Source organism: Salmo salar, chromosome ssa06 (assembly GCF_905237065.1).
Source record: "Salmo salar chromosome ssa06, Ssal_v3.1, whole genome shotgun sequence".
NCBI lineage: Eukaryota > Metazoa > Chordata > Actinopteri > Salmoniformes > Salmonidae > Salmo > Salmo salar.
Window position 1 is genome coordinate 93,898,049 of NC_059447.1, and position 72,089 is coordinate 93,970,137.

At 47.2% G+C, this 72,089-nt stretch overlaps 2 protein-coding genes across 4 annotated transcripts in view; both read right to left on the minus strand.

Moving 5' to 3' along the window:
* Positions 1 to 19,214: 19,214 nt before the first annotated feature.
* Positions 19,215 to 50,640, minus strand: fam228a (family with sequence similarity 228 member A). The gene is made up of 7 exons (XM_045721223.1): positions 50,495 to 50,640; positions 35,238 to 35,320; positions 32,921 to 33,070; positions 32,420 to 32,497; positions 26,050 to 26,244; positions 21,724 to 21,811; positions 19,215 to 19,482 (listed from the first exon to the last, which is right to left on the minus strand). The coding sequence occupies exons 2-7, from the start codon at positions 35,316 to 35,318 to the stop codon at positions 19,466 to 19,468; spliced, it is 609 nt and encodes a 202-aa protein (XP_045577179.1). The 5' UTR covers positions 35,319 to 35,320; positions 50,495 to 50,640; the 3' UTR covers positions 19,215 to 19,465.
* A 6,152-nt stretch (positions 50,641 to 56,792) lies between these two features.
* Positions 56,793 to 72,089, minus strand: part of LOC106608373 (dihydroxyacetone phosphate acyltransferase) — a 42,778-nt gene continuing 27,481 nt past the window's right edge. For 2 of the 3 annotated variants that reach the window (XM_045721225.1, XM_045721224.1), the window contains exons 11-17: positions 70,343 to 70,603; positions 69,220 to 69,299; positions 69,001 to 69,141; positions 68,642 to 68,741; positions 58,849 to 58,942; positions 58,703 to 58,764; positions 56,793 to 57,390 (exon numbers count right to left, since the gene is read on the minus strand). In XM_045721225.1, the coding sequence (XP_045577181.1) occupies positions 57,347 to 57,390; positions 58,703 to 58,764; positions 58,849 to 58,942; positions 68,642 to 68,741; positions 69,001 to 69,141; positions 69,220 to 69,299; positions 70,343 to 70,603 (782 nt within the window). In that variant the 3' untranslated portion in view covers positions 56,793 to 57,346. The other variant, XM_045721226.1, reaches the window with a different exon arrangement.

Sequence of the window (72,089 nt, forward strand, 5' to 3'; positions counted from 1 at the left end):
AGTATGCCATTTTTTTGGACACAAAACCCTGGTTGCGAAACAGTCCGGAGTCAGGTGGGAGTTGAGTTGACTGGGTTAATCATCAAACCACGACACACTGAACTACCACTGCGTGACTGAAACAGGCTTTATTTCTAGATTATACATTAGGACTATAACATCTATAGGCTACTTTAAAAAAGTTAGGAGCACCAATCAGTAATTCAGAAAATAGACGGATTAGTTTAGTAGGATGGAGGCTGTATGGATCTGTAACTACTACAGTGTAGTTTATTCTGTAAATATTTCTTAACTCTATTTGTTGAACTGCCTTGTTGGTTAAGGGCTTGTAAGTAAGCATTTCAAATCAAATCAAATGTTATTGGTCACATACACATGGTAGCAGATGTTAATGCGAGTGTAGCGAAATGCTTGTACTTCTAGTTCCGACCGTGCAGTAATATCTAACAAGTAATCTAACAATTCCCCAACAACTACCTAATACACAGAAATATAAAGGGGTGAATGAAAATATGTACATGTATATGGATGAGCGATGGCCGAACGGCATAGGCAAGGTGCAGTAGATGGTATAAAATACAGTATATACATGTGATATGAGTAATGTAAGATATGTAAACATTATTAAAGGGGCATTGTGTAAAGTGACTAGTGATCCATTTATTAAAGTGGCCAGTGATTTGAGTCTGTATGTTGGCAGCAGCCTCTCTGTGTTTAGTGATGGCTGTTTAACAGTCTGATGGCCTTGAGATAGAAGCTGTTTTTTCAGTCTCTCTGTCCCAGCTTTGATGCACCTGTACTGACCTCGCCTTCTGGATGGTAGCGGGGTGAACAGGCAGTGGCTCGGGTGGTTGTTGTCCTTGATGATCTTTTTGGCCTTCCTGTGACATCGGGTGGTGTAGGTGTCCTGGAGGGCGGGTAGTTTGCCCCCGGTGATGCGTTGTGCAGACCTCACTACCCTCTGGAGAGCCTTACGGTTGTGGGCGGAGCAGTTGCCGTACCAGGCGGTGATACAGCCCGACAGGATGCTCTTGATTGTGCATCTGTAAAAGTTTGTGAGGGTTTTGGGTGACAAGCCAAATTTATTCAGCCCCCTGAGGTTAAAGAGGCACTGCTGCGCCTTCTTCACCACGCTGTCTGTGTGGGTGGACCATTTCAGTTTGTCAGTGATGTGTACGCCGAGAAACTTGAAGCTTTCCAACTTCTCCACTACTGTCCCGTCGATGTAGGTAGGGGGCTGCTCCCTCTGTTGTTTCCTGAAGTCCACGATCATCTCCTTTGTTTTGTTGACGTTGAGTGAGAGGTTGTTTTCCAGACACCACACTCCGAGGGCCCTCACCTCCTCCCTGTAGGCCGTCTCGTCGTTGTTGGTGATCAGACCCACTACTGTTGTGTCGTCTGCAAACTTGATGATTGAGTTGGAGGCGTGCGTGGCCACACAGTCGTGGGTAAACAGGGAGTATAGGAGGGGGCTGAGCACACACCCTTGTGGGGCCCCATTTTACTTGTTTGATTGCATTGCAGAGGGAATAACTACACTGTTTATATTCAGCCATATTTCCAGACCTCTTTCCGTGGTTAAATGCGGTGGATCGCGCTTTCCGCCATCCATCCACGATTTCTGGTTCGGTTTTAACCTGTTTAGGATAGGGGGCAGTATTTTCACGGCCGGATAAAAAATATCCCCGATTTAATCTGGTTATTACTCCTGCCCAGAAACTAGAATATGCATATACGTGTTTGATTTGGATAGAAAACACCCTAAAGTTTCTAAAACTGTTTGAATGGTTTCTGTGAGTATAACAGAACTCATATGGCAGGCCAAAACCTGAGAAGATTTCATGCAGGAAGTGGCCTGTCTGACAAGTGGTGTTTCATCTTGGCTCTTTTTTATTGAAGACTGAGGATCTTTGCTATAAGGTGACACTTCCTACGGCTCCCATAGGCTCTCAGAGCCCGGGAAAAAGCTGATTGCATAAAGGAGTTCTGTATCTATAATTCTTTAAATAATTGTTATGTTTTTTGTGAACGTTTATTGTGAGTAATTTAGTAAATTCACCGGAAGTTTTCGGGGGGTATGCTAGTTCTGAACATCACATACTAATGTAAAAAGCTGGTTTTTGATATAAATATGAACTTGATTGAACAAAACATGCATGTATTGTATAACATAATGTCCTAGGAGTGTCATCTGATGAAGATCATCAAAGGTTAGTGCTGCATTTAGCTGTGGTTTTGGTTTTTGTGACATTATATGCTAGCTTGAAAAATGGGTGTCTGATTATTTCTGGCTGGGTACTCTCCTGACATAATCTAATGTTTTGCTCTCGTTGTAAAGCCTTTTTGAAATCGGACAATGTGGTTAGATAAAGGAGAGTCTTGTCTTTAAAATGGTGTAAAATAGTCATATGTTTGAAAAATGGAAGTTTTGGAATTTTTGAGGAGTTTGTAATTCGCGCCATGCTCTATCATTGGATATTGGCGAGGCGTTCCGCTAGCGGAACATCTAGAATGGTACTTACAGAGTGACTCAATTGCAACTTGCTGAAAAGTGTCAACATGGTTCCTATCATCTGGACTAAGCAGTACAGCAAAAATGGAATTTACAGAGTGACTCAAACATGATTTAGACCTTGTTTATGAAAAACTGTTTATTTCTGTATTTCACGATTGCAACTTGCTGAAAAGTGTCAACAGTGTTCCTATCATCTGGATTAAGCAGTACAGCAAAAATGGTATTTACAGAGTGACTCAAACATGATTTAGACCTTGTTTATGAAAAACTGTTTATTTCTGTATTTCACGATTGCAACTTGCTGAAAAGTGTCAACAGTGTTGCTATCATCTGGATTAATAGTCAATGTGCTCTTCTTTATAAACACAGAGTCAGCGTATATGTTAACCTCTCTGGGCTAGGCGGGACGAAATCGTCCCACCTACTCAACAGCCAGTGGAATCCCGTGGCGCGATATTCAAATACCTTAGAAATGCTATTACTTCAATTTCTCAAACATATGACTATTTTACAGCTATTTAAAGAAAAGACTCTCGTTAATCTAACCACACTGTCCGATTTCAAAAAAGCTTTACAACGAAAGCAAAACATTAGATTATGTCAGCAGAGTACCCAGCCAGAAATAATCAGACACCCATTTTTCAAGCTAGCATATAATGTCACATAAACCCAAACCACAGCTAAATGCAGCACTAACCTTTGATGATCTTCATCAGATGACACTCCTAGGACATTATGTTATACAATACATGCATGTTTTGTTCAATCAAGTTCATATTTATATCAAAAAACAGCTTTTTACATTAGCATGTGACGTTCAGAACTAGCATACCCACCGCAAACTTCCGGAGAATTTACTAAATTACTCACGATAAACGTTCACAAAAAACATAACAATTATTTTAAGAATTATAGATACAGAACTCCTTTATGCAATCGCTATGTCCAATTTTAAAATAGCTTTTCGGCAAAAGCACATTTTGCAATATTCTGAGTACATAGCTCACCATCACGGGCTAGCTATTTTGACACCCACCAAGTTTGGCCCTCACCAAACTCAGATTTACTATAAGAAAAATGTTATTACCTTTGCTGTCTTCGTCAGAATGCACTCCCAGGACTTCTACTTCAATAACAAATGTTGGTTTGGTTCAAAATAATCCATAGTTATGTTCAAATATCCTCTGTTTGTTCGTGCGTTCAAGACACTATCCGAAGGGTGACGAAGGGTAACGTGCCCGACGCGTTTCGTGACAAAAAAATTCTAAATATTCCATTACCGTACTTCGAAGCATGTCAACCGCTGTTTAAAATAAATTTTTATGCGATTTTTCTCGTAAAAAAGCGATAATATTCCAACCGGGAAACCCTGTTTTCGTTCAAAGACGAAAAAATAAAAACATGGTGTCGGCTCGTGCACGCGCCCCCAGTCTCATTGTTCTCTGATCGACCACTATCCAAATGCGCTACTGTTTTTCAGCCATGGCCTGCAGAGTCATCATTCAACATTTTGCCGCCTTCTGAGAGCCTATGGGAGCCGTAGGAAGTGTCACGTTACAGCAGAGATCCTCAGTTTTCAATAAAGAGAGTGTAGAAGGCCAAGAAATGGTCAGAGAGGGCACTTCCTGTATGGAATCTTCTCAGGTTTTTGCCTGCCATATGAGTTCTGTTATACTCACAGACACCATTCAAACAGTTTTATAAACTTTAGGGTGTTTTCTATCCAAATCAAACAATTATATGCATATTCTAGTTTCTGGGCAGTAGTAATAACCAGATTAAATCGGGTACGTTTTTTATCCGGCCGTGCAAATACTGCCCCCTACCCTAGAGAGGTTAATGTTGTTCTCTGAGGCTGAACGGAAACATATTCCAGTCCGCGTGATCAAAACAATCTTGAAGTGTGGTTTCTGATTGGTCAGATCAGCGTTGAATGGTTCTCGTCACTGGTACATCCTGTTTGAGTTTCTGCCTATAAGACGGAAGGAGCAAGATGGCGTCGTGGTCGGATTTGCCCGAAGGGAGGGCGAGGGAGGGCTTTGTATGCATCGCGGAAGTTAAAGTAGCAGTGGTCGAGAGTATTACTCCTGCGGGTAGTGCAATCAATATGCTGGTAGAATTTAGGTAGCCTTGTTCTCAAATTTGCTTTGTTAAAATCCCCAGCTACAATAACTGTAGCCTCTGGATATATAGTTTTCTAGTTTACATAGATACATACATTCTCATGTGGTTTCCAGTTTACTACATAGAGTCAGGTGGGAATGTACACAACTGTGACTATAACTGACGAGAATTCTCTTGGTAGGTAAAATGGCCGACATTTGATTGTAAGGAATTCTAGGTCGGGTGAGCAGAAGGACTTGAGTTCATGTATGTCTCTCTCCTCTGCTCTCATCCTTCTAGACCTATCTGCTGCCTTTGATACCGTGAACCATCAGATCCTCCTCTCCACCCTCTCCGAGCTGGGCATCTCCGGCACCGCGCACGCTTGGATTGCGTCCTACCTGACAGGTCGCTCCTACCAGGTGGCGTGGCGAGAATCTGTCTCCGCACCACGTGCTCTCACCACTGGTGTCCCCCAGGGCTCTGTTCTTGGCCCACTCCTATTCTCGCTATACACCAAGTCACTTGGCTCTGTCATATCCTCACATGATCTCTCATATCATTGCTATGCAGATGACACACAATTAATCTTCTCCTTTCCCCCTTCTGACAACCAGGTGGCGAATCGCATCTCTGCATGTCTGGCAGACATATCAGTGTGGATGACGGATCACCACCTCAAGCTGAACCTCGGCAAGACGGAGCTGCTCTTCCTCCCGGGGAAGGACTGCCCGTTCCATGATCTCGCCATCACGGTTGACAACTCCCTTGTGTCCTCCTCCCAGAGTGCTAAGAGCCTTGGCGTGACCCTGGACAACACCCTGTCGTTTCTCCACCAACATCAAGGCGGTGACCCGATCCTGTAGGTTCATGCTCTACAACATTCGCAGAGTACGACCCTGCCTCACACAGGAAGCGGCGCAGGCCCTAATTCAGGCACTTGTCATCTCCCGTCTGGATTATTGCAACTCGCTGTTGGCTGGGCTCCCTGCCTGTGCCATTAAACCCCTACAACTCATCCAGAACGCCGCAGCCCGTCTGGTGTTCAACCTTCCCAAGTTCTCTCACGTCACCCCGCTCCTCCGCTCTATCCACTGGCTTCCAGTTGAAGCTCGCATCCGCTACAAGACCATGGTGCTTGCCTACGGAGCTGTGAGGGGAACGGCACCTCCGTACCTTCAGGCTCTGATCAGGCCCTACACCCAAACAAGGGCACTCCGTTCATCCACCTCTGGCCTGCTCGCCTCCCTACCTCTGAGGAAGCACAGTTCCCGCTCAGCCCAGTCAAAACTGTTCGCTGCTCTGGCACCCCAATGGTGGAACAAGCTCCCTCACGACGCCAGGACAGCGGAGTCAATCACCACCTTCCGGAGACACCTGAAACCCCACCTCTTCAAGGAATACCTGGGATAGGATAAAGTAATCCTTCTAACCCCACCCTTAAAAGATTTAGATGCACTATTGTAAAGTGGTTGTTCCACTGGATATTATAAGGTGAATGCACCAATTTGTAAGTCGCTCTGGATAAGAGCGTCTGCTAAATGACTAAAATGTAAATGTGAAATGTTGTTATGATTACACCATGAGTCGTTAATCATGAAGCATACACACCCCCCCCCTCCCCCCACCCTTCCTCTTCCCAGAGAGGTGTTTATCTCTGTCGGCGCGATGCATGGAGAAGCCTGGTGGCTGAACCGATTCAGACAACATATCCCGAGAGAGTCATGCTTCCATGAAACAGAGAATGTTACAATCTCTGATGTCTCTCTGGAAGACAAACCTAGCTCGAATTTCATCTACCTTGTTGTATTCGGGCGCATATATGTCAAATACAATTTGATTTGATTTTGATTTGACATTGGTAGTATCATTGATATCCTTGCACCAACCTTGGATTTGATGAATAATGAAGATAACACTTGTTTCCTATTGGGTGATTACATCATAAACGCATTTAAATGTGAGAACATCTCACTGACATCTGACTTGTTGAATACTTTATACTCCGTCTATCAGACTGAATACTTTATACTCAATCTATCAGACTGAATACTTTATACTCCGTCTATCAGACTGAATACTTTATACTCCGTCTATCAGACTGAATACTTTATACTCCATCTATCTATACCCCCTCATCTATAAGCCCACTAGACTGAATACTTTATACTCTATCAGACTGAATACTTTATACTCCGTCTATCTATACCCCTCATCTATAAGCCCACTAGACTGAATACTTTATACTCCGTCTATCTATACACCCTCATCTATAAGCCCACTAGACTGAATACTTTATACTCCGTCTATCTATACACCCTCATCTATCAGCCCACTAGACTGACCAGTTCATCTACCACCCTTATTGATCATATTTGTACCAATTCTTTGAATAATGTGGCTAATACAGGTATACTTTATCCATGTCACGGAGGAGCGGACCAAAGAGCAACTTTTTCGTAGTTCCACATCTTTAGTGAAACGTGATGCGATACATAAATACTTAAACTAACGAGAAAACAACAAACCGTGACGCAGAGAGGGGAAAAAAAACACACTACTCAAAATATAATCACACCACAAGGACAGGTGGGAAAAACATCAACTTAAGTATGGCCTCCAATTAGAGACAACGACAACCAACTGTCTCTAATTGGAGGTCATGCCAAACAACAACCCACATAGAAATACAACAACTAGAACCTGAACATAGACATACAAAAAAACAGATCAACACCCCCCCTGTCACGCCCTGACCTACTCTACCATAGAAAATAACAACTTATTATGGTCAGGACGTGACATATACTGACATTTCTGACCACTTTTTCCACTTCTCTTTTGGCAGCTGGAAATAAACAGACGGGAATGATTAGTAGCATTACAGGTAGAATATTTAACAAAAGTAATTGTGAGTGCTTTAAGATGTTGATTGATTATATTTTTATTGGAAAATATTTATAAAATCAGTCTGCTTACCAGACTTTTCTCACATCTTTCAACTCTGTATTTCACTAGTGCTTTCCCTTGGTTAAACCAAGTAAGAGATCTGCAGAAGGGTTCTGGAAACCTCGGTTTACAAACGGTTTCAACTCCCGAGTGGCGCAGCGGTCCAAGGCACAGCATCACAGTGCTAGAGACGTCACTACAGACCCGGGTTCGATCCCGGTCTGTATCACAACCGGCCGTGGTCGGGAGTCCCATACGGCTGCGCACAATTGGCCCAGCGTTGTCCGGGTTAGGGGAGGGTTTGGCCAGGGCGTGCTTTATAAGTAGGTCGTCATTGCAAATAAGAATTTGTTCTTAACTGACTTGCCTAGTTAAATAAAGGTTAAATAAACACATGTATTGGATTGAGGTCGGGTGATTGTGGAGGCCAGGTCATCTAATGCAGCATTCCATTCCTTCTTGGTCAAATAGCCCTTACACAGCCTGGAGGTGTGTTGGGTCATTGTCCTATTGAAAAACAAATGATAGTCCCACTAAGCCCAAACCAGATGGGATGGCGTATCGCTGCAGAATGCTGTGGTAGCCATGCTGGTTAGGTGTGCCTTGAATTCTAAATAAATCACAGACAGTGTCACCAGCAAAGCACCATCACACCTCCTCCTCCATGCTTCACGGTGGGAACCACACATGCGGAGATCATCGGTTCACCTACTCTGCATCTCACAAAGACACGGTGGTTGGAACCAAAAATCTCAAATTTGGACTCATCAGACCAAAGGAAAAATGTCCACCGGTCTTTACGTCCATTGCTCGTGTTTCTTGGCCCAAGCAAGTCTCTTCTTCTTATTGGTGTCCTTTAGTAGTGGTTTCTTTGCAGCAATTCCATCATGAAGGCCTGATTCACGCAGTCTCCTCTGAACACTTTCCAATTTATTGTTATTGGTTTTTGTTTTTAAATCTTCTGTTTGTTACGTAGTAAATATTTATGTTTTTATTTTCATTTGTTTTTCCCCCTTAAAGTGCATTGTGTTGCATTCATGTCTGAAATGTGCTATATAAATAAATCTTGATTTGGCTGAGCATGCCGGTGGAGGCAGATGTCATCGGTGTGACACTGAGCCATTCCGACCCGGAGACACAGTATGAAGGTCTGAAGGAAGAGCTCATCGTGCCCAAGAGGAACCAGGAGGAGAAGCCGGCCCTGGCGAGGACCCAGGTGGTCGGCCATGCGAAGGCATCCCTGGACGCTGTCCCCTTCCCAGGACGCTGAACGTGGCCACCAAGGACATCAGGGAGCACTATGAGTCTGTGACCTCCTAGAACTGGGAAGTCTGATTATAGAACAAGCTGGTTACTGTAGAGATTGAAGTTGTGACCAACAATGAAGAGCTTCTGTACATCTTTCTTTCTTCCCCTCCATCAGTCCCTCCTCTCCTCCCACAGTCAGCGGTGATGGATGACCGGTTTCTACAGTCTCTTGTCTCCCTGCTGGGCTGTCTCAGCCAACTCTTTCTCCTTATCGAGGTTGTTCTCTTATCCCTCCATCTCCTTCATAGTGATAGTATTACTGATGTTTTCATATTATGCATTTTATTTATTTTTTTTACATTTAGTTTCATGAAAACATTTCTCCATGTTGATTATGGTTGTTTAATGGTTGTTTAATGGTTGTTTAATGGTTGTGTTTATGGTTGTTTTATGGTTGTTTAATGGTTGTTTTATGGTTGTTTTATGGTTGTGGTTATGGTTGTTTAATGGTTGTTTTATGGTTGTTTAATGGTTGGTTATGGTTGTTTAATGGTTGTTTAATAGTTGTTTTATGGTTGTTTAATGGTTGAGTTATGGTTGTTTAATGGTTGTTTAATGGTTGTTTAATGGTTGTGGTTATGGTTTTGTTTGGACCTGAGGGAACGCAGCCAGGCCATTCTGGAGCTGAAGGATCTGAAACTGAGAGGGTAGAGGGAAAATGAGGAGGCTGCCAGGTGAGTCACACACACACTGAACACAATGTCATACTGCTGTCGTACCAGACTGATTACAGGGTAAAGACCAGCGGCCAGGTAAACAACAGGGCTGCTGTCGTACCAGACTGATTACAGGGTAAAGACCAGCGGCCAGGTAAACAACAGGGCTGCTGTCGTACCAGACTGATTACAGGGTAAAGACCAGCGGCCAGGTAAACAACAGGGCTGCTGTCGTACCAGACTGATTACAGGGTAAAGACCAGCGGCCAGGTAAACAACAGGGCTGCTGTCGTACCAGACTGATTACAGGGTAAAGACCAGCGGCCAGGTAAACAACAGGGCTGCTGTCGTACCAGACTGATTACAGGGTAAAGACCAGCGGCCAGGTAAACAACAGGGCTGCTGTCGTACCAGACTGATTACAGGGTAAAGACCAGCGGCCAGGTAAACAACAGGGCTGCTGTCGTACCAGACTGATTACAGGGTAAAGACCAGCGGCCAGGTAAACAACAGGGCTGCTGTCGTACCAGACTGATTACAGGGTAAAGACCAGCGGCCAGGTAAACAACAGGGCTGCTGTCGTACCAGACTGATTACAGGGTAAAGACCAGCGGCCAGGTAAACAACAGGGCTGCTGTCGTACCAGACTGATTACAGGGGAAGGACACTGGCAGATTTCCCACCCATATGAAGTGTTCCCAACCCTAATAACTTAAAGATCAGTGTCTAGGGGCAAAAGAGATGTCAATCTCAAGGTGACTTTCCCGGTTAAATTAAGGATTACAAAACACCAGTATAGTAGAAGAGGCGTCAAAGAGGCTGGTTTCCTTTTCTCTCACGCCAAACTTTTCGCTCCCACCAGCGGCAAGAATACCCCTGCTCCTGTCAACAGGGTCACTGGGCTGCTGCAGACTAAATCACATGACTACAGACTCCGACCCCAGACAGCGATGTGAGTCTACTCTCTCTCTCTCCCCTCCCTCTCTTTCCCTCCCTCTTTCCCTCTCTCTCTCTCCCCCTCCCTCTTTCCCTCCCTCCCTCTCTCTCTCCCTCTTTCCCTCTCTCCCTCTTTCCCTCCCTCCCTCCCTCTCTCCCCCTTTCCCTCCCTCTTTCCCTCCCTCCCTCTCTCTCTCGCTCTCTCTTTCCCTCTCTCTCTCTCCCCTCCCTCTTTCCCTCCCTCTTCCCTCCCTCCCTCCCTCCCCCTCCCTCTTTCCCTCTCTCCCTCTTTCCCTCCCTCCCTCCCTCCCCCTCCCTCTTTCCCTCCCTCCCTCCCTCCCTCTTTCCCTCCCTCCCTCTCTCACTCTCTCTCTCTCTCTCCATGCCAGTTCTGATTTTCATATGCACATTTTCGTGGAACAGTTTCATTTAATTTCTAAGTCTTTTGTATCTCAAAATCATTGTCATATACAAATCTAAAAGTAACTTTTATTGCCACGTCCAACTATGTAAATATAGCCTACACATAAAGCCAACAAATAGAAACATTGCAGCCCGCAGGTAGAAAATATGTGTAACGGTTGTCGTCGGATAAAGTGGACCAAAACGCAGCAGGAATATGTGCACTTATCTTCTTTTATTTGGTAAAGAAGGAGAACCAAAAAATAAACACAAAGGGAAAAACACAACGACTATATACAGGCTGGTACGGCACAAGGCTATACACAGAACAATCTCCCACACACTACAAAACAAAACACATACCTATATATAGGACTCTCAATCAGAGGCAACTAGAAAACACCTGCCTCCAATTGAGAGTCCAACACCCAATTAACAAAACATAGAAATACAAAAGACTAGACAGAACATAGAAATACACTAAACATAGAACAGTGCCCAAAACCCCCCCGGAATACATAAATCAAATACCCTACTAAACAAACCACCACCCCGAACCACATAAAACAAATACCCTTCTGCCACGTCCTGACCAAATATAATACAATTACTCCCTCTGCTGGTCAGGACGTGACAATATCCTGATAAAAATAAATATCCTATAAATCACATTGGCTATGCATAGCCTGTCTGCAACGATCAAATATTCTGGGTCCTCTGAATTCCCTGTGCCAGTTAGCTCTGGACAGACACAGCTGTAGGCTATTTGCACAAAGATAAGAAATAATCTGTTATTTTAAGAGTTTCCACTTGATCATAACATTACATTTTTTCCCTTTCATGCTGAGTGGAGCTGGAAATATAAAAACAAAAAATAATACTTTTGAGGAACTATTGTCATTCTCAATTAATTATAAAAAACAGACTTTGTTTAGTTGCTGTTTGAGGTGAAGTAAAAAAAAATACTTTGAGAAGTGCCACAGATTATTCGTGGTGGTGAGTTAAGCCAATCAGAAATACTATCAGATCCCCCAAATGGGGACATTTATAGGCCTACATTTGCGCGCAGGCCAGGTAGACTAGGCCTACTTCTATAGGCCTGTGCTTAATCAGGTAAACGTGCTTAACATTGACAGTACCGTTTAAAACAAAAGAAGATTAATAAATAAAAACTCATAACTCAAAACTCATAACTCTAACTGGAATGAAATAAACAAAAAAGTGTTTCTCTGTCACATCCTGACCAGTGAAAAGGGGTCATTTTGCCATAGTAGAATGGTCAGGGCGTAGGCAGGAGGCGTGGCAGGGGGCGTGGCAGGGGGGGTTGTTTTGTGTGTTTTTGGGGGGGTTTGTTTGTTTCTAGGGGAATGTGTTCTAGTTTTCATTTTCTATGTTTCGTTTTTTCAGGTTTGGCCGAGTATGGTTTCCAATCAGAGGCAGGTGTCTTTCGTTGTCTCTGATTGGAAACCATACTTAGGCAGCCTGTTTTCCTTTGGGGGTTTGTGGGTCGTTGTTTTTTTTCTTCGTATAGTCGTGGTACCTTGCGTAACTGTTGGCTGTCATTTATTGTTTTCTTGTGAAGTGTTTTCATTAAATGTAAAGATATACACGCTTCCGCCTTGGTCTAATCCTTTCGACGCTAATTACATTATCACAAGTGTAGCATAGGTTGTGAGTTCTGCAAAACAAGCATGTCCACTCTGACAGTGACAACAGGAAACAACTGTGATAATAACATATTGAATGCATTAACAGAGATGACCTTAGCCAAACGTTGCAGATTAGAAATGAATTAAGTGATAATGCCCGAGAAGACGTTGTTTGGAGGATATATTGGTTAAAGGTCAAAAACGGTAATAGAGTGCTAATTTGACGACTTCACGAACCTACGGTGTCGGGAAGAAAAAAAAAGAACCAGACATTTATCTGTCGTAATTTACGAGAAATCGTACAATGTACAATTGATGATGGTTAAAAGAAATGTGGGGTTTTTTTCCCCCCAAAAAGTTACAGATCCAGTTGCGGCGTGTTCAGATGAATCTGTTAAGGCGGGTTTCGGAGCTCTACATGATTTTCGGTGATTTTCGGAAGTCACACACACACACACACACACACACACAAACACACACACACACACACACACACACACACACACACACACACACACACAGTCAATGGGGAGGGACACAGACACACAGAGCCTGCAATAGTTACCTGCGTTCGAACTATCCTAGAGCTAGAGCTCTGAAACAATAAATACATGTTCTAGAGCTTAAGTCGGTTGTGCACTGTGAGTTATGAGACTCTAGAAGGTTCTCAGGCTGAGAAAGAGCCTCGTACATTTGCAATGACTTCAGTTCATTTTGACCATCGCGAAAATGACGACATTTAGAAAAGTCCCAGAGTCGCAAGACTAGGTGCATTGAAACCGCCTCGGCCCATAGAGACGGACCCTAAAGGTTCTGTCCGATAGCTCATTCAGGGACCCCGTAGCAACACCCGGAAAAAGTGACTTTTCAGCACTAATTAAGGTTGCTGCTCGGGCTCCGAATGACCTATCGAGCCGAAACCCGGGATTCGGGGTTGCCTCAGCTAGGCCTACACATAATGTCAGAACTGGATCCGCAGCTAGAACGTAACTACGTGTTTTATGTTTTTATTATTATTTGAACAGAAGGCGCTGTGAATTTTGAGCCTGCTCTGAAATATATGACAGTTGGCTTCTAAACGAGTTGGACAAAGTGGGTTTGGTGTCAGTTTGTATCAGTTTGGTGTCAGAATGATATCTTATTGACTGATGGACGCTGACTTGATGGCTGACTTTTGTCCGTTTGCAATAAGTTTAAACAGTGATAAACCATCACCAAATTGACATGCTGAAATCAACACCAACGAGCGATGGAGAGGAACCACTATCACTGCCCGGCCATTCCGTGTTCAACGGACCAGTCAATTGGGCATTTCTGCAGTATATTAGAGCATGTCAAATTTGTGATGGTAAATGCCCATTGTAAGACATTGCAAATGGAAAGTCGTGGACCTGGTGATCGGAACGAGTTACCAGGAGCACATTTTAAAAATGTTTTTAATGCTTTTAGGGGGGTGCAAGGGGTCTATGGCTGGGTAGGGAGCACCCCCCACCCGTGCCCGTCCAATAGGGGGAGCCCCTGGTCATTTTGGACGTTTTTCAATTAAAATAAAACAAAAAAAATGACAGAGTCCCACATCTCTCATTGCACCAAATTCTTACTTCCTATGACAAATAGACCTTCTAGGTTGATTCAGGGCTTAACATAGTGATATATATCATTTGGTCAGTATAAATGCCATTTGGACATTTCTTATGCCATTTGGCCATGGTTCACTGACTTTTGACTTCCTATGATCATATATTGCAAATGGACAAAACATATGCCCTATGGGCAAACTCAATAAAATAAGACAAATGTATGTTCATAAGGTTGTTATATATGTATAACTGACCAAAAAAATCTAAAACATTTTGAAAACGGTGAATAGAAAGCACTTTTTTAGAGGGGGCTGTATTTAAATTTTTTGGCATTTTCAAAATTTGACCCTTGGGTCTTGACTTTATGTCCATTTGCAATATGAAAATCTATGGTGGAGCGCGCTCGCCATCTTTGGGATTTTAGTTGTTTAACCTGTTATGGCTAGGGGGCAGTATTTTCACGGCCGGATAAAAAACGTTCCCGATTTAATCTGATTATTACTCCTGCCCAGAAACTAGAATATGCATATAATTATTGGCTTTGGATAGAAAACACTCCAAAGTTTCTAAAACTGTTTGAATGGTGTCTGTGAGTATAACAGAACTCCTTTGGCAGGCCAAAACCTGAGAAGATTCCATGCAGGAAGTGCCCTGTCTGACAATTTCTTGCCCTTCTTGATTATCTCTATCCATTACAGAGGATCTCTGCTGTTACGTGGCACTTCCTACGGCTCCCATGGGCTCTCAGAAGGCGGCAAAAAGCTGAATCGTGGCTTTGCAGGCTCTGGCTGAAAAAAAGTAGGGCGTTTGGATAGTGGCTGGTCACAGTACTGTGAGACTCAGGCTCGTGCCCGAGTCGACCCCATGCTTTATTTTCTTTTGTCTGTTTACCTAAACGCAGATTCCCGGTCGGAATATTATCGCTTTTTTACGAGAAAAATTGCATAAAAATTGATTTTAAACAGCGGTTGACATGCTTCGAAGTACGGTAATGGAATATTTAGAAATCTTTTGTCACGAAATGCGCCATGCTCGTGACCCTTATTTACACTTCGGATAGTGTCTTGATCGCACGAACAAAACGCCGCTATTTGGATATAACAATGGATTATTTTGAACCAAACCAACATTTGTTATTGAAGTAGCAGTCCTGGGAGTGCATTCTGACGAAGAACACCAAAGGTAATCAAACTTTTCTTATAGTAAATCGGAGTTTGGTCAGGGCTAAACTTGGTGGGTGTCTAAATAGCTAGCCGTGATGGCTGGGCTATCTACTCAGAATATTGCAAAATGTGCTTTCACCGAAAAGCTATTTTAAAATCGGACACCTCGATTGCACAAAGGAGTTCTGTATCTATAATTCTTAAAATAATTGTTATGTTTTTTGTGAACGTTTATCGTGAGTAATTTAGTAAATTCACCGGAGGTTTGCGGGGGGTATGCTAGTTCTGAACGTCACATGATAATGTAAAAAGCTGGTTTTTGATATAAATATGAACTTGATTGAACAAAACATGCATGTATTGTATAACATAATGTCCTAGGTGTGTCATCTGATGAAGATCATCAAAGGTTAGTGCTGCATTTAGCTGTGGTTTTGTCTTTTGTGACATTATATGCTAGCTTGAAAAATGGGTGTCTGATTATTTCTGGCTGGGTACTCTGCTGACATAATCTAATGTTTTGCTTTCGCTGTAAAGCCTTTTTGAAATCGGAGAGTGTGGTTAGATAAAGGAGAGTCTTGTCTTTAAAATGCTGTGAAATAGTCATTGTTTGAAAATTGAAGTTTTTGTATTTTTGAGGAATTTGTAATTCGCGCCACGCCTATCATTGGATATTGGAGCAGGTGTTCCGCTAGCGGAACGTCTAGATGTAAGAGGTTAACACTTGGCGTTTGCCATATGCCACTTGCCATAAGGTTTGGATCAACTGCCGTCCATTTGAGTGGTATTTGCAATTGAGTATATGTTTCGCCCAGTTGCAATAAGTTGCCATTCATTTTTGTACATTTCATGGGGGTCTTCCCTTACTGTTGCCAATAACAGGGATGTCGGCCTTGTTGGGTGTATAGGCTACTACTGGTGAATGTAGGCTACTACTGGTGAATGTAGGCTACTACTGCTTCTACTGGTGAATGTAGGCTACTACTGGTACTACTGATGAATGTAGGCTACTACTGGTACTACTGGTGAATGTAGGCTACCACTGGTGAATGTAGGCTACTACTGGTACTACTGGTGAATGTAGGCTATTACTGGTGAATGTAGGCTACTACTGGTGAATGTAGACTACTACTTGTGAATGTAGGCTACTGCTGGTACTAATGGTGAATGTAGGCTACTACTGATGAATGTAGGCTAATACTGGTGAATGTAGGCTAATACTGGTACTACTGGTGAATGTAGACTACTACTTGTGAATGTAGGCTAATACTGGCACTACTGGTGAATGTAGGCTACTACTGGTACTACTGGTGAATGTAGGCTACTACTGGTACCACTGGTGAATGTTGGCTACTACTGGTGAATGTAGGCTAATACTGGTACTACTGGTGAATGTAGGCTACTACTGGTACTAATGGTGAATGTAGACTACTACTGTGATGTGGCATGGTACTACTGGTGAATGTTGGCTACTACTGGTGAATGTAGGCTAATACTGGCACTACTGGTGAATGTAGGCTACTACTGGTACTACTGGTGAATGTTGGCTAATACTGGTGAATGTAGACTAATACTGGTGAATGTAGGCTAATACTGGTACTACTGGAGAATGTAGACTACTACTTGTGAATGTAGGCTAATACTGGTACTACTGGTGAATGTAGACTACTACTGATGAATGTAGGCTAATACTGGCACTACTGGTGAATGTAGGCTACTACTGGTGAATGTAGGCTACTACTGATACTACTGGTGAATGTAGACTACTACTGGTGAATGTAGACTACTACTTGTGAATGTAGACTACTACTGGTGAATGTAGACTACTACTGATGAATGTAGGCTACTACTGGCACTACTGGTGAATGTAGACTACTACTGGTGAATGTAGGCTTCTACTGGTGAATGTAGGCTACTACTGGCACTACTGGTGAATGTAGACTACTACTGGTGAATGTAGACTACTACTGGTGAATGTAGACTACTACTGGTGAATGTAGACTACTACTGGTGAATGTAGACTACTACTGGTGAATGTAGGCTTCTACTGGTGAATGTAGGCTACTACTGGTGAATGTAGACTACTACTGGTGAATGTAGACTACTACTGGTGAATGTAGACTACTACTGGTGAATGTAGGCTTCTACTGGTGAATGTAGGCTACTACTGGCACTACTGGTGAATGTAGGCTACTACTGATACTACTGGTGAATGTAGACTACTACTGGTGAATGTAGACTACTACTTGTGAATGTAGACTACTACTGGTGAATGTAGACTACTACTGATGAATGTAGGCTACTACTGGCACTACTGGTGAATGTAGACTACTACTGGTGAATGTAGGCTTCTACTGGTGAATGTAGGCTACTACTGGCACTACTGGTGAATGTAGACTACTGCTGGTACTACTGGAGAATTCTGGAGATTTTGCCTTGTGCATCTGAGCCACACTCCTCTTATTTTTGGACCAGGGCATCCCCGCGACCTCTTCAATGGATTAGTCCACTGCATCCCCGCGACCTCTTCAATGGATTAGTCCACTGCATCCCCGCGACCTCTTCAATGGATTAGTCCACTGAGACAGGTGAAAATCACACAGCTGTCGTGTGGCATGAACATGTTGTTTGTGTACACTGAACAGAAATATTAAAGCAACATGTAAAGTGTTGGTCCCATGTTTCATGAGCTGAAATAAAAACATCCAAGAATTATTCCATATGAACAAAAAGCTTATTTCTCTCAAATTTGTTTACCTCTCTGTTTGTGAGCATTTCTTCTTTGCCAAGATAATCCATCCACCTGACAGGGGTGGCATATCTCCCAGTGTCTGGTAGAAAGCAGACTGAGACAGGTTTTCCTCTTTTCTTATCCTGAAAACCTCTCCAGTCCTTAACGATTACAAGAATACCCATAACATGATGCAGCCGCCACTATGCTTGAAAAAATGGAGAGTTGTACTCATTAATGTGTTGTATTGGATTTGCCCCAAACATAACACTTTGTATTCAGGACAAAAAATGAATTGCTTTGCCACATTTTTTTGCAGAATTACTTTAGTGTCTTGTTGCAAACAAGATGCATGTTTTGGAATATTTTTATTCTGTACAAGCTTCCTTTTTTTCATTCTGTCTGTCACGTCCTGACCAGCAGAGGGAGTAATTGTATTCGTTTTGGTCAGGATGTGGCAGAGGGTTTGTGTTGTGTATGCATTTCTATGTTCTGTCTAATTTAGTTTTTTCTATGTTTAGGATTGGGTGTTGGACTCTCAATTGGAGACAGGTGTTTCTAGTTGCCTCTGATTGAGAGTCCTATATAGAGGTGTGTGTTTGGTTTAGTTATTTTGTGGGTAGTTGTTTTTGCATTGCTTTTCGTATCGCCTGCAAGACTGTTGTACTGTCGTGTTTCTTTGTTTCTTGTATAGTGTTCACGTTCTTGATCAATTAAATTCAAAGATGAACACGTTACTCCGCTGCGTATTGGTCTACTTTCTCAGACGAGGACTTCTCTGTTTCGTCTGAGGACGAAGACCGTTGTGACACTGTCATTGAGGTTAGTATTGTGGAGTAACTATAATGTTGTTGAGCCGTCCTCAGTATCACACCCATTAAACTCTGTAACTATTTTAAAGTCACTATTGACCTCATGGTGAAATCTTGAGAGGGTTCCTTCCTCTCCGGCAACTGAGTTAGGAAGGACGCCTGTATCTTTGTAGTGACTGGGTGTATTGATACGCCATCCAACGTGTAATTAATAATAACTTCACCATGCTTAAAGGGATATTCAGCGTCTGCTTTAAAAAAAAAAAATTGTACACATCTGCCAATAGGTGCCCTTCTTTGCGAGGCATTGAAAAACCTCCCTGGTCTTTGTGGTTGAATCTGTGTTGTGAAATTCACTGCTCGACTGAGGGACCTTACAGATAATTGTATATGTAATGGGGTACAGCACAGGAGATTGGTGTCACCTTTAATTGGGGAGGAATGGTATCAAATACATGGTTTTCAGTAAACAATATCTGCTCAAAGCTTGAATTATCCTTGTCGACAAAGAGCTGATTGAATACCTGCCATAGTGTATCTACGGCTGCTGTTCATATTTACACTACAGAACACTGTGCTCACAAGCCCTGTTTAATGGTCGTTTATCCTCTGTAGGACCAGCAAGCTGTCTGTAGACATCTCCCGTCAGGCGTGACCGTGGCTATGATCTGGGCGGCCCTGGAGGATGAGAGGAAGAGGAAGAGAACGGACGATACAGATAAATACTACAGTTGAAGTCGGAAGTTTACTTACACCTTAGCCAAATACATTTAAACTCAGTTTTTCCACAATTCCGGACATTTAATCCTAGTAAAAATTCCCTGTCTTAGGTCAGTTAGGATCACCACTTTATTTTAAGAATGTGAAATGTCAGAATAATAGTAGAGAGAATGATTTATTTCAGCTTTTATTTCTTTCATCACATTCCCAGAGGGTCAGAAGTTTATATACACTCAATTAGTATTCGGTAGCATTGCCTTTAAATTGTTTAACTTGGGTCAAACGTTTTGGGTAGCCTTCCACAGGCTTTCCACAATAAATTGGGTGAATTTTGGCCCATTCCTCCTGACAGAGCTGGTGTAAATGAGTCAGGTTTGTAGTCCTCCTTGCTCGCACACACTTTTTCAGTTCTGCCCACAAATTTTCTATGGGATTGTGGTCAGTCACACCTGGGACACACCTTTAAATACACTGCTCAAAAAAAATAAAGGGAACACTTAAACAACACAATGTAACTCCAAGTCAATCACACTTCTGTGAAATCAAACTGTCCACTTAGGAAGCAACACTGATTGACAATACATTTCACATGCTGTTGTGCAAATGGAATAGACAACAGGTGGAAATTATAGGCAATTAGCAAGACACCCCCAATAAAGGAGTGGTTCTGCAGGTGTTAACCACAGACCACTTCTCAGTTCCTATGCTTCCTGGCTGATGTTTTGGTCACTTTTGAATGCTGGCGGTGCTTTCACTCTAGTGGTAGCATGAGACGGAGTCTACAACCCACACAAGTGGCTCAGGTAGTGCAGCTCATCCAGGATGGCACATCAATGCGAGCTGTGGCAAGAAGGTTTGCTGTGTCTGTCAGCGTAGTGTCCAGAGCATGGAGGCGCTACCAGGAGACAAGCCAGTACATCAGGAGACGTGGAGGAGGCCGTAGGAGGGCAACAACCCAGCAGCAGGACCGCTACCTCCGCCTTTGTGCAAGGAGGAGCAGGAGAAGCACTGCCAGAGCCCTGCAAAATGACATCCAGCAGGCCACAAATGTGCATGTGTCTGCTCAGACGGTCAGAAACAGACTCCATGAGGGTGGTATGAGGGCCCGACGTCCACAGGTGGGGATTGTGCTTACAGCCTAACACCGTGCAGGACGTTTGGCATTTGCCAGAGAACACCAAGATTGGCAAATTCGCCACTGGTGCCCTGTGCTCTTCACAGATGAAAGCAGGTTCACACTGAGCACGTGACAGACGTGACAGAGTCTGGAGACGCCGTGGAGAACTTTCTGCTGCCTGCAACATCCTCCAGTATGACCGGTTTGGCGGTGGGTCAGTCATGGTGTGGGGTGGCATTTCTTTGGGGGGCCGCACAGCCCTCCATGTGCTCGCCAGGGGTAGCCTGACTGCCATTAGGTACCGAGATGAGATCCTCAGACCCCTTGTGAGACCAAATGCTGGTGCGGTTGGCCCTGGGTTCCTCCTAATGCAAGACAATGCTAGACCTCATGTGGCTGGAGTATGTCAGCAGTTCCTGCAAGAGGAAGGCATTGATGCTATGGACTGGCCCGCCCATTCCCCAGACCTGAATCCAATTGAGCACATCTGGGACATCATGTCTCGCTCCATCCACCAACGCCACGTTGCACCACAGACTGTCCAGGAGTTGGCGAATGCTTTAGTCCAGGTCTGGGAGGAGATCCCTCAGGAGACCATCCGCCACCTCATCAGGAGCATGCCCAGGCGTTGTAGGGAGGTCATACAGGCACGTGGAGGCCACACACACTAATGAGCCTCATTTTGACTTGTTTTAAGGACATTACATCAAAGTTGGATCAGCCTGTAGTGTGGTTTTCCACTTTAATTTTGAGTGTGACACCAAATCCAGACCTCCATGGGTTGATAAATTGGATTTCCATTGATTATTTTTGTGTGATTTTGTTGTCAGCACATTCAACTATGTAAAGAAAAAAGTATTTAATAAGATTATTTCTTTCATTCAGATCTAGGATGTGTTGTTTAAGTGTTCCCTTTATTTTTTTGAGCAGTATAGATAACAGTCACACCTGGAACACACTTTTAAATAGATAACCTCACCTGTAATATAGAAATCAGGCTCTTGCTTTACTTTATAGTCCCCTTCCCTTTGCTATTTGTCCCTAAAGTTCAAGGTCTTGTTTTCGCTGTCATGCTACAATACCTGTCTGACAGCGTAGGACCGCCCTCTTTTCCTTTATCCCCTCACGTGATTGAAGGAACGGTGGGTCCCTCGACGCAGGTGTGGTAACCTGGAAGAAGTGAAACCAATTAACATATTCAGGAAGAGACAACACACACTGTAGAAGAAAAAAAATAGAATAAATTCAAAAACTGAGGCTTAAATGCAAAATAAAGCGGTTTATTAAAACCCCATGGTGCCCCCCAAGAAAGAAAGTGTATAAAATGAAAGGTGAAAACAAAACAAACGTTTGGGCCTCGGGCATCATTGTCTCGTCATCATTGTGTATGTTTGCACTCGCACCCCTGGCTTCTATTTCGAGGATAATTGCACGTCACATGATCAAGGAAGAAAACACATCAGAAAATCTATGAATCAGTACCTCGTGGGAATAGAATACATACGTGATCTAGACTGTATACAAAATATACAAAAGTGGACAGAGAAATATCATCAATTATTGCTTTTACATATATACCACGTGAAACATTTCCTCAGAATAAATAAGACAGGATGGTAGGTAGAGACACCACTAGATGGCGGTATCGAACACCAATAAGAGCTAATATACTATTTAAAGTAAACACTTGAATAACTTTCTTGTACTGTGGGTTTTTTTGTGGGGGGGGGGGTGTACCATGATGTCCTAATAAACATCTTTGTTTTGCATTCAAGACTCCGTTTTAGATGTAATCCATTTTTTCGACAGTGTGCGAGTCTCCCTCTCTACCTGAATTCTTATTTTGACTCCTACACACCTGGAACAGACACTGTTGTAACAACTGTCGTTAGAAGAAGGGGACCGTGATAAGTGTTCGTAATTATTTCATACTGAGAACACTAGAACAAAAATAACAAACACGAAAAACCAACAGTTCTGTCAGGTAACAGATAACAAAACAGAAAACAACTACCCACTAACACAAGTGGGAAAAGGCTGCCTAAGTATGGTTCCCAATCAGAGACAACGATGGACAGCTGCCTCTGATTGGAAACCACACTCAGCCAAAACAAAGAAATAGAAAAACTAGATTGCCCACCCCACATCACACCTTGACCTAACCAAAACTAGAGGAAAATAAAACGTCTCTAAGGTCAAGGGAGTGACAACTATTCAGTAGTAAGGAGCTTGAGGCCGTGAGGACGATACGTAAAGCTTATTAAATGTCAGTGATACTATCAAGAGCAGTGTGCGGGTTTCCTATTTTATTCCTTCGTCTTGTTCAATTGTTGCCATGCACCTGCAAATAAGATTGCTCAGATGTGCGAGTGCCTTTTTGAATTTTGTAGTAAGGAGCTTAAAAGACGCCCTCCCATCACTCATAGGATATGCAACAATTCAAACATCCAATGTACATTACCGTTCAAAATGTTGGGACCACTTAGAAATGTCCTTGTTTTTGAAAGCATTTTTTTTTTTTTGTCCATTAAAATAACATCAAATTGATCAGAAATAAAGTGTTGACATTGTTAATGTTGTAAATGACTATTGTAGCTGGAAACAGCTGATTTTTTAAAATGGAATATCTACATAGGTGTACAGAGGCCCATTATCAGCAACCATCACTCCTGTGTTACAATGGCACGTTGTGTTAGCTAATCCAAGTTTATCATTTTAAAAGGCTAATTGATCATTAGAAAACCCTTTTGTGATTACGTTAGCACAGCTGAAAACTGTCGTTCTGATTAAAGAAGCAATAAAACTGGCCTTCTTTAGACTAGTTGAGTATCTGGAGCATCAGCATTTGTGGGTTCGATTACAGGCTCAAAATGGCCAGAAACAAAGAACTTTCCTCTGAAACTCGTCAGTCTATTCTTGTTCTGAGAAATTATGGCTATTCCATGCGAGAAATTGCCAAGAAACTGAAGATCTCGTAAAACGCTGTGTACTACTCCCTTCACAGAACAGCGCAAACTGGCTCTAACCAGAATAGAAAGAGGAGTGGGAGGCCCCGGTGCACAACTGAGCAAGAGGACAAGTACATTAGAGCGTGTAGTTTGAGAAACAGATTTAAAAAGTTATTCCTCTGTAATTTGGCCTTCACACTGATCTTTCTGTACATTTGTTAATTTTCCATTTTTTATATGCCACCGACACGAGTTTTAATGACTCCAACCTAAATTGATGTAAACTTCCGACTTCAACTTTATATCTCACTAGGTCGGGGTTTTTTAGTCTCCAAATATCCACCATTTCTAATGTGTCCATAATATTTGTGATTTCCTTAAGGGCACGGTGATGATAGTTTGTAGAGTGATTACCTTTACGGTCCATTGCTGTACTTAACACTGTGTTATAGTCTCCTACCATAATGATTACATCATTTGTTGCCTGTAAGTTCAATAAATTGGTATAAATGTTTTCGAAGAAGTGTGGATCATCCTGATTTGGACCATATAGATTAATGAGCCAAATCTCTTTTTACGTCCACTTTCATATTCAAAAAGATCCACCTTCCCTGCGAATCATTCCTGACTATTTGCACATTCAAATCGACATTTTTTTGTTAATAATTATTAATATCATCACACTTTTTGAGTTTCTTTGTCCATGACAGAAAATGATTTCACCACCCCATTGCTTTTTCCATGCAACTTCATCTCAGGATGTAGAGTGAGTTTCCTGTAAACAGTATATTTTATATTCCTTTTCTTTTAGCCAGGTAAATACTGATCTTCTTTGTTTATTATCTGCTAAACCGTTACAATTATAACTAGCTATACTTATTTCACCCCTTACCATAACTAGATACTATTCTCAGTCTAAACGGACCATAATTAGTGCTTGTAAAGTTACTGCCATCAGAGGTATTATGAAGGTCAAAACTAGATCTTTCAAATGTCTGATATTTAGAATTCAAGCAATAGGTTCTAGAAATATTTGTTTTATTCCCTTGGCTGTTTGCCTGTGAGCCAATGCCGCAGATGTTAGAAAATTGAGACAAGATATTATGTTTGTAGTTAATCTGAGTTAAGTTGATGTGTATGATATTGGATGATGATTTAGTGAGAGTGTGTACGATGTCTGTATAAGAGTAAGACTTCTAATGTGCGATGTCCAAATAAATAATAACTCTGCCAATTTGCTTTGGTTGAGTGACTGTGTGTGTAACATGTACTGCTTATAGCCTTAATATTCATGATGATAATTGTAATCCATATCGTATCGCCTGTAACGCCCTGGCCACAGAGAGGGTTTTTTTGTTCTTTATTTTGGTCAGGCCAGGGTGTTACATTGGGTGTGCGTTCTATGTTCCTTTTTCTATGTTTTTGTATTTCTTTGTTTTGGGCCGTGTGTGGCTCCCAATCAGGCACAGCTGAAGTTCGTTGTTGTTGATTGGGAGTCACACATAAGTGCATGTTTTTCCGTTGGGGTTTTGTGGGTAATTGTTTCTGTCATTGTGTTTCACCTGACAGGACTGTTTGGCTGTCAGTTTCTTGTTTTGTAATTGTATAGTGTTCCCGTGTAAGAATTAAATATGATGAACACTAACTCCGCTGCACCTCGGTCTCTCTCTCTCTCTCACGACAGCCCTTACACTATGTGTGTAACATGTAGTGCATATAGCCTTAATATTCATGATAATTGCAATCCATATCGTATCGCCGTCATTGTTGCGTCATAATTACATTTAGCATCATTGAAAAAACACATCCCAGCATTTCCACAGCAGTTGACGTTTCACATGATCATGAAAGAAACAAAAGCATTAATCTGTTGTTGGTTTTTCAATATAAATCTTGGTGAAATAATTTCAGTGTATGAGTGGTTTTTGAACTTTTCCAGGACATTTTAACAATACCGCAATAATACTGATAACTGTGATTAATACTGATTGTCACGTCCTGACCATCGTAAGTTGCTAGTTTCTATGGTAGAGTAGATGAGGGCGTGACAGGGGGTGTTTGTCTGTTTTTGTATTTCTATGTTCAGTTTCTAGGTTTGTATTTCTATGTTGGATTTTGTTTGGCATGACCTCCAATTAGAGGCAGCAGGGTTGTCGTTGTCTCTAACTGGAGGCCATATTTAAGTTGTTTTGTGGGTGATTATATTTTGAGTAGTGCGTTTTCTTCGCTTCGTCACGGTTTGTTGTTGTTGTGTTTGAAGTATTTAAGTGTATTGCATTCAGTTTCACGTTTAATAAATATGCGGAACGAAATCGACGCTGCATTTTGGTCCGATCCTTCTAACAGCCGTGACACTGATAACCGTGAAAATACTGATAATACCGATAACCGTGATAATACCGATAACCGTGATAGGGGTTACAGTAGGGTTACAGTATAGTATATTACAGTGTATTGTACCTTTGAGTTACAGTAGTGTATGTAGTGCAGGAACATGCTGCGGATCCTCTCAGCCTCGTCATAGCAGCAGCAGGACATTTGGTTCTCCACGCTCCTCTGAATAGGGGTCCACACACGCTCCGTCCAACGCTTATGGAGCAGCTCTCTCTTACGAAGCTCCGCCTTTTCCTGCTGGCACAGAAAACGCTCCAGGTCCTGTTCAGGAAATGACAGAGACGCAGAATGTCACGACGGAGCAAAACTAATCATTATACCACATAAAGATACACAACGTAATGTACTGCAAAAAATACATAAACATATATTAGATCGATAAGGCCTGAAACTCTACCACAACTGATTCGTCTAATCAAGAGTTTGACGGTTAAGGTGAAAAGTTGAATCAGGTGTGTTAGCTCTGGAATAGATCACATGCATAGACTGGCCGGGATTCCCAGAGGACATGTTGCAGATGAATTGTGTTCACCTTGACAAAACCATTCTCTGAGAGAGAGTTGTGTTCACCTTGACAAAGCCATTCTCTGAGAGAGAGTTGTGTTCACCTTGACAAAACCATTCTCTGAGAGAGAGTTGTGTTCACCTTGACAAAACCATTCTCTGAGAGAGAGTTGTGTTCACCTTGACAAAGCCATTCTCTGAGAGAGAGTCGCGTTCACCTTGACAAAGCCATTCTCTGAGAGAGAGTCGCCTCACCTTGACAAAGCCATTCTCTGAGAGAGAGTTGTGTTCACCTTGACAAAGCCATTCTCTGAGAGAGAGTCGCCTCACCTTGACAAAGCCATTCTCTGAGAGAGAGTTGTGTTCACCTTGACAAAGCCATTCTCTGAGAGAGAGTCGCGTTCACCTTGACAAAGCCATTCTCTGAGAGAGAGTGTGTTCACCTTGACAAAGCCATTCTCTGAGAGAGAGTCGCCTCACCTTGACAAAGCCATTCTCTGAGAGAGAGTCGCCTCACCTTGACAAAGCTATTCTCAGAGAGAGTTGTGGTCACCTTGACAAAGCCATTCTCTGAGAGAGAGTCGCCTCACCTTGACAAAGCCATTCTCTGAGAGAGAGTCGCCTCACCTTGACAAAGCCATTCTCTGAGAGAGAGTCGCCTCACCTTGACAAAGCCATTCTCTGAGAGAGAGTCGCCTCACCTTGACAAAGCCATTCTCTGAGAGAGAGTCGCCTCACCTTGACAAAGCCATTCTCTGAGAGAGAGTCGCCTCACCTTGACAAAGCCATTCTCTGAGAGAGAGTCGCCTCACCTTGACAAAGCCATTCTCTGAGAGAGAGTCGCCTCACCTTGACAAAGCCATTCTCTGAGAGAGAGTCGCCTCACCTTGACAAAGCCATTCTCTGAGAGAGAGTTGTGTTCACCTTGACAAAGCCATTCTCTGAGAGAGAGTCGCCTCACCTTGACAAAGCCATTCTCTGAGAGAGAGTCGCCTCACCTTGACAAAGCCATTCTCTGAGAGAGAGTCGCCTCACCTTGACAAAGCCATTCTCTGAGAGAGAGTCGCCTCACCTTGACAAAGCCATTCTCTGAGAGAGAGTCGCCTCACCTTGACAAAGCCATTCTCTGAGAGAGAGTCGCCTCACCTTGACAAAGCCATTCTCTGAGAGAGAGTCGCCTCACCTTGACAAAGCCATTCTCTGAGAGAGAGTCGCCTCACCTTGACAAAGCCATTCTCTGAGAGAGAGTCGCCTCACCTTGACAAAGCCATTCTCTGAGAGAGAGTCGCCTCACCTTGACAAAGCCATTCTCTGAGAGAGAGTTGTGTTCACCTTGACAAAGCCATTCTCTGAGAGAGAGTTGTGTTCACCTTGACAAAGCCATTCTCTGAGAGAGAGTTGTGTTCACCTTGACAAAGCCATTCTCTGAGAGAGAGTTGTGTTCACCTTGACAAAGCCATTCTCTGAGAGAGAGTCGCCTCACCTTGACAAAGCCATTCTCTGAGAGAGTTGTGTTCACCTTGACAAAGCCATTCTCTGAGAGAGAGTTGTGTTCACCTTGACAAAGCCATTCTCTGAGAGAGAGTCGCCTCACCTTGACAAAGCCATTCTCTGAGAGAGAGTCGCCTCACCTTGACAAAGCCATTCTCTGAGAGAGAGTCGCCTCACCTTGACAAAGCCATTCTCTGAGAGAGAGTCGCCTCACCTTGACAAAGCCATTCTCTGAGAGAGAGTCGCCTCACCTTGACAAAGCCATTCTCTGAGAGAGAGTCGCCTCACCTTGACAAAGCCATTCTCTGAGAGAGAGTCGCCTCACCTTGACAAAGCCATTCTCTGAGAGAGAGTCGCCTCACCTTGACAAAGCCATTCTCTGAGAGAGAGTCGCCTCACCTTGACAAAGCCATTCTCTGAGAGAGAGTCGCCTCACCTTGACAAAGCCATTCTCTGAGAGAGAGTCGCCTCACCTTGACAAAGCCATTCTCTGAGAGAGAGTCGCCTCACCTTGACAAAGCCATTCTCTGAGAGAGAGTCGCCTCACCTTGACAAAGCCATTCTCTGAGAGAGAGTCGCCTCACCTTGACAAAGCCATTCTCTGAGAGAGAGTCGCCTCACCTTGACAAAGCCATTCTCTGAGAGAGAGTCGCCTCACCTTGACAAAGCCATTCTCTGAGAGAGAGTCGCCTCACCTTGACAAAGCCATTCTCTGAGAGAGAGTCGCCTCACCTTGACAAAGCCATTCTCTGAGAGAGAGTCGCCTCACCTTGACAAAGCCATTCTCTGAGAGAGAGTCGCCTCACCTTGACAAAGCCATTCTCTGAGAGAGAGTCGCCTCACCTTGACAAAGCCATTCTCTGAGAGAGAGTCGCCTCACCTTGACAAAGCCATTCTCTGAGAGAGAGTCGCCTCACCTTGACAAAGCCATTCTCTGAGAGAGAGTCGCCTCACCTTGACAAAGCCATTCTCTGAGAGAGAGTTGTGTTCACCTTGACAAAGCCATTCTCTGAGAGAGAGTCGCCTCACCTTGACAAAGCCATTCTCTGAGAGAGAGTTGTGTTCACCTTGACAAAGCCATTCTCTGAGAGAGAGTCGCCTCACCTTGACAAAGCCATTCTCTGAGAGAGAGTCGCCTCACCTTGACAAAGCCATTCTCTGAGAGAGAGTCGCCTCACCTTGACAAAGCCATTCTCTGAGAGAGAGTCGCCTCACCTTGACAAAGCCATTCTCTGAGAGAGAGTCGCCTCACCTTGACAAAGCCATTCTCTGAGAGAGAGTCGCCTCACCTTGACAAAGCCATTCTCTGAGAGAGAGTCGCCTCACCTTGACAAAGCCATTCTCTGAGAGAGAGTCGCCTCACCTTGACAAAGCCATTCTCTGAGAGAGAGTCGCCTCACCTTGACAAAGCCATTCTCTGAGAGAGAGTTGTGTTCACCTTGACAAAGCCATTCTCTGAGAGAGAGTTGTGTTCACCTTGACAAAGCCAGTCTCTGAGAGAGAGTCACCTCACCTTGACAAAGCCAGTCTCTGAGAGAGAGTTGTGTTCACCTTGACAAAGCCATTCTCTGAGAGAGAGTCGCCTCACCTTGACAAAGCCATTCTCTGAGAGAGAGTCGCCTCACCTTGACAAAGCCATTCTCTGAGAGAGAGTCGCCTCACCTTGACAAAGCCATTCTCTGAGAGAGAGTCGCCTCACCTTGACAAAGCCATTCTCTGAGAGAGAGTCGCCTCACCTTGACAAAGCCATTCTCTGAGAGAGAGTCGTGTTCACCTTGACAAAGCCATTCTCTGAGAGAGAGTCGCCTCACCTTGACAAAGCCATTCTCTGAGAGAGAGTCGCCTCACCTTGACAAAGCCATTCTCTGAGAGAGAGTCGCCTCACCTTGACAAAGCCATTCTCTGAGAGAGAGTCGCCTCACCTTGACAAAGCCATTCTCTGAGAGAGAGTCGCCTCACCTTGACAAAGCCATTCTCTGAGAGAGAGTCGCGTTCACCTTGACAAAGCCATTCTCTGAGAGAGAGTCGCCTCACCTTGACAAAGCCATTCTCTGAGAGAGAGTCGCCTCACCTTGACAAAGCCATTCTCTGAGAGAGAGTCGCCTCACCTTGACAAAGCCATTCTCTGAGAGAGAGTCGCCTCACCTTGACAAAGCCAGTCTCTGAGAGAGAGTCGCCTCACCTTGACAAAGCCATTCTCTGAGAGAGAGTCGCCTCACCTTGACAAAGCCATTCTCTGAGAGAGAGTCGCCTCACCTTGACAAAGCCATTCTCTGAGAGAGAGTCGCCTCACCTTGACAAAGCCATTCTCTGAGAGAGAGTCGCCTCACCTTGACAAAGCCATTCTCTGAGAGAGAGTCGCCTCACCTTGACAAAGCCATTCTCTGAGAGAGAGTCGCCTCACCTTGACAAAGCCATTCTCTGAGAGAGAGTCGCCTTCACCTTGACAAAGCCAGTCTCTGAGAGAGAGTCGCCTCACCTTGACAAAGCCATTCTCTGAGAGAGAGTCGCCTCACCTTGACAAAGCCATTCTCTGAGAGAGAGTCGCCTCACCTTGACAAAGCCATTCTCTGAGAGAGAGTCGCCTCACCTTGACAAAGCCATTCTCTGAGAGAGAGTCGCCTCACCTTGACAAAGCCATTCTCTGAGAGAGAGTTGTGTTCACCTTGACAAAGCCAGTCTCTGAGAGAGAGTTGTGTTCACCTTGACAAAGCCAGTCTCTGAGAGAGAGTCACCTCACCTTGACAAAGCCAGTCTCTGAGAGAGAGTCGTGTTCACCTTGACAAAGCCATTCTCTGAGAGAGAGTCGCCTCACCTTGACAAAGCCATTCTCTGAGAGAGAGTCGCCTCACCTTGACAAAGCCATTCTCTGAGAGAGAGTCGCCTCACCTTGACAAAGCCATTCTCTGAGAGAGAGTCGCCTCACCTTGACAAAGCCATTCTCTGAGAGAGAGTCGCCTCACCTTGACAAAGCCATTCTCTGAGAGAGAGTCGCCTCACCTTGACAAAGCCATTCTCTGAGAGAGAGTCGCCTCACCTTGACAAAGCCATTCTCTGAGAGAGAGTCGCCTCACCTTGACAAAGCCATTCTCTGAGAGAGAGTCGCCTCACCTTGACAAAGCCATTCTCTGAGAGAGAGTCGCCTCACCTTGACAAAGCCATTCTCTGAGAGAGAGTCGCCTCACCTTGACAAAGCCATTCTCTGAGAGAGAGTCGCCTCACCTTGACAAAGCCATTCTCTGAGAGAGAGTCGCCTCACCTTGACAAAGCCATTCTCTGAGAGAGAGTCGCCTCACCTTGACAAAGCCATTCTCTGAGAGAGAGTCGCCTCACCTTGACAAAGCCATTCTCTGAGAGAGAGTCGCCTCACCTTGACAAAGCCATTCTCTGAGAGAGAGTCGCCTCACCTTGACAAAGCCATTCTCTGAGAGAGAGTCGCCTCACCTTGACAAAGCCATTCTCTGAGAGAGAGTCGCCTCACCTTGACAAAGCCATTCTCTGAGAGAGAGTCGCCTCACCTTGACAAAGCCATTCTCTGAGAGAGAGTCGCCTCACCTTGACAAAGCCATTCTCTGAGAGAGAGTCGCCTCACCTTGACAAAGCCATTCTCTGAGAGAGAGTCGCCTCACCTTGACAAAGCCATTCTCTGAGAGAGAGTCGCCTCACCTTGACAAAGCCATTCTCTGAGAGAGAGTCGCCTCACCTTGACAAAGCCATTCTCTGAGAGAGAGTCGCCTCACCTTGACAAAGCCATTCTCTGAGAGAGAGTCGCCTCACCTTGACAAAGCCATTCTCTGAGAGAGAGTCGCCTCACCTTGACAAAGCCATTCTCTGAGAGAGAGTCGCCTCACCTTGACAAAGCCATTCTCTGAGAGAGAGTCGCCTCACCTTGACAAAGCCATTCTCTGAGAGAGAGTCGCCTCACCTTGACAAAGCCATTCTCTGAGAGAGAGTCGCCTCACCTTGACAAAGCCATTCTCTGAGAGAGAGTCGCCTCACCTTGACAAAGCCATTCTCTGAGAGAGAGTCGCCTCACCTTGACAAAGCCATTCTCTGAGAGAGAGTCGCCTCACCTTGACAAAGCCATTCTCTGAGAGAGAGTCGCCTCACCTTGACAAAGCCATTCTCTGAGAGAGAGTCGCCTCACCTTGACAAAGCCATTCTCTGAGAGAGTCGCCTCACCTTGACAAAGCCATTCTCTGAGAGAGAGTCGCCTCACCTTGACAAAGCCATTCTCTGAGAGAGAGTCGCCTCACCTTGACAAAGCCATTCTCTGAGAGAGAGTCGCCTCACCTTGACAAAGCCATTCTCTGAGAGAGAGTCGCCTCACCTTGACAAAGCCATTCTCTGAGAGAGAGTCGCCTCACCTTGACAAAGCCATTCTCTGAGAGAGAGTCGCCTCACCTTGACAAAGCCATTCTCTGAGAGAGAGTCGCCTCACCTTGACAAAGCCATTCTCTGCGTCCAGCAAGGGCTGGGTGATGGCTCTAGCTTCTTGGTTCTCAGATTCTAACTTGACCTGAATGATTGTAGATGAAAAAACACAAACATGAAATTAGTTTCGTGTGTGAGTGTGAGTGTGTGGCTGAGTGTGTGTGAGTGTGAGTGTGTGTGCATGCTTGCGTATGTGTGTGTGTGTGCTCGTGTGTGGCTGAGTGTGTGTGTGTGTGCGTGCTTGCGTGTGTGTGTGTGTGTGTGAGTGTGTGGCTGAGTGAGTGTTTGCGTGCTTGCGTGTGTGTGTGTGTGTGTGTGTGAGTGTGTGGCTGAGTGTGTGTGTGTGTGTGTGTGTGTGAGAGTGTGTGTGCATGCTTGCGCGTGTGTGTGTGCTCGTGTGTGTGCTTGAGTGTGTGTGTGCTTGAGTGTGTGTGTGTGTGTGTGAGTGTGTGTGTGTTCGCGTGTTCGCGTGTTCGCGTGTGACTGAGTGTGTGCATGGTTGCAGTACCTGCAGTCTCCTGAAGGAGGTGTGAGAGAGCCAGTCCACCCACGGCCCTCTGGGAGGTCCAGGAAGCCACACCTCAGTCCTCCACTTCTCTCCTCCTCTTCCTCCTCTTCGGCCGGTCATCCTGACACTTCTCCATACTCCGCTGGGTACCTGGAGCGACACGCAGCAGCTGTACATCAACAACAGCGAGAATCAGAGGTTCACATCACAATGAACTCAAATAGAGGAAGAGTACATGGGCCATTTCTGGGTCTAAAAAGGAAAGCAGTCAAGGGAAGGAAGGAAGGAAGTCACTTCAGGCTGTTAAGATGCACCCAGACAGGGTTCTCAGACAGGGTTCCCAGACAGGGTTCCCAGACAGGGTTCCCAGACAGGGTTCTAGACAGGGTTCCCAGACAGGGTTCTAGACAGGGTTCTAGACAGGGTTCCCAGACAGGGTTCCCAGACAGGGTTCTAGACAGGGTTCCCAGACAGGGTTCCCAGACAGGGTTCCCAGACAGGGTTCCCAGACAGGGTTCCCAGACAGGGTTCTAGACAGGGTTCCCAGACAGGATTCCCAGACAGGATTCCCAGACAGGATTCCCAGACAGGATTCCCAGACAGGGTCTAACACGGACATTGTATGAATCACAAATGGTACCCTAATCCCTACATAGTGCCCTACTGTTGACCAGAGCCCTATTCCCTATATAGTGCACTACTGTTGACCAGGGCCCTATTCCCTATATAGTGCACTACTGTTGACAAGAGCCCTATTCCCTATATAGTGCCCTACTGTTGACAAGAGCCCTATTCCCTATATAGTGCACTACTATAGACAAGAGCCCTATTCCCTATATAGTGCACTACTATAGACCAGAGCCCTATTCCCTACATAGGGCACTACTGTTAACCAGAGCCCTATTCCCTATATTTTTATTTTACCTTTATTTAACTAGGCAAGTCAGTTAAGAACAAATTCTTATTTTCAATGATGGCCTAGGAACAGTGGGTTAACCCTTGTTCAGGGGCAGAACGACAGTGGGTTAACTGCCTTGTTCAGGGGCAGAACGACAGTGGGTTAACCCTTGTTCAGGGGCAGAACGACAGTGGGTTAACCCTTGTTCAGGGGCAGAATGACAGTGCGTTAACCCTTGTTCAGGGGCAGAATGACAGTGGGTTAACCCTTGTTCAGGGGCAGAACGACAGTGGGTTAACCCTTGTTCGGGGGCAGAACGACAGTGGGTTAACCCTTGTTCGGGGGCAGAACGACAGTGGGTTAACCCTTGTTCGGGGGCAGAACGACAGTGGGTTAACCCTTGTTCAGGGGCAGAACGACAGAGGGTTAACTGCCTTGTTCAGGGGCAGAACGACAGTGCGTTAACCCTTGTTCAGGGGCAGAACGACAGTGGGTTAACCCTTGTTCAGGGGCAGAACGACAGTGGGTTAACCCTTGTTCAGGGGCAGAACGACAGTGGGTTAACCCTTGTTCAGGGGCAGAACGACAGTGGGTTAACCCTTGTTCAGGGGCAGAACGACAGTGGGTTAACCCTTGTTCAGGGGCAGAACGACAGTGGGTTAACCCTTGTTCAGGGGCAGAATGACAGTGGGTTAACCCTTGTTCAGGGGCAGAATGACAGTGGGTTAACCCTTGTTCAGGGGCAGAACGACAGTGGGTTAACCCTTGTTCAGGGGCAGAACGACAGGGGGTTAACCCTTGTTCAGGGGCAGAACGACAGAGGGTTAACTGCCTTGTTCGGGGGCAGAATGACAGTGGGTTAACCCTTGTTCGGGGGCAGAACGACAGTGGGTTAACCCTTGTTCAGGGGCAGAACGACAGTGGGTTAACCCTTGTTCGGGGGCAGAACGACAGTGGGTTAACTGCCTTGTTCGGGGGCAGAACGACAGTGGGTTAACTGCCTTGTTCGGGGGCAGAACGACAGAGGGTTAACCCTTGTTCGGGGGCAGAACGACAGAGGGTTAACCCTTGGTGCGATGTGAAGGGTGCTTGTGTTCACAGGTTTGCTTCCCTGCCCTGCCGTTCGCAAAACAGTATATTTGCTGTCGTCCCTGCCACTAGACAGGTCTTCGTAAATCAGAACCCGTTCATTATTGACATACCTGTATTAACAGCTTGTTTACGTTGCTGTAAGTTGTAATTTCTTATAATTAAGTCATATTATTAGAAAGTAGTTGCAAGCAGGTTTTTTGGAGGGGGGGGGGATTGAAAAACGAGATCTCGTTGAAAAACAAGATGGTGTACCTCAAGACATTTCATCCCTGCAAAATGTATATTACACAAATATATAATTTTCAAAAATGTTACCAATAGTCTTACCGTAGACGTGAGGAGACCGTCGGGAGCAGGCGTATGGAACGTGATCAGACCGGCTGCACCACTGTCCTTATTAACAGGCATGTCTGGGATGAGAATGAAATGAAAATAGGTTTACCTGATAGAAAGGTATTACAGGGCATTCGAAGAAAGTATCCAGACCCCTTTTTTCTACATTTTGTTAGGTTACAGCTTCATTCTAAAATGGATGAACTAGTTATTTTCCTCATCAATCTACACACAAATACCCCATAATGACATCACAATACCTCATAATGACATCACAATACCCCATAATGACATCACAATACCTCATAATGACATCACAATACCCCATAATGACATAATGATACCCCATAATGACATCACAATACCCCATAATGACAAAGCGAAAATCTGGTTTTTAGACATTTTGGCAAATATTGGCACACCTGTATTTGGGGACTTTCTCCCATTCTTCTCTGCAGATCCTCTCAACCTCTGTCAGGTTGGATGGGGAGCATCGCTGCACAGCTATTTTCAGGTCTCTAGAAAATAGATGTTTGATCGGGTTCAAGTCCGGGCTCTGGCTGGGCCACTCAAGGACATTCAGAGACTTGTCCTGAAGCCACTCCTGCGTTGTCTTGGCTGTGTGCTTAGGGTCGTTGTCCTGTTGGAAGGTGAACCTTCACCCCAGTCTGAGGTCCTGAGCGCTCTGGAGCAGGTTTTCATCAAGGATCTCTCTGTATTTTGCTCCGTTCATCTTTCCCTCAATCCTGACTAGTCTCCCAGTCCCTGGTGCTGAAAAACATCCCTACCAACATGCTTCACCGTAGGGATGGTGCCTGGTTTCCTGCAGACGTGACGCTTGGCAAAGATTTAAATCTTGGTTTCATGAGACCAGAGAATCTTGTTTCTCATGGTCAGAGAGTCTTTAGGTGCATTTTGGCAAATTCCAAGCGGGCTGTCATGTGCCTTTTTACTGAGGAGGGGCTTCCGTCTGACCACTCTACCATAAAGGCCTGATTGGTGGAGTGCTGCAGAGATGGTTGTCCTTCTGGAAGGTTCCCCCATCTCCACAAAGGAACTCTAGAGCTCTGTCAGAGTAACCATCGGGTTCATGGTCACCTCCCTGACCAAGGCCCTTCTCCCCCGATTGCTCAGTTTGTCCGGGCGTCCAGCTCTAGGAAGAGTCTTGGTGGTTCCAAACTTCTTCCATTTAAGAATGATGGAGGCCACTGTGTTCTTGGGGACCTTCAATGCTGCAGAAATGTTTTGGTACCCTTCCCCAGATCTGTGCCTCGACACAATCCTGTCTCTGAGCTCTACGGACAATTCCTTCGACCTCATGGCTTGGCTTTTGCTCTGACATGCACTGTCAACTGTGGAACCTTATATAGACAGGTGTGTGCCTTTCCAAATCATGTCCAATCAATTGAATTTACCACAGGTGGACTCCAATCAAGTTGTAGAAACATCTCAAGGATGATCAATGGAAACAGGAAGCATCTGAGCTCAATTTCGAGTCTCATATCAAAGGGTCTGAAAACCTACAAAAATGAGGATCTGTTTTTTATATTTTATAAATTTGCTACAATTTCTACAAAACTGTTTTCACTTTGTCATTATGGGGTATTGTGATGTCATTATGGGGTGTTGTGATGTCATTATGGGGTATTGTGATGTCATTATGGGGTATTGTGATGTCATTATGGGGTATTGCGTGTGGATTGATGAGGAAAATGATTTATTTTATCAATTTCAGAATCAGGCTGTAACGTAACAAAATGTGGAAAAAGTCAAGGGGGGTCTGAATACTTTCAGAATGGACTGTAAGCATAGAGATCCTATTCAATCTCTAGACATCTCTAAAATGTCAAAGATATAAAGGTTTAGGCTGTAGGATGGATAGTGTTAGACATTTTGCTCATGGCTGCTAATTCTCATGCATGCCCTATAATAGTGCACTAAATGATTTATTTGGCACATCGTTGATCACATGTTACACATCATCAAATACAGTATATTGAGGAACAATTTACAGATAGTGTAGTATTCAAATATAACTCAACTGACTAAATGTAACCGATGTGAAATGGCTAGTTAGTTAGCGGTGGTGCGCGGCTAATAGCGTTTCAATCGGGTGACGTCACTCGCTCTGAGACCTTGAAGTAGTTGTTCCCCTTTGCTCTGCAAGGGCCGCGGCATTTTGTGTCGCGATGGGTAACGATGCTTCGTGGGGGTGGCAGTTGTTGATGTGTGCAGAGGGTCCCTGGTTCGAGCCCAGGTCGGGGCGAGGAGAGGGACGGAAGTTATACTGTTACATAAACATGAAATTGATTTCAATATAATTTAAATATATACAAAATACACTTTCCTACTGAATTGATTTTCTAAAATGTAGCCATCTCGGTTTTCATTTGAAACATATTTTTTTTATCCTTCACTTCATCGACAACTTTGTATTTGTAGTCAACTTCGTTCCAAAGTTGTCGGCAGTCACAGAAAGACTGTCACAGAAAGGCAGTCACAGAAAGGCAGTCACAGAAAGGCAGTCAGAGAAAGGCAGTCAGAGAAAGACTGTCAGAGAAAGACAGTCACAGAAAGACAGTCACAGAAAGACAGTCACAGAAAGACAGTCACAGAAAGGCAGTCAGAGAAAGACTGTCAGAGAAAGACAGTCACAGAAAGACAGTCACAGAAAGACAGTCACAGAAAGACTGTCAGAGAAAGACAGTCACAGAAAGACAGTCACAGAAAGACAGTCACAGAGAGAGAGTCAGAGAGAGACAGTCACAGAAAGACAGTCAGAGAGAGACAGTCACAGAAAGACAGTCACAGAAAGACAGTCACAGAAAGACAGTCAGAGAGAGACAGTCACAGAAAGACAGTCAGAGAAAGACAGTCACAGAAAGGCAGTCACAGAAAGACAGTCACAGAAAGACAGTCAGAGAAAGACAGTCAGAGAAAGACAGTCACAGAAAGACAGTCAGAGAGAGACAGTCACAGAAAGACAGTCAGAGAAAGACAGTCACAGAAAGGCAGTCACAGAAAGACAGTCAGAGAGAGACAGTCACAGAAAGACAGGAGACAACAACAGAGAACAGTGTTCTGGTCTCACAGGAGACACAACAACAGAGAACAGTGTTCTGGTCTCACAGGAGGAACAACAGAGAACAGTGTTCTGGTCTCACAGGAGACACAACAACAGAGAACAGTGTTCTGGTCTCACAGGAGACACAACAACAGAGAACAGTGTTCTGGTCTCACAGGAGGAACAACAGAGAACAGTGTTCTGGTCTCACAGGAGGAACAACAGAGAACAGTGTTCTGGTCTCACAGGAGACACAACAACAGAGAACAGTGTTCTGGTCTCACAGGAGACACAACAACAGAGAACAGTGTTCTGGTCTCACAGGAGGAACAACAGAGAACAGTGTTCTGGTCTCACAGGAGGAACAACAGAGAACAGTGTTCTGGTCTCACAGGAGACACAACAACAGAGAACAGTGTTCTGGTCTCACAGGAGACACAACAACAGAGAACAGTGTTCTGGTCTCACAGGAGACACAACAACAGAGAACAGTGTTCTGGTCTCACAGGAGACACAACAACAGAGAACAGTGTTCTGGTCTCACAGGAGGAACAACAGAGAACAGTGTTCTGGTCTCACAGGAGACACAACAACAGAGAACAGTGTTCTGGTCTCACAGGAGGAACAACAGAGAACAGTGTTCTGGTCTCACAGGAGACACAACAACAGAGAACAGTGTTCTGGTCTCACAGGAGGAACAACAGTGAACAGTGTTCTGAATTTCACTACACCCAGAATAACAATTTGCGAAAATATGTGTATGCGACCAATAAAATGTTATTTGATTGGGGGCCCGGTGGAAGCCACACACTCATGACAATCAACAATATAACACACCACTACAGCTGGGTAAGGAAAGGAACAATAACAAAAGGCCACAACTAAGGAAACGAAACCGCAGGACAAATGTTAGACAACGCTGGAACGAAGATATCCAAAGCAGCTATCGGAGCTGAGAGAAAGCGACAACTAAACTGTTGCAAGAAAACAAAATCATCAGAAAGGGACAAATCCAGAACGGAACGAGAGACTCGTTAGAACAGGATGGAGGAAAACAAATCCAGAACGGAACGAGAGACTCGTTAGAACAGGATGGAGGAAAACAAATCCAGAACGGAACGAGAGACTCGTTAGAACAGGATGGAGGAAAACAAATCCAGAACGGAACGAGAGACTCGTTAGAACAGGATGGAGGAAAACAAATCCAGAACGGAACGAGAGACTCGTTAGAACAGGATGGAGGAAAACAAATCCAGAACGGAACGAGAGACTCGTTAGAACAGGATGAAGGAAAAACAAATCCAGAATCAAAAGATGGCCGAAGACATCTTGCTAGACTAAGAAGTAGAATTACTAGAACGAAGACTTTACTGAAAGACACTGACTGACACCACTTTGACTAACTGACCCGACACCCCAGTTCCAGTCTGAAACCACTCCTTTCCTTTTCAGACAAAGAATTGTATTTTTGTTGTTTTAATAAAATACTAAATGCACTAACACAGGAAGAACACCCACAATGCACTAACACAGGAAGAACACCCACAATGCACTAACACAGGAAGAACACCCACAATGCACTAACACAGGAAGAACACCCACAATGCACTAACACAGGAAGAACACCCACAATGCACTAACACAGGAAGAACACCCACAATGCACTAACACAGGAAGAACACCCACAATGCACTAACACACGAAGAACACCCACAATGCACTAACACAGGAAGAACACCCACAATGCACTAACACAGGAAGAACACCCACAATGCACTAACACAGGAAGAGCACCCACAATGCACTAACACAGGAAGAACACCCACAATGCACTAACACAGGAAGAACACCCACAATGCACTAACACAGGAAGAACACCCACAATGCACTAACACAGGAAGAACACCCACAATGCACTAACACAGGAAGAACACCCACAATGCACTAACACAGGAAGAACACCCACAATGCACTAACACAGGAAGAACACCCACAATGCACTAACACAGGAAGAACACCCACAATGCACTAACACAGGAAGAACACCCACAATGCACTAACACAGGAAGAACACCCACAATGCACTAACACAGGAAGAACACCCACAATGCACTAACACAGGAAGAACACCCACAATGCACTAACACAGGAAGAACACCCACAATGCACTAACACACGAAGAACACCCACAATGCACTTAACACAGAAGAACACCCACAATGCACTAACACAGGAAGAACACCCACAATGCACTAACACAGGAAGAACACCCACAATGCACTAACACAGGAAGAACACCCACAATGCACTAACACAGGAAGAACACCCACAATGCACTAACACAGGAAGAACACCCACAATGCACTAACACACGAAGAACACCCACAATGCACTAACACAGGAAGAACACCCACAATGCACTAACACAGGAAGAACACCCACAATGCACTAACACAGGAAGAACACCCACAATGCACTAACACACGAAGAACACCCACAATGCACTAACACAGGAAGAACACCCACAATGCACTAACACAGGAAGAACACCCACAATGCACTAACACAGGAAGAGCACCCACAATGCACTAACACAGGAAGAACACCCACAATGCACTAACACACGAAGAACACCCACAATGCACTAACACAGGAAGAACACCCACAATGCACTAACACAGGAAGAGCACCCACAATGCACTAACACAGGAAGAACACCCACAATGCACTAACACAGGAAGAACACACTGAACTCAGGTATAATGTATTATTTTGCCATTTTCTTCTGAAATTAGAATCGTTTGCTTCATTCTTCACAATAATATTAGAGCCATTTTGCATAAAGGAGAGAAAATGTATAGAAATGTATAGAAAATGCTTAGTATGTATAGAAATGTATGGAAACTGTTATTATGTTAATTATTTATATTAGAAACCGTTTTATTGTTATTGGAACACCTTTTGGGTTTACCTGCAGCGTAGCATATAGGGAGGGGGGTTATGGGTAAAGATGGATTTAGAGCTGGATTGGAACACCTTTCGGGTTTACCTGCAGCGTAGCATATAGGGAGGGGGGTTATGGGTAAAGATGGACTTAGAGCTGGATTGGAACACCTTTTGGGTTTACCTGCAGCGTAGCACATAGGGAGGGGGGTTATGGGTAAAGATGGACTTAGAGCTGGATTGGAACAACTTTTGGGTTTACCTGCAGCGTAGCATATAGGGAGGGGGGTTATGGGTAAAGATGGACTTAGAGCTGGATTGGAACACCTTTTGGGTTTACCTGCAGCGTAGCATATAGGGAGGGGGGTTATGGGTAAAGATGGACTTAGAGCTGGATTGGAACAACTTTTGGGTTTACCTGCAGCGTAGCATATAGGGAGGGGGTTATGGGTAAAGATGGATTTAGAGCTGGATTGAGTAGCATATAGGGGGGGTTATGGGTAAAGATGGATTTAGAGCTGGATTGGAACAACTTTTGGGTTTACCTGCAGCGTAGCATATAGGGAGGGGGGTTATGGGTAAAGATGGATTTAGAGCTGGATTGGAGTAGCATATAGGGAGGGGGTTATGGGTAAAGATGGATTTAGAGCTGGATTGGAGTAGCATATAGGGAGGGGGGTTATGGGTAAAGATGGATTTAGAGCTGGATTGGAGTAGCATATAGGGAGGGGGGTTATGGGTAAAAATGGATTTAGAGCTGGATTGGAACAAGTGCAAGCCAGTATTAGAAGACGCCTAAGAGAAACAACCCACTTCATTTCTGTTGTTTTATTTTTTAAATCTTTTGTTTTAAACCCTTCATCAAACTGGAATCTATGTGACAAACCTGGACCTTTGTGACTAAGGAATAACATTTCGAATTGAACAAGAACAATAACGCAAGTCTCCCGGGAAACGAGTTGGAACCGTGCCAGTATCAGGGCCTAACGAAAGGGGTTATAATGATTTGGCTTAGATTTTGATTTTTCCAAAAAAGGTAGGATTGCAATGAATGATATATACACATTGGTTTGTTGACGAATATAACATATTAAATTTAGCCCATCAGAACCCCAAAGTATAAAGCTTGTTTTGCTCCATTGTTTGTAAACATTTGAATTGTAAACAAACACTGTATAGCATCAAAACATAATGTTGTTATCATGGAAGGACGTTCCTTACGTCCATAGCTCTGTCCATAGCGCTGTCCATAGCTCTGTCCATAGCTCTGTCCATAGCGCTGTCCATAGCGCTGTCCATAGCTCTGTCCATAGCGCTGTCCATAGCTCTGTCCATAGCTCTGTCCATAGCGCTGTCCATAGCTCTGTCCATAGCGCTGTCCATAGCTCTGTCCATAGCGCTGTCCATAGCGCTGTCCATAGCTCTGTCCATAGCTCTGTCCATAGCTCTGTCCATAGCTCTGTCCATAGCTCTGTCCATAGCGCTGTCCATAGCTCTGTCCATAGCTCTGTCCATAGCTCTGTCCATAGCTCTGTCCATAGCTCTGTCCATAGCTCTGTCCATAGCTCTGTCCATAGCTCTGTCCATAGCTCTGTCCATAGCTCTGTCCATAGCGCTGTCCATAGCTCTGTCCATAGCTCTGTCCATAGCTCTGTCCATAGCTCTGTCCATAGCTCTGTCCATAGCTCTGTCCATAGCGCTGTCCATAGCGCTGTCCATAGCGCTGTCCATAGCTCTGTCCATAGCTCTGTCCATAGCTCTGTCCATAGCGCTGTCCATAGCGCTGTCCATAGCTCTGTCCATAGCGCTGTCCATAGCTCTGTCCATAGCTCTGTCCATAGCGCTGTCCATAGCTCTGTCCATAGCTCTGTCCATAGCTCTGTCCATAGCGCTGTCCATAGCTCTGTCCATAGCGCTGTCCATAGCTCTGTCCATAGCTCTGTCCATAGCGCTGTCCATAGCGCTGTCCATAGCTCTGTCCATAGCGCTGTCCATAGCTCTGTCCATAGCTCTGTCCATAGCGCTGTCCATAGCTCTGTCCATAGCTCTGTCCATAGCTCTGTCCATAGCGCTGTCCATAGCGCTGTCCATAGCGCTGTCCATAGCTCTGTCCATAGCGCTGTCCATAGCGCTGTCCATAGCTCTGTCCATAGCGCTGTCCATAGCTCTGTCCATAGCTCTGTCCATAGCGCTGTCCATAGCTCTGTCCATAGCGCTGTCCATAGCTCTGTCCATAGCTCTGTCCATAGCGCTGTCCATAGCTCTGTCCATAGCTCTGTCCATAGCTCTGTCCATAGCTCTGTCCATAGCTCTGTCCATAGCTCTGTCCATAGCGCTGTCCATAGCTCTGTCCATAGCTCTGTCCATAGCGCTGTCCATAGCGCTGTCCATAGCGCTGTCCATAGCGCTGTCCATAGCGCTGTCCATAGCTCTGTCCATAGCGCTGTCCATAGCTCTGTCCATAGCTCTGTCCATAGCTCTGTCCATAGCTCTGTCCATAGCTCTGTCCATAGCGCTGTCCATAGCTCTGTCCATAGCTCTGTCCATAGCTCTGTCCATAGCTCTGTCCATAGCGCTGTCCATAGCGCTGTCCATAGCTCTGTCCATAGCGCTGTCCATAGCTCTGTCCATAGCTCTGTCCATAGCTCTGTCCATAGCTCTGTCCATAGCGCTGTCCATAGCGCTGTCCATAGCGCTGTCCATAGCTCTGTCCATAGCTCTGTCCATAGCGCTGTCCATAGCTCTGTCCATAGCTCTGTCCATAGCTCTGTCCATAGCTCTGTCCATAGCTCTGTCCATAGCGCTGTCCATAGCTCTGTCCATAGCTCTGTCCATAGCGCTGTCCATAGCTCTGTCCATAGCTCTGTCCATAGCGCTGTCCATAGCTCTGTCCATAGCGCTGTCCATAGCGCTGTCCATAGCTCTGTCCATAGCGCTGTCCATAGCTCTGTCCATAGCGCTGTCCATAGCTCTGTCCATAGCGCTGTCCATAGCTCTGTCCATAGCTCTGTCCATAGCTCTGTCCATAGCTCTGTCCATAGCTCTGTCCATAGCGCTGTCCATAGCTCTGTCCATAGCTCTGTCCATAGCTCTGTCCATAGCGCTGTCCATAGCTCTGTCCATAGCTCTGTCCATAGCTCTGTCCATAGCTCTGTCCATAGCTCTGTCCATAGCGCTGTCCATAGCTCTGTCCATAGCTCTGTCCATAGCTCTGTCCATAGCGCTGTCCATAGCTCTGTCCATAGCTCTGTCCATAGCTCTGTCCATAGCGCTGTCCATAGCTCTGTCCATAGCGCTGTCCATAGCTCTGTCCATAGCTCTGTCCATAGCTCTGTCCATAGCTCTGTCCATAGCGCTGTCCATAGCGCTGTCCATAGCTCTGTCCATAGCGCTGTCCATAGCGCTGTCCATAGCTCTGTCCATAGCTCTGTCCATAGCTCTGTCCATAGCTCTGTCCATAGCGCTGTCCATAGCTCTGTCCATAGCTCTGTCCATAGCTCTGTCCATAGCTCTGTCCATAGCTCTGTCCATAGCTCTGTCCATAGCTCTGTCCATAGCGCTGTCCATAGCTCTGTCCATAGCTCTGTCCATAGCTCTGTCCATAGCTCTGTCCATAGCTCTGTCCATAGCGCTGTCCATAGCGCTGTCCATAGCTCTGTCCATAGCGCTGTCCATAGCTCTGTCCATAGCTCTGTCCATAGCGCTGTCCATAGCTCTGTCCATAGCTCTGTCCATAGCGCTGTCCATAGCTCTGTCCATAGCTCTGTCCATAGCTCTGTCCATAGCGCTGTCCATAGCTCTGTCCATAGCTCTGTCCATAGCTCTGTCCATAGCTCTGTCCATAGCGTTTAGCATAGCTCTGTCCATAGCGTTTAGCATAGCTCTGTCCATAGCTCTGTCCATAGCGCTGTCCATAGCTCTGTCCATAGCTCTGTCCATAGCTCTGTCCATAGCTCTGTCCATAGCTCTGTCCATAGCGCTGTCCATAGCTCTGTCCATAGCTCTGTCCATAGCTCTGTCCATAGCGTTTAGCATAGCTCTGTCCATAGCGCTGTCCATAGCGCTGTCCATAGCTCTGTCCATAGCTCTGTCCATAGCTCTGTCCATAGCGCTGTCCATAGCGCTGTCCATAGCTCTGTCCATAGCTCTGTCCATAGCTCTGTCCATAGCTCTGTCCATAGCTCTGTCCATAGCGCTGTCCATAGCTCTGTCCATAGCTCTGTCCATAGCTCTGTCCATAGCTCTGTCCATAGCGTTTAGCATAGCTCTGTCCATAGCGTTTAGCATAGCTCTGTCCATAGCTCTGTCCATAGCGCTGTCCATAGCGCTGTCCATAGCTCTGTCCATAGCTCTGTCCATAGCTCTGTCCATAGCTCTGTCCATAGCTCTGTCCATAGCGCTGTCCATAGCTCTGTCCATAGCTCTGTCCATAGCTCTGTCCATAGCGTTTAGCATAGCTCTGTCCATAGCGCTGTCCATAGCGCTGTCCATAGCTCTGTCCATAGCTCTGTCCATAGCTCTGTCCATAGCGCTGTCCATAGCGCTGTCCATAGCTCTGTCCATAGCTCTGTCCATAGCTCTGTCCATAGCGCTGTCCATAGCTCTGTCCATAGCTCTGTCCATAGCGCTGTCCATAGCTCTGTCCATAGCTCTGTCCATAGCTCTGTCCATAGCTCTGTCCATAGCGCTGTCCATAGCTCTGTCCATAGCGTCTGTCCATAGCTCTGTCCATAGCTCTGTCCATAGCTCTGTCCATAGCTCTGTCCATAGCGCTGTCCATAGCTCTGTCCATAGCGCTGTCCATAGCGCTGTCCATAGCTCTGTCCATAGCGCTGTCCATAGCTCTGTCCATAGCGCTGTCCATAGCTCTGTCCATAGCTCTGTCCATAGCTCTGTCCATAGCTCTGTCCATAGCGCTGTCCATAGCGCTCTGTCCATAGCTCTGTCCATAGCTCTGTCCATAGCGCTGTCCATAGCTCTGTCCATAGCTCTGTCCATAGCTCTGTCCATAGCTCTGTCCATAGCTCTGTCCATAGCGCTGTCCATAGCTCTGTCCATAGCTCTGTCCATAGCGCTGTCCATAGCGCTGTCCATAGCTCTGTCCATAGCTCTGTCCATAGCTCTGTCCATAGCGCTGTCCATAGCTCTGTCCATAGCTCTGTCCATAGCTCTGTCCATAGCTCTGTCCATAGCGCTGTCCATAGCTCTGTCCATAGCTCTGTCCATAGCTCTGTCCATAGCTCTGTCCATAGCGTTTAGCATAGCTCTGTCCATAGCTCTGTCCATAGCTCTGTCCATAGCTCTGTCCATAGCTCTGTCCATAGCGTTTAGCATAGCTCTGTCCATAGCGTTTAGCATAGCGTTTAGCATAGCGTTTAGCATAGCGTTTAGCATAGCGTTTAGCATAGCGTTTAGCATAGCTCTGTCCATAGCGCTGTCCATAGCTCTGTCCATAGCTCTGTCCATAGCTCTGTCCATAGCTCTGTCCATAGCTCTGTCCATAGCGCTGTCCATAGCTCTGTCCATAGCTCTGTCCATAGCTCTGTCCATAGCTCTGTCCATAGCGCTGTCCATAGCTCTGTCCATAGCGCTGTCCATAGCGCTGTCCATAGCTCTGTCCATAGCGCTGTCCATAGCTCTGTCCATAGCTCTGTCCATAGCTCTGTCCATAGCGCTGTCCATAGCGCTGTCCATAGCGCTGTCCATAGCTCTGTCCATAGCGCTGTCCATAGCTCTGTCCATAGCTCTGTCCATAGCTCTGTCCATAGCTCTGTCCATAGCTCTGTCCATAGCTCTGTCCATAGCGCTGTCCATAGCTCTGTCCATAGCTCTGTCCATAGCGCTGTCCATAGCTCTGTCCATAGCTCTGTCCATAGCGCTGTCCATAGCTCTGTCCATAGCGCTGTCCATAGCGCTGTCCATAGCTCTGTCCATAGCGCTGTCCATAGCTCTGTCCATAGCGCTGTCCATAGCTCTGTCCATAGCGCTGTCCATAGCTCTGTCCATAGCTCTGTCCATAGCTCTGTCCATAGCTCTGTCCATAGCTCTGTCCATAGCGCTGTCCATAGCTCTGTCCATAGCTCTGTCCATAGCTCTGTCCATAGCGCTGTCCATAGCTCTGTCCATAGCTCTGTCCATAGCTCTGTCCATAGCTCTGTCCATAGCTCTGTCCATAGCTCTGTCCATAGCTCTGTCCATAGCTCTGTCCATAGCGCTGTCCATAGCTCTGTCCATAGCGCTGTCCATAGCTCTGTCCATAGCGCTGTCCATAGCTCTGTCCATAGCTCTGTCCATAGCTCTGTCCATAGCTCTGTCCATAGCGCTGTCCATAGCGCTGTCCATAGCTCTGTCCATAGCGCTGTCCATAGCGCTGTCCATAGCTCTGTCCATAGCTCTGTCCATAGCTCTGTCCATAGCGCTGTCCATAGCTCTGTCCATAGCTCTGTCCATAGCTCTGTCCATAGCTCTGTCCATAGCGCTGTCCATAGCTCTGTCCATAGCTCTGTCCATAGCTCTGTCCATAGCTCTGTCCATAGCGCTGTCCATAGCTCTGTCCATAGCGCTGTCCATAGCTCTGTCCATAGCTCTGTCCATAGCGCTGTCCATAGCGCTCTGTCCATAGCGCTGTCCATAGCGCTGTCCATAGCTCTGTCCATAGCTCTGTCCATAGCTCTGTCCATAGCTCTGTCCATAGCTCTGTCCATAGCGCTGTCCATAGCTCTGTCCATAGCTCGCGCTGTCCATAGCTCTGTCCATAGCTCTGTCCATAGCGCTGTCCATAGCTCTGTCCATAGCTCTGTCCATAGCGCTGTCCATAGCTCTGTCCATAGCGCTGTCCATAGCGCTGTCCATAGCTCTGTCCATAGCGCTGTCCATAGCTCTGTCCATAGCGCTGTCCATAGCTCTGTCCATAGCTCTGTCCATAGCTCTGTCCATAGCTCTGTCCATAGCTCTGTCCATAGCGCTGTCCATAGCTCTGTCCATAGCTCTGTCCATAGCTCTGTCCATAGCTCTGTCCATAGCTCTGTCCATAGCGCTGTCCATAGCGCTGTCCATAGCTCTGTCCATAGCGCTGTCCATAGCTCTGTCCATAGCTCTGTCCATAGCGCTGTCCATAGCTCTGTCCATAGCTCTGTCCATAGCTCTGTCCATAGCTCTGTCCATAGCTCTGTCCATAGCTCTGTCCATAGCTCTGTCCATAGCTCTGTCCATAGCTCTGTCCATAGCGCTGTCCATAGCGCTGTCCATAGCTCTGTCCATAGCGCTGTCCATAGCGCTGTCCATAGCTCTGTCCATAGCTCTGTCCATAGCGCTGTCCATAGCGCTGTCCATAGCGCTGTCCATAGCTCTGTCCATAGCTCTGTCCATAGCTCTGTCCATAGCGCTGTCCATAGCTCTGTCCATAGCTCTGTCCATAGCTCTGTCCATAGCGCTGTCCATAGCTCTGTCCATAGCTCTGTCCATAGCTCTGTCCATAGCGCTGTCCATAGCGCTGTCCATAGCGCTGTCCATAGCTCTGTCCATAGCTCTGTCCATAGCTCTGTCCATAGCGTCTGTCCATAGCTCTGTCCATAGCTCTGTCCATAGCTCTGTCCATAGCTCTGTCCATAGCGCTGTCCATAGCTCTGTCCATAGCTCTGTCCATAGCTCTGTCCATAGCGCTGTCCATAGCGCTGTCCATAGCTCTGTCCATAGCTCTGTCCATAGCTCTGTCCATAGCGCTGTCCATAGCTCTGTCCATAGCTCTGTCCATAGCTCTGTCCATAGCGCTGTCCATAGCTCTGTCCATAGCGCTGTCCATAGCTCTGTCCATAGCTCTGTCCATAGCTCTGTCCATAGCTCTGTCCATAGCGTTTAGCATAGCTCTGTCCATAGCGTTTAGCATAGCTCTGTCCATAGCTCTGTCCATAGCGCTGTCCATAGCTCTGTCCATAGCTCTGTCCATAGCTCTGTCCATAGCTCTGTCCATAGCTCTGTCCATAGCGCTGTCCATAGCTCTGTCCATAGCTCTGTCCATAGTCGCTGTCCATAGCTCTGTCCATAGCTCTGTCCATAGCTCTGTCCATAGCTCTGTCCATAGCTCTGTCCATAGCGTTTAGCATAGCTCTGTCCATAGCTCTGTCCATAGCGCTGTCCATAGCTCTGTCCATAGCTCTGTCCATAGCTCTGTCCATAGCGCTGTCCATAGCGCTGTCCATAGCTCTGTCCATAGCTCTGTCCATAGCTCTGTCCATAGCGCTGTCCATAGCTCTGTCCATAGCTCTGTCCATAGCTCTGTCCATAGCGCTGTCCATAGCTCTGTCCATAGCTCTGTCCATAGCTCTGTCCATAGCTCTGTCCATAGCGCTGTCCATAGCTCTGTCCATAGCGCTGTCCATAGCTCTGTCCATAGCTCTGTCCATAGCTCTGTCCATAGCTCTGTCCATAGCGCTGTCCATAGCTCTGTCCATAGCGCTGTCCATAGCGCTGTCCATAGCTCTGTCCATAGCGCTGTCCATAGCTCTGTCCATAGCGCTGTCCATAGCTCTGTCCATAGCTCTGTCCATAGCTCTGTCCATAGCTCTGTCCATAGCGCTGTCCATAGCGCTGTCCATAGCTCTGTCCATAGCTCTGTCCATAGCTCTGTCCATAGCGCTGTCCATAGCTCTGTCCATAGCTCTGTCCATAGCTCTGTCCATAGCTCTGTCCATAGCTCTGTCCATAGCGCTGTCCATAGCTCTGTCCATAGCTCTGTCCATAGCTCTGTCCATAGCGCTGTCCATAGCGCTGTCCATAGCTCTGTCCATAGCTCTGTCCATAGCGCTGTCCATAGCTCTGTCCATAGCTCTGTCCATAGCTCTGTCCATAGCTCTGTCCATAGCTCTGTCCATAGCGCTGTCCATAGCTCTGTCCATAGCTCTGTCCATAGCTCTGTCCATAGCTCTGTCCATAGCGTTTAGCATAGCTCTGTCCATAGCTCTGTCCATAGCTCTGTCCATAGCTCTGTCCATAGCGTTTAGCATAGCTCTGTCCATAGCGTTTAGCATAGCGTTTAGCATAGCGTTTAGCATAGCGTTTAGCATAGCGTTTAGCATAGCTCTGTCCATAGCGTTTAGCATAGCTCTGTCCATAGCGTTTAGCATAGCATAACATTTCTAGAGTCCTATCTCACAGCTGTTTCTTATTAAAAACAGCGGCAGGTTGTCTTTTTCCTTTGTTTTAACTCCAGATTGTCCCTAAATAAATGACCTCTATGATCACTAACCTGCGGAGTTCACCGGAGGAGGTCGGAACGAACAAAACCCATCACCTGAACAGGTGTAGCGTTTCACCGAGAGGTCGTAGCTCGTCACCAGGTAACCCGACACAAGAGACGACGAGGTGGAGCGTCCACATCTACAATCGGGCCTACACTTTTATATTGGTATTAGTAAATAGTGAATATATATTAGAACTTCAACAACAACAAACAAACTAAAAGTTATTCTACGAGTAGGCCTAGTAATCCTGTTTTCATTTATTTATTTTTTGGCTAAACTAAAAATATCGATTGAGTTGAAGTCAGAAAAGTAGGTGGCCTAAACTTGCAAGGAGATAGAAAACTCAGGACGAAATAAATGGGGAATTGGGGACCGTGTTCTGTAGGCTACTTACGGTAGGATTTATCCCCGGTTTGAGTCCCGCTTGCTTTACAGCACGGAGAGTAGTAGTGCCCGCTCCGTGCGTGATCTCCCGGTCTGCTTCTTCTCTGGTGGGTAGCCCGGTGTCCCGCCGTTGTCAAGGTGATGTCACACAAACCGAGTAGAATGTCGCAACAATGTTTTTTTTTTGTTTTTTGTTTTTACACAACAGTGTTCTAGTGGGCGTGTTGATTTTATGGCACCGGACAATACCGGCTCAGGCGCAAAGAACTGAATGGCCCCTTCAAGGAAGAGGACCTGAGCAACGTTACTGCAGCTGGTGCTGTTTATGTATTGTACTACTCGTACAATACCCCCACACCGCCCATCCCCAATGATCTGAAACAAATATTCACAAATGTAGGTCATGTATATGTGACCAATAAAATTTGATTTACTATAGACCAGAACCCTATTCCCTATATAGTGCACTACTTTAGACCAGAGCCCTATTCCCTATATAGTGCACTACTTTAGACCAGAGCCCTATTCCCTATATAGTGCACTACTTTAGACCAGGGCCCTATTCCCTATATAGTGGTACTACTTTAGACCAGAGCCCTATTCCCTATATAGTGCACTACTTTAGACCAGAGCCCTATTCCCTATATAGTGGTACTACTTTAGACCAGAGCCCTATTCCCTATATAGTGCACTACTATAGACCAGAGCCCTATTCCCTATATAGTGCACTACTATAGACCAGAGCCCTATTCCCTATATAGTGCACTACTATAGACCAGAGCCCTATTCCCTATATAGTGCACTACTATAGACCAGAGCCCTATTCCCTATGTAGTGCACTACTTTAGACCAGAGCCCTATTCCCTATATAGTGCACTACTTTAGACCAGAGCCCTATTCCCTATATAGTGCACTACTATAGACCAGAGCCCTATTCCCTATATAGTGGTACTACTACAGACCAGAGCCCTATTCCCTATATAGTGCACTACTATAGACCAGAGCCCTATTCCCTATATAGTGCACTACTATAGACCAGAGCCCTATTCCCTATATAGTGCACTACTATAGGTCAGAGCCTTATTCCCTATATAGTGCACTACTATAGATCAGAGCCCTATTCCCTATATAGTGCACTACTATAGACCAGAGCCCTATTCCCTATATAGTGCACTACTATAGACCAGAGCCCTATTCCCTATATAGTGCACTACTATAGACCAGAGCCCTATTCCCTATATAGTGCACTACTATAGACCAGAGCCCTATTCCCTATATAGTGCACTACTATAGACCAGAGCCCTATTCCCTATATAGTGCACTACTATAGACCAGAGCCCTATTCCCTATATAGTGCACTACTATAGACCAGAGCCCTATTCCCTATATAGTGCACTACTATAGACCAGAGCCCTATTCCCTATATAGTGCACTACTATAGACCAGAGCCCTATGGCACCCTATTCCCTATATAGTGCACTACTATAGACCAGAGCCCTATGGCACCCTATTCCCTATATAGTGCACTACTATAGACCAGAGCCCTATGGCACCCTATTCCCTATATAGTGCACTACTATAGACCAGAGCCCTATTCCCTATATAGTGCACTACTATAGACCAGAGCCCTATTCCCTATATAGTGCACTACTATAGACCAGAGCCCTATTCCCTATATAGTGCACTACTTTAGACCAGAGCCCTATTCCCTATATAGTGCACTACTATAGACCAGAGCCCTATTCCCTATATAGTGCACTACTATAGACCAGAGCCCTATTCCCTATATAGTGCACTACTATAGACCAGAGCCCTATTCCCTATATAGTGGTACTACTATAGACCAGAGCCCTATTCCCTATATAGTGCACTACTTTAGACCAGAGCCCTATTCCCTATATAGTGCACTACTATAGACCAGAGCCCTATTCCCTATATAGTGGCACTACTATAGACCAGAGCCCTATTCCCTATATAGTGCACTACTATAGACCAGAGCCAGGTGAGTCGCAGGTCCGGGAATTCAGTCTTTATAAAAGCAGAATAATTCATCCGATGTTCGTAGCCTGAAATTGGACCTCCCGATTAATTTCAGCCCCCAGTGTCTGTAATACCTCCCGATTAATTTCAGCCCCCAGTGTCTGTAATACCTCCTGACTAACTAACCTCAGCCCCAGTGTACTTAATACCTCCTGACTTCAGCCCCAGTGTCTGTAATACCTCCTGACTTCAGCCCCAGTGTCTGTAATACCTCCTGACTTCAGCCCCAGTGTCTGTAATACCTCCTGACCTCAGCCCCAGTGTCTGTAATACCTCCTGACCTCAGCCCCAGTGTCTGTAATACCTCCTGACCTCAGCCCCAGTGTTTGTAATACCTCCTGACTTCAGCCCCAGTGTCTGTAATACCTCCTGACTTCAGCCCCAGTGTCTGTAATACCTCCTGACCTCAGCCCCAGTGTCTGTAATACCTCCTGACCTCAGCCCCAGTGTCTGTAGTACCTTCTGACCTCAGCCCCAGTGTCTGTAATACCTCCTGACTAACTAACCTCAGCCCCAGTGTCTGTAATACCTCCTGACTTCATCCCGTGTCTGTAATACCTCCTGACCTCAGCCCCAGTGTCTGTAATACCTCCTGACTTCAGCCCCAGTGTCTGTAATACCTCCTGACTTCAGCCCCAGTGTCTGTAATACCTCCTGACTTCAGCCCCAGTGTCTGTAATACCTCCTGACCTCAGCCCCCAGTGTCTGTAATACCTCCTGATCTCAGCCCCAGTGTCTGTAATACCTCCTGACCTCAGCCCGTGTCTGTAATACCTCCTGACTAACTAACCTCAGCCCCAGTGTCTGTAATACCTCCTAACTAACTAACCTCAGCCCCAGTGTCTGTAATACCTCCTGACTTCAGCCCCAGTGTCTGTAATACCTCCTGACCTCAGCCCCAGTGTCTGTAATACCTCCTGACTTCAGCCCCAGTGTCTGTAATTCCTCCTGACCTCAGCCCCAGTGTCTGTAATACCTCCTAACTTCAGCCCCCAGTGTCTGTAATACCTCCTGACCTCAGCCCCCAGTGTCTGTAATACCTCCTGACCTCAGCCCCAGTGTCTGTAGTACCTCCTGACTTCAGCCCCAGTGTTTGTAATACCTCCTGACCTCAGCCCCAGTGTCTGTAATACCTCCTGACCTCAGCCCCAGTGTCTGTAATACCTCCTAACTTCAGCCCCCAGTGTCTGTAATACCTCCTGACCTCAGCCCGTGTCTGTAATACCTCTTGACTAACTAACCTCAGCCCCAGTGTCTGTAATACCTCCTAACTAACTAACCTCAGCCCCAGTGTCTGTAATACCTCCTGACTTCAGCCCCAGTGTCTGTAATACCTCCTGACCTCAGCCCCAGTGTCTGTAATACCTCCTGACTTCAGCCCCAGTGTCTGTAATTCCTCCTGACCTCAGCCCCAGTGTCTGTAATACCTCCTAACTTCAGCCCCCAGTGTCTGTAATACCTCCTGACCTCAGCCCCCAGTGTCTGTAATACCTCCTGACCTCAGCCCCAGTGTCTGTAGTACCTCCTGACTTCAGCCCCAGTGTTTGTAATACCTCCTGACCTCAGCCCCAGTGTCTGTAATACCTCCTGACCTCAGCCCCAGTGTCTGTAATACCTCCTAACTTCAGCCCCCAGTGTCTGTAATACCTCCTGACCTCAGCCCAAGTGTCTGTAATACCTCCTAACTTCAGCCCCCAGTGTCTGTAATACCTCCTGACTTCAGCCCCAGTGTCTGTAATACCTCCTGACTTCAGCCCCAGTGTCTGTAATACCTCCTGACCTCAGCCCCGGTGTCTGTAATACCTCCTGACCTCAGCCCCTGTGTCTGTAATACCTCCTGACTTCAGCCCCAGTGTCTGTAATACCTCCTGACCTCAGCCCCAGTGTCTGTAATACCTCCTGACCTCAGCCCCAGTGTCTGTAATTCCTCCTGACCTCAGCCCCAGTGTCTGTAATACCTGCTGACCTCAGCCCCAGTGTCTGTAATACCTCCTGACCTCAGCCCCAGTGTCTGTAATACCTCCTCACTTCAGCCCCAGTGTCTGTAGTACCTCCTGACCTCAGCCCCAGTGTCTGTAGTACCTCCTGACCTCAGCCCGTGTCTGTAATACCTCCTGACCTCAGCCCCAGTGTCTGTAATACCTCCTGACCTCAGCCCGTGTCTGTAATACCTCCTGACTAAATAACCTCAGCCCCAGTGTCTGTAATACCTCCTCACTTCATCCCCAGTGTCTGTAATACCTCCTGACTTCAGCCCCAGTGTCTGTAATACCTCCTGACCTCAGCCCCAAAGTCTGTAATACCTCCTGACCTCAGCCCCAGTGTCTGTAATACCTCCTGACTTCAGCCCGTGTCTGTAATACCTCCTGACCTCAGCCCCAGTGTCTGTAATACCTCCTGACCTCAGCCCCAGTGTCTGTAATACCTCCTGACCTCAGCCCCAGTGTCTGTAATACCTCCTGACCTCAGCCCCAGTGTCTGTAATACCTCCTGACCTCAGCCCCAGTGTCTGTAATACCTCCTGACCTCAGCCCCAGTGTCTGTAATACCTCCTGACCTCAGCCCCAGTGTCTGTAATACCTCCTGACCTCAGCTCCAGTGTCTGTAATACCTCCGGACTTCATCCCCAGTGTCTGTAATACCTCCTGACTTCAGCCCGTGTCTGTAATACCTCCTGACCTCAGCCCCAGTGTCTGTAATACCTCCGGACTTCAGCCCCAGTGTCTGTAATACCTCCTGACTTCAGCCCGTGTCTGTAATACCTCCTGACCTCAGCCCCAGTGTCTGTAATACCTCCTGACTTCAGCCCGTGTCTGTAATACCTCCTGACTTCAGCCCCAGTGTCTGTAATACCTCCTGACCTCAGCCCCAGTGTCTGTAGTACCTCCTGACCTCAGCCCCAGTGTCTGTAGTACCTCCTGACTTCAGCCCCAGTGTTTGTAATACCTCCTGACCTCAGCCCCAGTGTCTGTAATACCTCCTGACCTCAGCCCGTGTCTGTAATACCTCCTGACTTCAGCCCCAGTGTCTGTAATACCTCCTGACCTCAGCCCCAGTGTCTGTAATACCTCCTGACCTCAGCCCGTGTCTGTAGTACCTCCTGACTTCAGGAGATGAATCACACAGCGTTGGTCATTTGGGCTCTTTCTACCTGTAATCTGTCACATTTCTGCCTTCCTACAGATCTACATTTCCCATAACCTTTCTTCACGGTTACTTGGGGATTGTCACGTTAACGGACTTAAGACTATAAATTGTTTAGGGGCCAGTTCAGATCAGTTTGCCATGTGACCGACAGAGACATCAGCTGGGTTCAGCTCGGTAGTGGTACTGGACACACTGTCTACTGTTTTTTGAAACAATAAAAAACATTTTATTTTCACTTCACCAAAATTTGGACTATTTTGTTTATGTCCGTTACATAAAATCCAAATAAATAAAAATCAAGTTAAATTACACGTTTTAATGCAACAAAATAGGAAAAATACTAAGGGGGATGAATAATTTTGCAAGGCACTGTACACTGCCTGTTACTGTCTCGCTCTCTCCCCTCTCGCTCTCTCCCCTCTCGCTCTCTCCCGTCTCCCCCCTCTCGCTCTCTCCCCTCTCGCTCTCTCCCCTCTCGCTCTCTCCCGTCTCCCCCTCTCGCTCTCTCCCCTCTCGCTCTCTCCCCTCTCGCTCTCTCCCGTCTCCCCCCTCTCGCTCTCTCCCCTCTCGCTCTCTCCCCTCTCGCTCTCTCCCGTCTCCCCCCTCTCGCTCTCTCCCCTCTCGCTCTCTCCCCTCTCGCTCTCTCCCGTCTCCCCCCTCAAGCATCGCAATGCTACTTAGGGAAGAGGGGAGGCCAACATGAAATATAAAAATAGGGAACAGTCTTTGCAATAAGGTGACATTCATTTTATTAAAGAATTCTTCAAAATGGAAATCAAATGTAAAAAACCCCCCCCAAAAAACATTTATAATTAACATGTTGTTGATATCTGATAAGTCTTTGCATATATTATATTTATTGATCGGTATGATGAATTACATTGAAATCTTGCAACGAACCTCAGACCGTGTGTATTGACTCAGTGGTTAGACTGCCATCTAGTGGCCTCCAGGGGAAGTGTCTGGAGTCTAGCAATTACCTTCACTGATTCTACTTGATCCTTATTGCAGCTCTGGATCGGTATCACTCTAAGGCCAATAAAGGTCTATAATTACAACAGCTGTAGCGGGTCACAGCTTTACAGTTCAGTTGATTTATAGTGCCGAAGCTCTGTTCAGTTCAGTTCAGCGTCTGGAGTGATGCTGAGCACGAGAGGACCCCGGCGTTTCGACTCTAAAGACGCTGCATGAATACAGGCACAGAGTTGGTTTGGAGACAGGAAGTGAATAGACATGTTTGGTCCAGTCTGTCTGTCTGGTCTGGTCTGGTCTGCAGGCCTCCAGGGTTAGAGCCTGGGGTTAGGGGCGGTCTGTACCGGCAGTCTACCCGCTGGAGGGAGGAGACAGACGGGAGAGGGGGGAGACGGGAGAGAGCGAGAGGGGGGAGATGGGAGAGGGGGAGACGGGAGAGAGCGAGGGAGGGAAGACAGAGCGAGAGAGAGGGGAGACGGGGAGAGAGATAGACGGAGCGAGAGGGGGAGATGGGAGAGGGGAGACGGGAGAGAGCGAGAGGGGGAGACGGGAGAGAGCGAGGGGAGGGAAGACAGAGCGAGAGAGAGGGGAGACGGGGAGAGAGATAGACGGAGCGAGAGAGAGAGAGGGGGAGATGGGAGAGGGGGAGACGGGAGAGAGCGAGAGGGGGGAGACGGGAGAGAGCGAGGGAGAGAAGACAGAGCGAGAGAGAGGGGAGACGGGGAGAGAGATAGACGGAGCGAGAAGGGGGAGACGGAGAGAGCGAGCGAGAGACGGGAGAGAGAGAGGGGAGACGGGGAGAGAGATAGACAGAGCGAGAGGGGGGAGACGGGAGAGAGCGAGAGGGGGGAGACGGGAGAGAGCGAGAGGGGGGAGACGGGAGAGAGCGAGAGGGGGGGAGACGGGAGAGAGCGAGAGGGGGAGAGAGCGGGAGGAGGGAGACGGGAGAGAGCGAGAGGGGGAGACGGGAGAGAGCGAGGGGAGGGAAGACAGAGCGAGAGAGAGGGGAGACGGGGAGAGAGATAGACGGAGCGAGAGAGCGAGAGGGGAGAGGGGGAGAGCGAGAGGGGGAGATGGGAGAGGGGGGAGACGGGAGAGAGCGAGAGGGGGGAGACGGGAGAGAGCGAGAGGGGAGATGGGAGAGGGGGGAGACGGGAGAGAGCGAGGGGAGGGAAGACAGAGCGAGAGAGAGGGGAGACGGGGAGAGAGATAGACGGAGCGAGAGGGGGAGACGGGAGAGAGCGAGACGGGAGAGAGCGAGAGGGGGAGATGGGAGACGGGGGAGACGGGAGAGAGCGAGGGAGGGAAGACAGAGCGAGAGAGAGGAAGACGGGGAGAGAGATAGACGGAGCGAGAGGGGGAGATGGGGGAGACGGGAGAGAGCGAGAGGGGAGACGGGAGAGAGCGAGATGGGAGAGAGCGAGAGGGGAGATGGGAGAGAGCGAGAGGGGAGATGGGAGAGGGGGGAGACGGGAGAGAGCGAGGGGAGGGAAGACAGAGCGAGAGAGAGGGAAGACGGGGAGAGAGAGGGAGAGAGACAGAAACAGAACTCACTGAAACCATTAAAATTGTAGTGACTTACAGTAACTTTAGCAGAGAGTATGTACACAGAATATTTTATTCATTACTTATTATAAAGAGAGTTGGACACGGCATTTCCACGTTCTTACCCAGAGTATCCGCTAATCTCCGGATGGCTGGCTTGTTGGCTCTGAATTCACCATGTTCAGCTCTGTAATCAGACAGCATTAATAACAGCACACAGAAACCACTGAAGTGTACTAAATTCAAATGGACTACATTCAAGTGTACTAACGTTCTCGGCCTGGTCACAGCCCCCAGTCTCAGCAGAGCTGACAGGACATTCTTCTGGGTATCAGACGACAGGGCTTCATAAGACTTCAGCTCGCCTAGAAACACACACACACACACACAAGATGACAGGGCTTCATAAGACTTCAGCTCGCCTAGAAACACACACACACAAGATGACAGGGCTTCATAAGACTTCAGCTCGCCTAGACACACACACACAAACAAGATGACAGGGCTTCATAAGACTTCAGCTCGCCTAGACACACACACACAAACAAGATGACAGGGCTTCATAAGACTTCAGCTTGCCTAGACACACACACACAAACAAGACGACAGGGCTTCATAAGACTTCAGCTTGCCTAGACACACACACACAAACAAGACGACAGGGCTTCATAAGACTTCAGCTCGCCTAGAGACACACAAACAAGATGACAGGGCTTCATAAGACTTCAGCTCGCCTAGAGACACACAAACAAGACGACAGGGCTTCATAAGACTTTAGCTTGCCTAGACACACACACACAAGACGACAGGGCTTCATAAGACTTTAGCTTGCCTAGACACACACACACAAACAAGATGACAGGGCTTCATAAGACTTCAGCTTGCCTAGACACACACACACAAACAAGACGACAGGGCTTCATAAGACTTCAGCTTGCCTAGACACACACACACAAACAAGATGACAGGGCTTCATAAGACTTCAGCTCGCCTAGACACACACACACAAACAAGACGACAGGGCTTGATAAGACTTCAGCTCGCCTAGAGACACACAAACAAACAAGACGACAGGGCTTCATAAGACTTCAGCTCGCCTAGACACACACACAAACAAGACGACAGGGCTTCATAAGACTTCAGCTTGCCTAGACACACACACACAAACAAGACGACAGGGCTTCATAAGACTTCAGCTTGCCTAGACACACACACACAAACAAGACGACAGGGCTTCATAAGACTTCAGCTTGCCTAGACACACACACACAAACAAGACGACAGGGCTTCATAAGACTTCAGCTTGCCTAGACACACACACACAAACAAGACGACAGGGCTTCATAAGACTTCAGCTTGCCTAGACACACACACACAAACAAGACGACAGGGCTTCATAAGACTTCAGCTTGCCTAGACACACACACACAAACAAGACGACAGGGCTTCATAAGACTTCAGCTCGCCTAGAGACACACAAACAAGACGACAGGGCTTCATAAGACTTCAGCTCGCCTAGAGACACACAAACAAGATGACAGGGCTTCATAAGACTTTAGCTCGCCTAGACACACACACACAAACAAGACGACAGGGCTTCATAAGACTTCAGCTTGCCTAGACACACACACACAAACAAGACGACAGGGCTTCATAAGACTTCAGCTTGCCTAGACACACACACACAAACAAGACGACAGGGCTTCATAAGACTTCAGCTTGCCTAGACACACACACACAAACAAGACGACAGGGCTTCATAAGACTTCAGCTTGCCTAGACACACACACACAAACAAGACGACAGGGCTTCATAAGACTTCAGCTTGCCTAGACACACACACACAAACAAGACGACAGGGCTTCATAAGACTTCAGCTCGCCTAGAGACACACAAACAAGACGACAGGGCTTCATAAGACTTCAGCTCGCCTAGAGACACACAAACAAGACGACAGGGCTTCATAAGACTTCAGCTTGCCTAGACACACACACACAAACAAGACGACAGGGCTTCATAAGACTTCAGCTTGCCTAGACACACACACACAAACAAGACGACAGGGCTTCATAAGACTTCAGCTTGCCTAGACACACACACACAAACAAGACGACAGGGCTTCATAAGACTTCAGCTTGCCTAGACACACACACACAAACAAGACGACAGGGCTTCATAAGACTTCAGCTCGCCTAGAGACACACAAACAAGACGACAGGGCTTCATAAGACTTCAGCTCGCCTAGAGACACACAAACAAGATGACAGGGCTTCATAAGACTTTAGCTCGCCTAGACACACACACACAAACAAGACGACAGGGCTTCATAAGACTTCAGCTTGCCTAGACACACACACACAAACAAGACGACAGGGCTTCATAAGACTTCAGCTTGCCTAGACACACACACACAAACAAGACGACAGGGCTTCATAAGACTTCAGCTTGCCTAGACACACACACACAAACAAGACGACAGGGCTTCATAAGACTTCAGCTTGCCTAGACACACACACACAAACAAGACGACAGGGCTTCATAAGACTTCAGCTCGCCTAGAGACACACAAACAAGACGACAGGGCTTCATAAGACTTCAGCTCGCCTAGAGACACACAAACAAGATGACAGGGCTTCATAAGACTTTAGCTCGCCTAGACACACACACAAACAAGATGACAGGGCTTCATAAGACTTCAGCTCGCCTAGACACACACACAAACAAGATGACAGGGCTTCATAAGACTTCAGCTCGCCTAGACACACACACAAACAAGACGACAGGGCTTCATAAGACTTCAGCTTGCCTAGACACACACACACAAACAAGACGACAGGGCTTCATAAGACTTCAGCTCGCCTAGACACACACACAAACAAGATGACAGGGCTTCATAAGACTTCAGCTCTCCTAGAGACACACAAACAAGACGACAGGGCTTGATAAGACGACAGGGCTTGATACTCATATAAAGACGCCGTTTGCCTTCTGAATGGTACAGCTTTAACTTATCTAGGGTAGGGGGCAGTATTTTGACGTCCGGATGAAAGGCGTGCCCGTAGTAAACTGCCTGCTACTCAGGCCCAGAAGGTAGGATATGCATATTATTAGTAGATTTGGATAGAAAACACTCAGAAGTTTCTAAAACTGTTTGAATGATGTCTGTGAGTATAACAGAACTCATATGGCAGGCAAAAACCTGAGAAAAATCCAACCAGGAAGTGTGGAAATCTGAGGCTCGTAGTTTTTCAAGTGATTGCCTTTACAGTATACAGTGTCTGTGGGGTCATTTTGCACTTCCTAAGGCTTCCACTAGATGTCAACAGTCTTTAGAACGTTGTTTCATGCTTCTACTGTGAATGGGGAGAGAATAAGAGATCCTGGAAGTAGATGAGTGAGAAAATGACATGAGTTCAGTGGCGCGCGCTCACGTGAGAGTTAGCTGTGTTCCTTTTCTGAAGACAAAGGAATCGTCCGGTTGGAATATTATGGAAGATTTATGATAAAAACATCCTAAAGATTGATGCTATACATCGTTTGACATGTTTCTACGAACGTAAATATAACTTTTTTTTTTTTTTTTACTTTTCGTTGTGACATTTTGCGCGCGCTTCCTGCATTTGGAGTAGTGGACTAAACGCGCGACCAAAAAGGAGGTATTTGGACATAAATGATGGACTTTATCGAACAAAACAAACATTTATCGTGGAACTGGGGTTCCTGGGAGTGCATTCTGATGAAGATCATCAAAGTGAATATTTATAATGTAATTTTTGTCATTTCTGTTGACTCTAAAATGGCGGGTGTCTGTATGGCTTGTTTTGGTGTCTGAGCGCAGTACTCAGATTATTGCACAATTTGCTTTCCACGTAAAGCTTTTTTGAAATCTGTCACAGCGGTTGCATTAAGGAGAAGTTTATCTATAATTCTTTGAATAACTGTTGAATATTTTTATCAACGTTTATGATGAGTATTTCTGTAAATTGATGTGCTAATTCACCGGCAGTTTTGGAGGCAAAACATTTCTGAACATTACACGCCAATGTAAAATGGTTTTTTTGGATATAAATATGAACTTTATCGAGAAAAACATACATGTATTGTGTAACATGAAATCCTATGAGTGCCATCTGATGAAGATCATCAAAGGTTAGTGATTCATTTTAGCTGCATTTCTGGTTTTTGTGACGCCTCTTCTTGCTTGGAAAATGGCTGTGTGGTTTTTCTTGTCTTTGGCGCTGTCCTAACATAATCTAAATGTTATGCTTTCGCCGTAAAGCCTTTTTGAAAATCGGACAATGTGGTTGGATTAATGAGAAGTGTATCTTTAAAATGGGATATAATAGTTGTATGTTTGAGAAATTTGAATTATGAGATTTTTGTTGTTTTGAATTTGCCGCTAGCGTCCCACATACCCCAGAGAGGTTGAGGAACTTCCCTGCTGATGCTTCACTACAGCTTGGGTTCGAGCCCCGTGGTCGGCTGTGCACGGAAGTCCCAATAGACGGCGCACATTGGACCAGCACCTTCATTACAGCCTGCGTTCGACACACATTGAGGTTTTTTTCTCGAAACCTGCAGTACACCTGGTGGGACAGAGCGCCACCTGGTGGACTGGCTGAATGGGAGAGGGACAAAGCGCCACCTGGTGGACTGGCTGAATGGGAGAGGGACAGAGCGCCACCTTGTGGACTGGCTGAATGGGAGAGGGACAAAGCGCCACCTGGTGGACTGGCTGAATGGGAGAGGGACAGAGCGCCACCTTGTGGACTGGCTGAATGGGAGAGGGACAGAGCGCCACCTTGTGGACTGGCTGAATGGGAGAGGGACAGAGCGCCACCTGGTGGAGTGGCTGAATGGGAGAGGGACAGAGCGCCACCTTGTGGACTGGCTGAATGGGAGAGGGACAGAGCGCCACCTTGTGGACTGGCTGAATGGGAGCGGGACAGAGCGCAACTGGCTGAATGGGAGAGGGACAGAGCGCCACCTTGTGGACTGGCCGGAATGGGAGAGGGACAGAGCGCCACCTTGTGGACTGGCTGAATGGGAGAGGGACAGAGCGCCACCTTGTGGACTGGCTGAATGGGAGAGGGACAGAGCGCCACCTTGTGGACTGGCTGAATGGGAGAGGGACAGAGCGCCACCTTGTGGACTGGCTGAATGGGAGAGGGACAGAGCGCCACCTTGTGGACTGGCTGAATGGAAGCGGGACAGAGCGCCACCTGGTGGACTGGCTGAATGGGAGAGGGACAGAGCGCCACTGGCTGAATGGGAGAGGGACAGAGCGCCACTGGCTGAATGGGAGAGGGACAGAGCGCCACCTTGTGGACTGGCTGAATGGGAGAGGGACAGAGCGCCACCTTGTGGACTGGCTGAATGGGAGAGGGACAGAGCGCCACCTTGTGGACTGGCTGAATGGGAGAGGGACAGAGCGCCACCTGGTGGACTGGCTGAATGGGAGAGGGACAGAGCGCCACCTGGTGGACTGGCTGAATGGGAGAGGGACAGAGCGCCACCTGGTGGACTGGCTGAATGGGAGAGGGACAGAGCGCCACCTGGTGGACTGGCTGAATGGGAGAGGGACAGAGCGCCACCTGGTGGACTGGCTGAATGGGAGAGGGACAGAGCGCCACCTTGTGGACTGGCTGAATGGGAGAGGGACAGAGCGCCACCTTGTGGACTGGCTGAATGGGAGAGGGACAGAGCGCCACCTTGTGGACTGGCTGAATGGGAGAGGGACAGAGCGCCACCTTGTGGACTGGCTGAATGGGAGAGAGACAGAGCGCCACCTTGTGGACTGGCTGAATGGGAGAGGGACAGAGCGCCACCTGGTGGACTGGCTGAATGGGAGAGGGACAGAGCGCCACTGGCTGAATGGGAGAGGGACAGAGCGCCACTGGCTGAATGGGAGAGGGACAGAGCGCCACTGGCTGAATGGGAGAGGGACAGAGCGCCACTGGCTGAATGGGAGAGGGACAGAGCGCCACCTGGTGGACTGGCTGAATGGGAGAGGGACAGAGCGCCACCTGGTGGACTGGCTGAATGGGAGAGGGACAGAGCGCCACCTGGTGGACTGGCTGAATGGGAGAGGGACAGAGCGCCACCAGGTGGACTGGCTGAATGGGAGAGGGACAGAGCGCCACTGGCTGAATGGGAGAGGGACAGAGCGCCACCTTGTGGACTGGCTGAATGGGAGAGGAACAGAGCGCCACCTTGTGGACTGGCTGAATGGGAGAGGGACAGAGCGCCACCTTGTGGACTGGCTGAATGGGAGAGGGACAGAGCGCCACCTGGTGGACTGGCTGAATGGGAGAGGGACAGAGCGCCACCTGGTGGACTGGCTGAATGGGAGAGGGACAGACCGCCACCTGGTGGACTGGCTGAATGGGAGAGGGACAGAGCGCCACCTGGTGGAGTGGCTGAATGGGAGAGGGACAGAGCGCCACTGGCTGAATGGGAGAGGGACAGAGCGCCACCTGGTGGACTGGCTGAATGGGAGAGGGACAGAGCGCCACTGGCTGAATGGGAGAGGGACAGAGCGCCACCTTGTGGACTGGCTGAATGGGAGAGGGACAGAGCGCCACCTTGTGGACTGGCTGAATGGGAGAGGGACAGAGCGCCACCTTGTGGACTGGCTGAATGGGAGAGGGACAGAGCGCCACCTTGTGGACTGGCTGAATGGGAGAGGGACAGAGCGCCACCTTGTGGACTGGCTGAATGGGAGAGGGACAGAGCGCCACCTTGTGGACTGGCTGAATGGGAGAGGGACAGAGCGCCACCTTGTGGACTGGCTGAATGGGAGAGGGACAGAGCGCCACCTTGTGGACTGGCTGAATGGGAGAGGGACAGAGCGCCACCTTGTGGACTGGCTGAATGGGAGAGGGACAGAGCGCCACCTGGTGGACTGGCTGAATGGGAGAGGGACAGAGCGCCACCTGGTGGACTGGCTGAATGGGAGAGGGACAGAGCGCCACCTGGTGGACTGGCTGAATGGGAGAGGGACAGAGAGCCACCTGGTGGACTGGCTGAATGGGAGAGGGACAGAGCGCCACCTGGTGGACTGGCTGAATGGGAGAGGGACAGAGCGCCACCTGGTGGACTGGCTGAATGGGAGAGGGACAGAGCGCCACCTGGTGGACTGGCTGAATGGGAGAGGGACAGAGCGCCACCTGGTGGACTGGCTGAATGGGAGAGGGACAGAGCGCCACCTGGTGGACTGGCTGAATGGGAGAGGGACAGAGCGCCACCTGGTGGACTGGCTGAATGGGAGAGGGACAGAGCGCCACCTGGTGGACTGGCTGAATGGGAGAGGGACAGAGCGCCACCTGGTGGACTGGCTTAATGGGAGAGGGACAGAGCGCCACCTGGTGGACTGGCTGAATGGGAGAGGGACAGAGCGCCACCTGGTGGACTGGCTGAATGGGAGAGGGACAGAGCGCCACCTGGTGGACTGGCTGAATGGGAGAGGGACAGAGCGCCACCTTGTGGACTGGCTGAATGGGAGAGGGACAGAGCGCCACCTGGTGGACTGGCTGAATGGGAGAGGGACAGAGCGCCACTGGCTGAATGGGAGAGGGACAGAGAGCCACCTTGTGGACTGGCTGAATGGGAGAGAGACAGAGCGCCACCTGGTGGACTGGCTGAATGGGAGAGGGACAGAGCGCCACCTGGTGGACTGGCTGAATGAGAGAGGGACAGAGCGCCACCTGGTGGACTGGCTGAATGGGAGAGGGACAGAGCGCCACCTGGTGGACTGGCTGAATGGGAGAGGGACAGAGCGCCACCTGGTGGACTGGCTGAATGGGAGAGGGACAGAGCGCCACCTGGTGGACTGGCTGAATGGGAGAGGGACAGAGCGCCACCTGGTGGACTGGCTGAATGGGAGAGGGACAGAGCGCCACCTGGTGGACTGGCTGAATGGGAGAGGGACAGAGCGCCACCTGGTGGACTGGCTGAATGGGAGAGGGACAGAGCGCCACCTTGTGGACTGGCTTAATGGGAGAGGGACAGAGCGCCACCTGGTGGACTGGCTGAATGGGAGAGGGACAGAGCGCCACCTGGTGGACTGGCTGAATGGGAGAGGGACAGAGCGCCACCTGGTGGACTGGCTTAATGGGAGAGGGACAGAGCGCCACCTGGTGGACTGGCTGAATGGGAGAGGGACAGAGCGCCACCTGGTGGACTGGCTGAATGGGAGAGGGACAGAGCGTTTTGTTTTTATATATTTGTTACTTTATTTGTTATAAATGAAAAGTGCAGAAATAGATCTGCCATTGACTGGTTACTAAAATTCTAATAGTTTATCTGATTTCAGTTTATGAGACAAAACAAAAACACAGAGAATGTAGAGAATCATTGTAGAAGCTAAACTGTGGTGAAATATATTTTTCCATAACCAAAAATATAGTACTTTCAGATGTTTGAAGCTGGTGTACAAAATCGAAAAGTAAACGACGCAAAAAATTTAAAAAAACGGGAAGCATAGAAATGATGCACATAGAACAGATCTACTGCTTCTTAGACTGACTTTCAATGAGAATTACCTATCTATAATTCACATGCCCCAAAAAGTGACATATTGCAGCTGTAAAGATGCCTTGTCAACGTTTGATGTAATTGATATAATTTCAGGTAGTTTTGAAAAATAGCGTTCATGAGCCGAAAGTAGTTCCTGAAAAGGTACTAAACAACATACACTACATGACCAAAAGTATGTGGACACCTGCTAGTCGAACATCTCATTCCAAAATCATGGGCATTAATATGGAGTTGGTCCCCCCTCCTTTGCTGCTAATAACAGCCTCCAGTCTTCTGGGAAGGCTTTCCACTAGATGTTGGAACATTGTTGCAGGGACTTGCTTCCATTCAGCCACGAGAGCATTAGTGAGGTCGGGACACTGATGTTGGGCGATTTAGTCCTGGCTCGCAGTCGGCGTTCCAATTTATCACAAAGGTGTTCGACGGGGTTGAGGTCAGGGCTCTGTGCGGGCCAGTCAAGTTCTTCCACATCGATCTCAACAAACCATTTCAGTATGGACCTCGCTTTGTGCACAGGGGGGAATTTTCATGCTGAAACAGGAAAGGGCCTTCGCCAAACTGTCGCCACAAAGTTGGTGTATGTTCAGATGTGTACAAGGTCATTGCTTTCTCTCGCTCTCTGCTGTGTTGGATATCGCTGGGCAGGCATCTTACTTGCTGTCACTCGAATTGACTGAAACTCGAATTACCAGAAGGTAGGTGCACATGGGAAAATGGCACTGCACAGTTTACAGAACAAGTAGAGAGGACCCTTAGAGGTGCTGGACCAAGGTTCAAGGACAGGACGTCTCTCAGGGGGGAGAGAGGAGAGGACAGGCCGAGCGTCAGGGGAGAGAGAGGACAGGCCGTGTTTCAGGGGGGAGTGAGGACAGGACAGGCCGAGCGTCAGGGGGGAGAGAGAGAGGACAGGACAGGCCGAGCGTCAGGGGGGAGAGGAGAGGACAGGACAGGCCGAGCGTCAGGGGGGAGAGAGAGAGGACAGGACAGGCCGAGCGTCAGGGGGAGAGAGAGAGGACAGGACAGGCCGAGCGTCAGGGGGAGAGAGAGAGGACAGGACAGGCCGAGCGTCAGGGGGAAGAGAGAGGACAGGACAGGCCGAGCGTCAGGGGGAGAGAGAGAGGACAGGACAGGCCGAGCGTCAGGGGGAGAGAGAGAGGACAGGACAGGCCGAGCGTCAGGGGGAGAGAGAGAGGACAGGACAGGCCGAGCGTCAGGGGAGAGAGAGGACAGGACAGACCGTGTTTCAGGGGGGAGAGAGGACAGGACAGGCCGTGTTTCAGGGGAGAGAGAGGACAGGACAGGCCGAGCGTCAGGGGAGAGAGAGGAGAGGACAGGACAGGCCGAGCGTCAGGGGAGAGAGAGGAGAGGACAGGACAGGCCGAGCGTCAGGGGGGAGAGAGAGGACAGGACAGGCCGTGTTTTAGGGGAGAGAGAGGACAGGACAGGCCGTGTTTCAGGGGGGAGAGAGGAGAGGACAGGACAGGCCGTGTCTCAGGGGAGAGAGAGGACAGGAGTGAGTCAGTTACCTGATAAGAGGAGCTTGGTGGCCAGGCTGCGGACGGCAGGAACCATCTGTCTCTCTGTGAACACCTCAACCTCCTCCACACACAGGTGACTGAACACCACCTGAACACACACACACACACACACACACTTTAGTGGAGGGTATTTGAAACGGACTTGGGATAGGGGTTAAGATTAGACCTGAGATCAGTGTCTGGGGAACAGGGCCCGTCTGTAGGGGACGGGGCCCGTCTGTAGGGGACGGGGCCCGTCTGTAGGGGACGGGGTTCGTCTCTAGGGGACGGGGCCCGTCTCTAGGGAACGGGGCCCGTCTGTAGGGAATAGGGTGCTATTTGAAACGCACATGAAGTCCTCCGCATACCTGGTAGGCGTCTATGAAGGGCTGCAGCAGGGCTCGCAGGAACGAGGTAGTACTCTGACCCTCCTCTGGTGATGTCACTTCCTGTTGACTGGTCTGGACTGCTCCACATTTCCTGAGTAACGAACATGCCTCCTCAAAGTCCTTCCGGACACAGAGGCATAGATCAGTCACAATTTACCCAGAATGCATCACAATTCTCGGTTACAGGTGAAGACCGACCTGTGACGATCTGCCAGTGATGAAGATGAAGTCGTTGGAGAAGAGGTCCAGGAGGAACCTGAAGGAGCTATAGATGTCCTCTGGAGACACAAAGAGATATGGTGAGACAGACCAGACAGACAGACAGACAGACAGACAGACAGACAGACAGACAGACAGACAGACAGACAGACAGACAGACAGACAGGAACCAGCTACAGACAGACAGACAGACAGACAGACAGACAGACAGACAGACAGACAGACAGACAGACAGACAGACAGACAGACAGACAGGAACCAGCTACAGACGGACAGACAGACAGACAGACAGACAGACAGACAGACAGACAGACAGACAGACAGACAGACAGACAGACAGGAACCAGCTACAGATGGACAGACAAGGAGACAGACAGGAACCAGCTACAGATGGAGAGACAAGGAGACAGACAGACAGACAGACAGACAGACAGACAGACAGACAGAGACAGACAGACAGACAGACAGACAGGAACCAGCTACAGATGGAGAGACAAGGAGACAGACAGACAGACAGACAGACAGACAGACAGACAGACAGACAGACAGACAGACAGACAGGAACCAGCTACAGATGGAGAGACAAGGAGACAGACAGACAGACAGACAGACAGACAGACAGACAGACAGACAGACAGACAGACAGGAACCAGCTACAGACGGACAGACAGACAGACAGACAGACAGACAGACAGACAGGAACCAGCTACAGATGGACAGACAGACAGACAGACAGGAACCAGCTACAGATGGACAGACAAGGAGACAGACAGGAACCAGCTACAGATGGAGAGACAAGGAGACAGACAGACAGACAGACAGACAGACAGACAGACAGACAGACAGACAGACAGGAACCAGCTACAGATGGAGAGACAAGGAGACAGACAGACAGACAGACAGACAGACAGACAGACAGACAGACAGACAGACAGACAGACAGACAGACAGACAGACAGACAGGAACCAGCTACAGATGGAGAGACAAGGAGACAGACAGACAGGAACCAGCTACAGATGGAGAGACAAGGAGACAGACAGGAACCAGCTACAGATGGAGAGACAAGGACACAGACAGACAGACGATCAGTGTGTAACTCACCTCTCCTGGAGCCTTGTGTTGTGTGTACGGCCAGAGCCAACATGGCTGGACGGATGAAAACATGCAGCGCCTGGTTCCTATAGGCCGCAACCATAAGTACCGCCCGCGCCCGCCTGACCACACCCTCCTCTGTTGTGAAAGGCCCAGCCCCCACAGGCCCCTCCTCTTCCTCCAGCAGTGTGACACGGCCCCGGCGACAGCGAATCACAGAGCGGTGCAGGGCCATGCTGGACGCCATCACCTGGATTTCAGGTAGTTGGTCTATAGGGAGGACAGAGAAAGACATCACTGCACTGAGGACAATTCCAGGTCTGTGTCTGTGTGTGTGTGTGTGTGTGTGTCTGTCTTTTAGGTATGATTACAGCTCTGAGATATCAGATATTTTGAGGGTTTCTGTACAGCTCTGAGATATTTTGAGGGTTTCTGTACAGCTCTGAGATATCAGATATTTTGAGTGTTTCTGTACAGCTCTGAGATATCAGATATTTTGAGGGTTTCTGTACAGCTCTGAGATATCAGATATTTTGAGTGTTTCTGTACAGCTCTGAGATATTTTGAGGGTTTCTGTACAGCTCTGAGATATCAGATATTTTGAGGGTTTCTGTACAGCTCTGAGATATCAGATATTTTGAGGGTTTCTGTACAGCTCTGAGATATCAGATATTTTGAGGGTTTCTGTACAGCTCTGAGATATCAGATATTTTTGAGGGTTTCTGTACAGCTCTGAGATATCAGATATTTTGAGGGTTTCTGTACAGCTCTGAGATATCAGATATTTTGAGTGTTTCTGTACAGCTCTGAGATATCAGATATTTTGAGGGTTTCTGTACAGCTCTGAGATATCAGATATTTTGAGGGTTTCTGTACAGCTCTGAGATATCAGATATTTTGAGGGTTTCTGTACAGCTCTGAGATATCAGATATTTTGAGGGTTTCTGTACAGCTCTGAGATATCAGATATTTTGAGGGTTTCTGTACAGCTCTGAGATATCAGATATTTTGAGGGTTTCTGTACAGCTCTGAGATATCAGATATTTTGAGGGTTTCTGTACAGCTCTGAGATATCAGATATTTTGAGGGTTTCTGTACAGCTCTGAGATATCAGATATTTTGAGGGTTTCTGTACAGCTCTGAGATATCAGATATTTTGAGGGTTTCTGTACAGCACTTTTGAGATATCAGCTGATGTAAGAAGGGCTATATAAATAAATTTGATTTGATTACAACATACGATTTATAAAAAGGCAGATTTGTCGTCTGTCCGTCTCATTTCTAAAGTGTACCATACTGTGTACCATCTAGACTGGATCACAGTAAAATACTGATCTCAGGTCAGTATAGCCTGTTAGATCATAACGAATAAGATGGGTCGAAACCAGGTGGGGACCTGATCCTAGATCAGGATTCGTGTGTATTAACTGAGACAGAGCTCTATTGTGGAGTCCTGAATCTGTGGAGTCCTGAATCTGTGGAGTCCTAAATCTGTGGAGTCCTGAATCTGTGGAGTCCTAAATCTGTGGAGTCCTAAATCTGTGGAGTCCTAAATCTGTGGAGTCCTGAATCTGTCTGTCTGTCTGTCTGTCTGTCTGTCTGTCTGTCTGTCTGTCTGTCTGTCTGTCTGTCTGTCTGTCTGTCTGTCTGTCTATCTCTCTAACTGGTGAACGGGACTGTCCTTGATATATCCGGACCATAGACAGCAGCAGCACTTCCTGTCCTTAGGTTTAGTACTGTTTCAGAAACATCTAGG

Excerpts from the sequence above, each read along its gene's own strand:
- fam228a (XM_045721223.1), bottom strand. The coding sequence starts at position 35,318 with ATGCCTGTTAATAAGGACAGTGGTGCAGCCGGTCTGATCACGTTCCAT. Across the intron at positions 33,071-35,237 it reads ACGGTCTCCTCACGTCTACG|GTACCCAGCGGAGTATGGAG; the intron begins GTAAGACTATTG and ends GTGTCGCTCCAG. Across the intron at positions 26,245-32,419 it reads CAGAGAATGGCTTTGTCAAG|GACCTGGAGCGTTTTCTGTG; the intron begins GTGAGGCGACTC and ends TTTCCTGAACAG.